This window comes from Acomys russatus, chromosome 25 (genome assembly GCF_903995435.1).
Source record: "Acomys russatus chromosome 25, mAcoRus1.1, whole genome shotgun sequence".
NCBI lineage: Eukaryota > Metazoa > Chordata > Mammalia > Rodentia > Muridae > Acomys > Acomys russatus.
In genome coordinates, this window is record NC_067161.1 from 47,560,001 (window position 1) to 47,630,407 (window position 70,407).

The window sequence follows — 70,407 nt, forward strand, 5'->3', positions numbered from 1 at the left end:
CTTTCTGGTGAGCGTAGGCAGAGGCAGGCGGGTAGGTCTCTAGGCACAAAACGACATCAGGAGCCATCTCTATATCTGCTTCCTGCAGCTGCAAGAGGCCTGGAGCTAATGCCTGCTAAGTGATCCTAGCATCACCCAGTTTCCAACATCCTACTATGGTACTTACGTTTTTTATTTTAATATCATTTCCCCTCTTAATCATTAGAGTAATTAAGGTTCATTGCAAAAACTAAAGTACTGTGTGGAATTGAACAGATTGTATTATCTCTGCAGCCACAGGTCACAGCTCCTGGACACTGTCCTACACATGAAGAGCAGTAAATGCCAGTATTAAAACACAGAACACAGTGTCTCAACAGCCTTATGATGGTAGGATGGCCGTGGTACATTGTCATCGCATGTATAGCTCCTTTCCCAGTGAGATGTAATCTCAAAATGGGGCCATACAAACAAGCTCACTACTGATTGAGGCCAGGGCCCCTGGCATAGGGCATTCACTCTTGTTACTGGTTGGCTGCCACCTTAGGATTCCTTGGGTTGTGAGTGACCCGACTGAGCTATCCAATTAAAACTGGCTATCAAAAGGAAATCTCAAAAATTTTAGGGGATCAAAAATAGTTCAATGTGCAAGTGAAAATTGACCCAAACTTCCAATTCTGGCTCTTCTCTCTCTCTCTCTCTCTCTCTCTCTCTCTCTCTCCCTCTCTCTCTCTCTCTCTCTCTCTCTCTCTCTCTCTCTCTCTCTCTCTCTCTCTCTCTCTCTCTCTCTCTCTCTCTCTCTCTCTCTCTCTCTCTCCTCTCCTCTCATTTACTCTTAGAGTTACTCCTCTGGGTAGACAGATCTCTTTCTCACACAGCACATAGCCAGGAGAGGGGAGCCAGCCCCTCCCTCACTAGCTAAACTGAATCCACCCCTGCATCCAAAGCTGGAATGTCTAGAGCTGGGGTGGTGACAGCTTGGATCTGGAATGTCCTCTAAAGGCCCAGTCCCCAGCTGGGTGGTGCTGGGAGGTGATGACATGTTGAGTGGTAGGGCCTTATGGGAGGTCTTGTCTCTAGGGATATGGCCTTGAAGGGGATGTCAGAACCCCAGATTCCCAGCTCTCTCTTTCTCTCTCTCTCTCTCTCTCTCTCTCTCTCTCTCTCTCTCTCTCTCTCTCTCTCTCTCTCTCTCTCATTCCTGGCCATGAGGAAAACTGGCTTTCCTATCCTGCGCCATGGTATGCTGCCACAGGGACAATCAGTCATGAACTGAAAACTCAAAAACTATAAGCCCCAAACACCTTTCTCTAGACTTAATTGTCTGTTGTTTATAACAGAAACAGAAAGCTGGCTTACACAGGCAGGCGGCCTGTCACCACCAAGTCCAAAGGACAGAAATAGAGAACGAGATGGGAAATCCACACCCATTAGAAAAGAAAGATGGAAAGAAGAATGGATCATAGTCAGATGGAAGAAATAATCAACTCCCGAGGACAGCGAGGTGCTGAACCAGCTCTGTGCTCTGAGTCTGGAGTCTGTTCACAATGTACACGCAGAAAAGGCAGGAAGAAGCTGGACAGGAGAGAGGGAGGGTGAAGGGAGAGAGGGAGGGAGGGAGGGTGAAGGAAGGGAGGGAGGGAGGGAGGGAAAGAGACAACAGTCAGGCACAGGAGAACAAGTAGAAGATGACAAGTAAAGTAGCTGGTGACATTAACAGTGGACCTTCACAGCAAAAGCCTGCCAGCCCCTGCCTGGGTGGCATGGAAGCCTTCACGGCTGTCCTCCCTCCAGGCCTAGGGAAGCACCATAGTGGTGCTGCATTCCAGACCCCGCTCTGGTCTTCTGAGACTTGTGTCCATCTCTCTGTCTGTGGGGTTCCTACCTAACCATCCAACCCTTGGATTTGGTAGTTTGGACAGAGGGAGGAAAGGAGGTGGGGCTTCTACATCATAGATTTCCAGGGGAACCCCACTCACTTTGTGATCTGCTGTCCCCTCAGCAGTCACAGTTTAGCTGTGACTCGAAGGGGACCAGATTCTTTCTACACATTCCAGTCTGCTCCTCATGGGTTGGGCCAAGCCAATGACAAAATGATCTCTGGCCCGGAAAGGCTAGAAACTATAGAAAAGAAGGAAGGAGCAAGCCTTGTTCTGCCCCCAGCTAGTCAACTGGATGCTGAAGCAAACTGCAGAGAGACTACATCTGTTATGGCCTTAAAACTTGGGGTCACTCCCAGCATTGAGAGGCAGAACCAGGCGGATCACTGTGAGCTCGAGGCCAGCCTGGTCTACAAAGCAAGTCTAGGATAGCCAAGGCTACACAGAGAAACCCTGTCTCAAAAAATCAAGACAAACCCAAACAAAAAAACACCCAAAAACAAAAACAAAAAAACTTGGGGTCACTCTAACTAAAGTGTGCAGTGTTGTTTGAGTTCTTCTTCACTGGTCTCTGTCTCTCTCTCTGTCCTTCCCTCCCTCTCCCTCCCTCCCTTTTTCACTCCCTCCTTTTTTTCCTTTTTTCTATGTCCCTCTCTCTTCTCTTTGCCCCCTCTGCATTCCTGTCTCTTCTCTCTCCTTTTACCATGCTGTACTTCCTCGGTGTCTTTCTCTCTTTCCTCCTTCTCCCTCCCCCTTCCCTCTCTCCCTTTCCTTCCCTCCCTTCCATTCTCTTCTTCCTCCTCTTTTCCTCTTCCCTCTTGTTTCTCTGCACCCCCTTTCTGTGTCTCTCCCATTTTCTTCCCTCTGTAGATCTCTTTGCCTGCCCCCTTACCTTTCCTGCTTCCTCCCCTCCCCCTGCCCTCACCACATACATCTCCAGGTTCCCATTTCTCCAGTATCTCTCAGTCTCTTGTCTCTCTTCCTTCTTTCCATCAGGTATTTACATTTTGCCAAATGCAATCGCTCTATTATCAGCCAAGTACACACTCCACGTGTATTAATGTGAGAAGTACACTCTCTGATAAAGGAATCCTGCTTCCTTCTATCAACCACAGTGTTAAAAAAAAAAAAAATACACCTAAACTGAATGTAATTTTATTTTATTTATTTTTTATGGAGCATAAAGCAAGAGTGTCCTCCAGAGATGAAAGGCCTCACTTCCTGAATCTGTTTGTCTGCTGCAACAAAAGGAACCAGCACCGCAGCAGTACTGACTTCAGAGCATGCATAGTGGGCAGATCTGACACATGTCTCTCAACAGCCTTTGCGGAACTCTGTGCAGCACTTCCTGGAAACAAGAAGCCGCTGTGGCCAAGCCTGTAATCTCTGACTCCGCCTCCTGCAGCAGCACCGCCACGCCCTCAGCAGCTGCCTTTTGCTCTGGTAGTATGATTAAACAATTAGTTGCTTGGTGTTTGTGTAGCTCACCAGACTGCAAACCCCACGAGGACAACATCTGCATCCTTTCTTTCCCCCTTCCTGTTGCTTTCCCAGGCTTTGCACCCTTAGCGTGCACGGCTGGTGCTCATTAGCTGTTGTGACAGGAATGTGCTGCTGAATCAAGAAACTGTTCTGATAACTACTTCGCGTCCTTTAGATCTTTTTACAGAGTATGCGAGTTCAAAGTGAAATCTTGGCACTCACCAAAACAGTTACCTAGACAAAAAGCACCTTTTTATGACAAAAAACAGAAGGAGGCTTGGTGACTGTATATATGTCACCAAGCCCAGAGGAAAACACTGCAGCAAACTAATAGACATCCTATTAAGAGACAGCATGTCCCAGGCCTGCCCTCAGGCACTGCACTGCAGCTGCTGCACAGCAGCCATTAGGTGGTGGATGTGCTGGCTTTACTTTTTAGCATTTTTAATTTGCACTTGTGTGTGCATGCATGCGGGTGTGTGTGCATGCACGCACACACGGAGGTCAGAGGATAACTTGTGAGTGTCAGCTTGCCGCTTCCACTATGTGGATCTTGAGACTGAACTCAGGTCTTCAGACTTGGAGGCAGGTGCTTTTATCTGTTGAGCTGTCTTGCCAGCCTCCTGCTAGTTTTAGACAATGAGACAAATTCTTAACAGAATTATTATTCAACTCAAATAGTATTTGTTAGTACATATATAATGCCACGGCCCACGTGCCAGGGGTCAGAGGTCAGTTCTCAGGAGTTGATTCTCTTCCCCCACGATGAGCTCTGGGGACCAAATTCAGGTGTCAGGTTTGTGCACCAAGTGCTTTTTCCAGCTGAGCTGTCTTCTGCGACCCTCAACAGAACACTTCAGGGGAAATTTGCTAATAAATAATAATTTTCTTTATTAAATAATTGGTGCAGTGGAGAGGAGAACACTCATACTGTGATGTAGTCACACCATGGATTACTAACAGAAACCTAAGAAAAGGAGCCCTTCACCCCCCCCCCCACCCCCCACTCCCACCCCAAGCATCTCTGATGGGAGGCCATGCTGAGAGAGGAGGGAGCAGGGAAGGGAGGCTGTTTGTGAGAAAGTCTTCACCAGGGAAAGCCTTTTCTGGGAAGCAGCTCCCTGGGGATGGGTGGGGGTGGACTGGGAGAGGTTGTGAGAGGGCTTGCTGCCAATGAGCACGTTGCTCTGCTGTATCTTGAAGGAGGAGGAGTCCTTGGTGGTGTGTGTCGGCACTGTAGCGTCTGGGCACATCTGAGCTGCTAACGTTAATGTTTTCAAAACTGTCACCCAAACAAACAAACAAATAAACCCACAAGCAAATACAGGTCGGTCGGATGTTATGAGACACAGGCTCAAGTGTTTAGATCGACGGTAGCAGGTGGAGGGAGGCGAGGCAGCTGTGTGAAACTGAGGCAGAGCAAGTTGTCCCTAGAAATCAGAGGCTGCAGGCCAATAGTGGCTCCCTGCACAGTGCTTTCCAGCTTTGCTCTGTGTTTGTACATTTTCGTAATAAAATGCTGGAGAAAGAAAAAGAAAAAAGAAAGAAGGAAAGAAAGACAGCAAGCTAAAAGAAAAGAAGTGTTTTAAAAGTAGCTAAAATTCACTGTAATCAGAGATACATGGGTAGAAGATAACTAATTTTTAAAATTGTTTGTTTTGTTTTATTTATTTGTGATTCAGCGTTTCCCTATGTAGCCCGGCCTAGCCTAGCACTTGCCCTGTGTCCTGGGTGGTTCTGCTTTATCTTTCAAGTACTGGGAATTCAGGCCTGCACCCCTATATCTGTCCACTTGAACGTTCCATTACAGTGGGCCCCCTTATCCACAGGGGGCAAGTCCCAACTTCTTCAGGAGACACTTGAAGCCGTGGATGGTACCAAACCCCATCTCTGTACACCAGCCTTTCCCTCTGTACACACGCCTATGATTGAGTTTAAGTTATAAATTAGGCTCGGAGAGCAACAACTAATAAGTAAAATACAGCACGCACAACAATATACTGTACTAAAAATTACATGAATGTGATCAGAACACACATTACTCTTTCCCCCCACCCCCCAGATTCACTATATAAACCAGACATTTTGGTTCCAGGGCGCCCCCTTTTCCCCACCTCCCAACCCTCTCTCCTTCCCTTCTTCCCCCACCCGCAGCGCGCGTTTCCCCTTCCCTTCCCCCCCCCCCCCCGTGCGCTCCCAATAAACCTGCATTTATATATTATAGCTTCGCCGCCAATTAGCTCATTGTGCTTATTTAATCAATCGGGGGGGGGGGGGGGGAGTGTGGTTCTGCTGACGCCTTCAGTTTGGACTTCCAGACTCTAGAACTATGAGATAATCATTTCTCTGCTTTCAGGACAATTTGCTAAGGCACGCTTACACAACTTTGTTACAAACAAAAACAGCTGTACGCGATTGTGTTATCCGTGAGGAGAGGGACTCCAGAGAAGCTCGTGTCTCCTAGGAAGGGTAGTTTAGATTTACAAATGCAGACTTTGAGGTGGTGTTAAGACGTCAAAAGCTACCTTGGGCTTGCAACCGGCAGCTCTTACCATTATTGTTTGCTGGAGGATCAAGTCTTACAAACTCATCTGGTTTTCCTGGAATCTCCAAGTAGCAAATGAGTTTAAGCTCTGCCAATAGCACAGCAAAGCTCAGCTCGGACATAAACGTTCAAGATACAAAATTCTATTTGTATTTCTTCACCTTGAGTGGATTACAAGTTCATATCCACCCTGAAAGTCTACGCCACAGCTCTCCCGGGAGATCCAAGAAGTAACAATTCCCCAGCCCCGCCCCTTCCCCCAGGACTGGATTCAGAGAGGAAGTCCGCCGCCACCTTGTGGACACTCATAGTTCCGACAGCCTAACCTTTAAACCCCAAAATCCAGATTAGGAAAGCCTTAGTTTTCAAGTCTCCTGTATTCCCACGCACGTCCTTCATCTTATTAGTGTAAAAGAACGAGACCATGGGTTGAAAATCATCGGGCTTTATAACAGCTAAGAAGTGAGCCAAGTGGTGTCAAGCAGGTCCTGAGAGGTCCCCCTTTCCGCCCTTGGAGAAATGAGACCACGCCTCTGGATGACCCCTTAAGGCTCCCCGGTCGTGGAAGGAATGCAGTATCACCTGAAAAGCTTTACTGTGTGTCTCAAAACCCTGTCGGAGGCTTCTCCATGGCCTTGGGAACGCCCAGCTTCCGCCACACTTAATTCTGTTCCCGTCTTCTAGCAGCAACTGTTTCCACTATACTCATCATCACTGTGGGCAGCCCTGTGGCCTTAGGGACCAGGGCCTCCTCATACATGCTCTTCTCTGCCGTGAGCATGAGTCCACGTCCTCTTCACCGCTTGTAATCCTTCACATTTTCGTCAGGACAATCCTAAAGACGCTTGGAGAAGGTCAGACAGAGTCCTGGTCCTGGCCGCGCAGTCCCATCGCAGCCCTCCCAGCTCCTTCCCTCGATCCACTGCCTGCTGAGGTCACCTGCTTAGTTCTCAGACTCACAGGACTCTCTCCGCAGTGCCAGACGCGTGGGAAGTCCTGGACGAAGAAAATGGCCCAACGTGCCTCATACCCTCGACGTGTGAAGCTGGACAGAAGTGCGCAAAGAGGAGGACATTAAAATGTGTTCTTTTTCCAGTGGCATATGGGGACACCCGAGGAGGAGCATTCTTTGGGTCAGATGTCTTTTATTGGCAATCAATTTTAATTTGCCTCGAGGCGTTTCACAATGGGAGATAAATTTTGCAAACACTCCAAACCAGAATCCAGACAGGCTTTGAAGGAGCACGCCAGGCTTGCTGGGGTGAGGGGCGTGTCTGGTTTCAGACGCTTTAGGAGTGTCTGAAGGAAAAGCAGTGTAGACTCCCTCAGACATCCTCTCTTCCCCCAGCAAAGGCAGTTCCCTCTGGTCCTCTCTCCTGCAGATGGAGGATGAAGCCTTCTCCTGCAGCCACACCGGCTCCTTCCCCTCCATCTGTGCCCTGGGTACCCCTTCACACAGGGGACACCAGTCTATTGGAATAGAGTCCGCCCTCGTGGCCGTGTTTGAAAATGCTATTTGATTATTAATGTTGTTAACTACCATCATCGTGTGTGTGTGTGTGTGTGTGTGTGTGTGTGTGTGTGTGTGTGTGTGTGATCCCTCCTGCCTTTTCTCAGGTTCCATGGAACAAACTCAGGTTGCTAGCCTTGTGCTGCAACTGTTACTGAGCAATCCTTCTTACCAACCCATGATCTCATTTTAACCTAACCACCTTTTTTGTTCTTGTTGTTGTTTTTCTTGTTTGTTTGTTTTTTAAGACAAGGTTTCTCTGTGTAGCCTTGGCTGTCCTGGACTTCCTTTGTAGACCAGGCTGGTCTCGAACTCACAGAGATCGGCCTGCCTCTGCCTCCCAAGTGCTGGAATTAAAGGCATGTTCCACCAACGCCGGCTCTAACCACCTCTTTAAAGGGTAGAGCCAAATAATGGGAGGTGGGGGGATGGGAAGAGGAACAGGAAGGGAATCCAGCCATTGACCCTCCTCAGAGGGCCAGGGCGGTGCAGGAAATCTTGCCTTGTCCCCAGCCATTCTAGACTGATTAGTGGGGGAGGCCTGAAGAGGAGCCGCACCCAACATCAATAAGAGTGAGTTGCTGCTGCCCTCCCACACCTCACATAATGGTTGTGCCTGCTTCTCCAAGGCTTGAGCTCCTTTCCCTGAGGGAGGAATTAATTCCATTCCTGAGCCGTACCAGGCACCCAGCAGATGACATTTCCGAAACAAGAGGTCTCCTCAGTCTAGAGCAGTGGTCCTCAGCCTTCCTAACGCTGCAGCCTTTTAATACAGTGTCTCATGTTGTGGTGACCCCCCCCCCACACCCCCACCATAATGTTCTTTTTGTTGCTGCTTTATAACTGTAATTTTGCTACTGTTGTGAATCATAATGAAAATATCCATGTTTTCCAATGGTCATTGGCAAATCCTGTGAAAGGGTCCTTAGATCCCCGTTGGGGTCACGACCCTCAGTTTGAGAAGCACAGATCCAAAGGATGACATGACACCTAGCTGAAAGAAAAAGGGAACAGTCAAGCACCCAAGTGCAGGATTTGAGGTGACAAGGACTATTTAGAATAAAAATGATGAGGCCTCTGCGTGTGTAAACAAGCCCTTAGGAAGGCTATCAGAAGGGTGGGGGTTTACACAACAGGAAACGACTGACCCAAGTAAGCAGAGAGCCGCGGGGATGCTTCCTTGTCTTTTCTTCTAGGGAATGCATAAGCAAATGGATGTTGGAAATGTTGGCTTTGCAGATGGGAGAGAAATGTAAGTCTGTGTAATATGTAAATGTCCTATATGATAAGAGCAGGTGAAAATAAAGTAAAATAAAAGAGGCTGGCTGCTGCAAAGCTGTGCGCTGTATCACTCACTCCTGGCACAGTGTTTCTTGCTCTGAAAGCTCATGAGCTTTTGTTTTGTTTTGTTTTTTTGTTTTTCGAGACAAAATCTCTCTGTGGCTCACTAACTTTTGATAGAATTACATAAATACTCACCGGAAAGGCCAGGCCTTTAATCCTAGCACTGTTAGGATAAACAAATGATGAAGTTTATGTGTAAATGAGCCCAGGCTCTGAGTTGGAGGCCAGCCTGGTTTTTTTGCTTGTTTGTTTTGATTGGTTGAGTTTTCTTGTTTGTTTTGGTTTTTGGTTTTCCTTTTTTTTTTTTTTTTTTTCCTTTAAAAAAAAAAAAGATTTATTTATTTATTATTTATACAATGTCCTGTCTGCATGTACACCTGCACACCAGAAGAGGACACCAGATCTCATTATAGATGGTTATGAGCCACCATGTGGTTGCTGGGAATTGAACTCAGGACCTTTGGAAGAGCAGATGGTGCTCTTAACCTCTGAGTCACCTCTCCAGCCCGGTTTTTGGTTTTTCAAGACAGGGTTTCTCTGTGTAGCCCTGGCTGTCTTGGAACTAGCTCTGCACATCAGGCTGGCTTCGAATTCAGAGACTGGCTCGGGAATGCGGGGGATTAAAAAAAGGCGCCACGACTGCCCAGTGAGGCCGGTCTGTTTCACATAGTGAGTTCCAGGACAGTCAGGGCTATGTAGAGCGATCCTGTGTCAAAAAAGAAAAAAGAAAGAAAGAAAGCAAAAAACTAATCAAAAACACACGGGCTCTTCTCTTGGCCTTTCTTTCATTCATCTAGTTTGTGCTTGTGCTGCCCATTTGCTTTTTTTTTTTTTTTTTTTGCCTTTACCCAAAATGGCGTGTCCTCTTTTTAAATTAATCTATTCTTGTTACATCTCAGTGGTTATCCCATCCCTTGTATCCTCCCATTCTTCCCTCCCTCCCATTTTCCCCTTATTCCCCTCCCCTATGACTGTTCCTGAGGGGGATTCCCTCCCTCTGTATATGCTCATAGGGTATCAAGTCTCTTCTTGGTAACCTGTTGTCCTTCCTCTGAGTGCCACCAGGTCTCCCCCTCCAGGGGACATGGTCAAATGTGAGGCACCAGAGTACGTGAGAAAGTCATATCCCACTCTCCACTCAGATCTAGCCAATGCTCATTTGCTTTTTTTTTTTTTTTAGATTTATTGATTTATTTATGTCATGTATACAATGTTCTGCCTGCATGTAACACCTGCAGGCCAGAAGAGGGCACCAGATCTCATTATAGATGGTTGTGAGCCATCGTGTGGTTGCTGGGTATTGAACTCAAGACCTTTGAAAGAGCAGACAGTGCTCTTAACCTTTGAGCCATCTCTCCAGCCCCTCATTTGCTTTTTTAACGTGAGAAAGAAAAAGGGGAAAGACTGCACAGCACGGCCGATGCCAAACTTCTCCGCTAGTGGGCGCCGCGAGACCGTCCTAGGAGACTGAGAAGGGGCGGAAAGAAGAGCTTGCCAAGCCCTCTTAGCCCCGCCCCTGCTATCTGGGCCTTGCCCGGCTAGCCCCGCCCCCGCCCCTTCTGACCACGCCCCTGGCCCCGCCTCCTCCTCCTCCGGCTTCCTGGCCATGGCGCTCGCAGTGGCTCCTTGGGCTCCGGGTTTGTGGCGGGCCTGCAACGTGCTCATGGCAGCCTTCTTCTCCCTGGCCGCTGTCGTGCAGGTCAGGCGGGCTGAGGAGGGCTGGCAGAGGGACCGCGGAGAAGCCCGGGGAGCCAGTTCTCAGGGTGGAGTAGAGTTGGGGTTTGTGTTTTCCGAACCCGCAAAGTCCTCTCAAACAAAACACGGATGAGTTTGTGTGATTAGGCAACACGCAGAGAGTCTGGCTTGGCTGCTTAGAAAGGGACCCAGAACCACAGCTCTGACACCTTTTTTGAACCTTCAGCGTCCTTGAGACCGAGTGGGTTTCAGCGCCTGGGGAAGGAAGGAGGAAACAGAACAGACAGCATCCTTACCCTTCCTAGACCTCTTCCCCATCATCCTCAGAATGACTCCTCTTGGTTCTTGAGACCCAGGGTCTTAAAACACTCCGCTGTAGTTCTTAGAAAATCCCAAGCCGTTCTTTTGAAAAGACACATGGCTGGTTGTGTGTTAGAAGCTACCCGTTGTGTTCGACCGAGAATCCCTTCAAGCCATCCTGATGTGCAGAAAGCTTAGACTAGCTCTCTGGTGCTCTCTGAGCCCGTGGCAGCGCCTAGCTCTTCGAAAAGAATAGTAAGTAGACACAAGGCCAGACCAGACACAGGACAACACACCAACGGGTTTGATGTCAGCTGACGCCTTGATGTTTTGACATTCTAGGTCAACGATCCAGATGCAGAGTTGTGGGTGGTGAGTATGAGCTGCTTTCAAAATGTTCCTCCACTTGACACGACTCTGTTCCAGGGGCTGTGTATTCTGGCCTTTCCGGAGACACAGAAGTCTTTCCACAGAGAGAACTTAGAGCAGCTAATCACATCTCCTTCATTACACTAGTCATGACAACAGAGTTCCTGCCATTTACTAGGAACCTACAACAGGAGCTGGGCGTGGTGGCGCTCGCCTTTAATCCCAGTCCCAGCACTCGGGAGGCAGAGGCAGGCGGACCGCTGTGAGTTCGAGGCCACCCTGGTCTACAGAGTGAGTCCAGGATGGCCAAGGCTACACAGAGAAACCCTGTCTCGAAAAACAAAAAATAACAACAAAGAACCTACAACATGATAGCCATTTGATAGGCACTATACTAACCTATGACAGCCATCACACGATGTCTGTATTGGTTGTATCTGATCAGGATTTTGTCCTCAAAAGGCAATAGGAAGTCGTGGAGGGAGACGGTACAATTCACTGAGGAGCTCATTCTTGCATTTGGGGACCGTGTTCACCGTGTATAGATGAGCCACAGGTGAAAACACCAGGAATTGCAGAGCAAAGTTCTAGTCTGGTTTGGGTGTTTGTGCAGTGGAATCATAGTCTGACACTGCTTGTTACCTGGAGCTGTCCCCAAATCAGACTCTTGCTCAGCAGTCTGATCCCCAGAGATGTCTGTCCACTGTAAGAAGAATCAAAGCAGGGGCAAGATAGGTTTTCATCCCTTCAGTTATGGGGAAAATGTTTCCCGAGAAGCCCCCTGGACAGGTGGGATTTGGTTCCCATACATCAGTGTGCTATGTTGTTGGGGTCCCAGTCTGGTTCTTAAGCGACCATCCCTTGCTTAAATGCTTTGGGTGTCATCAGCTTGGACCCCGGAAGACATTATGTTCCTGGACCTGACCACTTCTAGCAGCCAAAGAGGTTGAGAAAACAGGTTTGCGATGGACAAGAATGAGAAGAATTAGAAATGAGTCCAGGATATTCTGTGACACCATTGAATTAAATTCTGTTCAGTGAATACTGTGATAGCTTTAGTTTTTTCATTGTAAAAAATAAATGATCAACAAAAGGCTGGCAGGATGGCTCAGTGGGTAAAGGTGCTCCTCCTGAAAGCTGGATGACCACTTGATTTTGGTCCTGGTGACCCACATAAAAGTAGGAGAGAACCAGCTCCACAAAATTGTCATCTGACCATGACACATAGATCATACACACAGATATACACTCATTCACTCATAAAATAATATTAATCAAGTTTCTTAAGTCCCAACAGTAGCAGAAAAGAACATTATAAGTGGATTGTACTGGGTTCATATTTTTGCTGTGAATTAATTTTTGTTTTATTTCCTTTCGGTTTGGTTTTGGTCTTTTGAGACGCAGTTTCTCTGGGCAGCCCTGGCTATCCTGAAACTCTGTAGATCAGGCTGGCCTGGAACTCAGAGATCTGCCTCCTGAGTGCTAGGATTAAAGGCATATGTCACCACCATTGTTTTAACTTTTTAAAAAAAAATAATTAATTAATTAATTTTTGGTTTTTTGAGACAGGGTTTTTCTGTGTAGCTTTGGCTGTTCTGGACTCACTTTGTAAACCAGGCTGGCCTTGAACTCACAGGGATCCACCTGCCTCTGCCTCCCGAGTGCTAGGATTAAAGGCAGGCATCACCATGCCCAGCTGAAGCAATTCTTTTTAATCTCTCCATGCCTAGCTTTTTTTTTTTTTTTTTTTTTTTTTTTTTTGTCTTCTCCCATTAGATAGGGAAAAGCATTTTAATAAGGATTTATTACACAACAATTGCTATGAGAGACTTAGTTTAAAGGACAGATTTGTTCATATGTGTGTAATGCACTGAAATAAGCTGTGTAATCCGTTAGGACGGATATCAAGGCATTTGAATGCGCATTTTAGAATCCATGCAGAACATCTCTCACAGAGCACAACTGGATATTGTAAGGCGTGCGCTCGCTTATGCCCTTCTATCTCTAATTCTCCATCTCTGCCTGTCTCACTCCTGGCTAGCTGAGTCATATGATTTTCCGTGTGGAATGGGACTGACCTCTGACTCCTTAAGGGCAGCAGTGGCGCACCCAGGCACTTGCCAGAAAGGCAGAATGCTGAGACCTGCTGCAGGCCTCCCCAGGCAGCACAAGACCCAGGTGATTCCTACAGACTGGGGACTGGAAGTGTAGGGCTAACCCCAAGAAGCATGACTGCCCATCTCCCAGGGACAACCTGACTCGCAGGTGTCAGCTGGATCAGTCGCGCAGTCACCAGCTGGGATGGAGCTTGCAAGACAAACACAGACTTTGTGATCTGAGTGCACACTCTGCTCAAGGTGAACACCAGTCAGTCAATACAGACAGCTCTGGGAACTTCCAAATAGACTAAAAGTCTCTGCTCTAAACATTGAAAATGATGTGGCGAAGCAGCTACCTCTCTCAGAGAGTCTCCAGGTTTTATGAGCCTGTTCCCCTTCCTGCTTTCTACTACACACACACACACACACACACACACACACACACACACACACACACATTCACACACACAGAGCAGACACAGAGAGACAGACACACAGACACACACAGAGACAGACGGACAGACACAGAGAGACAGAGACACATACACACACACACACACAGACCAGACACAGAGAGACACACAGACACACAGACACACAGACACACACAGAGAGAGACATACAGACAGACACAGAGACAGACAGACAGACAGACACACACACACACACACACACACACACACACAGAGGCTTCCTGTGACCTCACTTGCAGAACTGAAATACTGAGCCTTGTGGTCTGTTACCTAGCAGGCCATCTGGTCATTCATGACTGTTTTACAGATAATGGTCTTTTATGTGAGCAGGGAAAGTCACCCTGGGTGTAGAAGTTGCTCGGGAGAGACTGGGGGGCCAGCATTGACTAAGCACTGCCTGGGAGAGACTGGGGGGGGCAGCATTAACTAAGCACTGCCCGGGAGAGACTGGGGGGGGGCAGCATTGACTAAGCACTGCTCAGAAGCTATAGCTCGGGGCTGGAAAGCACTTCCTGGAGGAGCTGATGGACAGAGGTAAAACTACAGCCTGATGCAGTGAGGGTGACAAGGTCACAGTAGCGGAAGTTATCACATCCTTGGTGAGTGCAGAGGACAATCCCACAGCTTGGTGACCGCTGGAACGTACCTCACTGTTGAGTGTTCTCCTGTTTGCACTGCTGGGCATGAGGACACGTCATACTGGGCTACCCTGCCAGCTTTGGGCGCACTTCTTAACCCTCACATTTCTCTTTTTGCTAACAGGTGGTGTACACAATCCCTGCTGTACTTACCCTGCTTGTTGGGGTTAATCCTCTTGTCACAGGTATGAGCAGTGGGTTCTACATGGCGGTTCAGCAGGTCAGAGTTCTTAGGATGAGTGAGAATCTACCTGGCCAACTCCCAAGAGGAAAACAGGATTCTAGACATTTTCTCGTTCCTTTTCATCTAGCGTCCACGTCCTAGACCATCCTAGGGAAACTTCTCAAGGTCTTGGTATACTAGCCACTATCAACTGCGACTCCAGACCTCTCTGCTCATTGCTGTTTATGAGATTTAGCTCATAATGGCTAAGGGTTTGGTCATTGCACTGACTTTTCTGTTTGTTTGTGTTTGTTTTTGTTTTTTAGAGACAGGGTTTCTCTGTGTAGCCTTGGCTGTCCTGGACTCGCTTTGTAGATAGGCTGGCCTTGAACTCACAAAGATCCGCCTGCCTCTGCTTCCCAAGTGCTGAGATTACAAGCATGCACCACCACATCCAGCTTGCACTGACTTCTTAAACCTCCAGCTAGTATCAAATGGGCAACAATCTCAGTGGTAATCTTGTCTCCTCAGACTTAGAGTTAATCATTGCCTGTTACATTGTTTTGTCTTTTCTTTCTTTCTTTCTCCTTCCTTCCTTGCTTCCTTCCTTCCTTCCTTCCTTCCTTCCGTCTTCCTTCCTTCCTTCCTTCCTTCTTCCTTCCATCTTTCCTTCCTTCCTTCTTCCTTCTTTCTATCTTCCTTCCTTCTTCCTTCCTTCCTTCCTAAGCCAGATCAACTCATTCTCTTTACACATTCTTAGAGCAATGCCATGTTTGTTAACTGCTTTCTTATTTGGAATTTACTAAGAATCTATGTATCCAAACTGTCACTTGTAGCCGGGCATGGTGGCGCACGCCTTTAATCCCAGCACTTGGGAGGCAGAGGCAGGCGGATCTCTGTGAGTTCGAGGCCAGCCTGGTCTACAAAGTGAGTCCAGGATGGCCAAGGCTACACAGAGAAACCCTGTCTCATTAGTATATGTTGCTCCTCCCATCTCCCAATGCAGGGTTCTTACAGCAGAGTACGCCACTGTGCTCTGTACCCACCCACCCCCACATTCGGTGCAAGCTTCTTACAAGCAAGAACATGCTTTATGCCTCTCTGCGCAAGCTTACGTGTATTATTCCACCAGGCTAAGCAACAGAGGGTGGAAAGGCCAGATGCTGGTGACAGGGACAAGAGGTGCGGGAAGGGTGGCTCTCCAGTGAACGTGAACGAAGCAAAGCAAGAAAAAGAGAGCGCATGCGTCTGGATTCGGTCTGATTAGCATCCGCGGGATTTCCACTTACAGGCAACCTGGTCTGGAAGGGTGTGTCTGCGATGCACATGCTGTTTTGCGTGCTGTGGGCTGCTGGCTTGGCATGCCACTTCTTGCTTTATGCACAGCACAGCATCCTAAATGAGGAAGAAGGCAGGTGAGCAGCGACTTTTGCTCTTTGGAGGGGTGGGGCAGACCTGAGTAATTCTTTTACAACAGCGGCTTATTGTAGGTGCACAATGATGGTTTGAATGTACCACGAGCAACAGGGATGGTGACAGTGACATAGCCATTATCAGATGAAGATTGTGAGGAAATGGTGGAGCCAGGATTCAAACCCGGCATTGCCTCCTGGACTGCATTAAAACTTCTCTCACGGCCATGCGGATTCCACATTACTACTGGGGAGGTGGACCTTGACCTTCCTGAAACTAGCAAAGGGCACAGTACAGTAATGCTCCCGTCCGATAAGCTGGGGTCAGCATCCTGAGTCAGGCATAGCTCAGTCTTATATATAAATGCAGTCATCCACCTCAGAAGTACTTTGAGCCAATCTCTGCCAGCTTTATCTGGCGTGTCACATGACATCTACTCCCTTGATCAGAACCATTTATGAATGTTTATTACCTTTCCTTTGCTTGGCTCCCAGCCTTGCTAAGAGACCTTTACTTTCTTTCCTACCCTGCTGCTGGTGTCTGCTGGCGCCTTGCTCCAGCAGGTATCATTGACGAGCTGCGGTTTGCTCTGGACCCTAATCCAGGCCAGGCTGGGTCTGCAGATAGGGGTGTATACTAAACAGGTTGAGTCACCACCAGCTTGAAGCCCAGGAATCAGGGTGGACTTGAAGCGGAGCGTCCAGGGGTAGTGACAACACGCTTATCCTCCAGCCAATGTCGGAGGCACACACACCTGACACGCTACTCTACAGACATGTTTTCCTCAACACTATTAGTCTGGTAATATTCTCGCTGTTCACTCTCCCAGCTCCCACAGTGTGTGTTAGGTTTTGTACTCAGTCGAGCCTCTGCAAAGCACTGACTCCCTTTAAAAGCATGAAACTAAGGACAAATGAAACCCCAGGCTGTTTTGGGGTCTGTACCACTCCTAGTGATGTGCAGTGGGGGGAGCAGCAGACACTTCATAATGTGCAAGTCGGTGTTTTCCAGGGAGCTGTCTGGCCTGGTGATCGTCACAGCTTGGATGGCATTGTGTCACAGCTCATCAAAGTAAGTTCAACTCATTAGTAAAAATCAATGGTTTGGGGGCTAGAGAGACGGCTCAGAGTTTAAGAGCACTGGCTGTTTCCCAGAAGACCTGAGTTCAATTCCCAGCATCCACAGAGTGACTCTGTGGCCATTTGTTAGCTCTAGTCAGCTGATCTGATGCCGTCTTCTGGCCTTCACAGGTGCTCGGCACACAAATGGTGAGCAGACAAATGTGTAGGCAAAACACTCATACACATAAATAATTTTTTTGGCCCAAATATATTTGAAAGTAAATGTCCTAATTTCCAAATGTATATTGCTAATGCTCTCTATGCTAAGTGCACTATGTTCAGAGAATATACTTTGTAGGATATATAAGTTCTTTGAAAAATATGTAGGGAATATTTTATGGTCGAACCTATATTGTTTTTGAACTAGTGTGCATATGAAAAGAAAGTGGATTCTGCCAGGTGTGTGTGTGTGTGTGTGTGTGTGTGTGTGTGTGTGTGTGCGCGCGCGCGCGCGCGCGCAGATGTTTGTCTGTGACAGGGTTTTGTGTAGCCCAAGCTGGCCTCAAACTCACTATGCAGCAGCAGATGGCCTTGAACTCTTGATCTTTCTATTTCATCACTTAAGTGCTGGGATTATAGGCGTATGTCACTACACCTGGCTGGAAAGACACTTTTTAATGACCAAACCTTCAGTTCATCAAGAAGATACAGCTATTCTAAATCTGCATGTGTCCAATGGCATTGTATCCAAATAAATACAATAAACATTGCCGGTTAAAAACAAAAGTTAACCGTTATTGGTGAGACATTAAAACACTTCTCCTATTCATTAATACAAGAAAACAAACAAAAACAGTGCAGATCCGGGAGATTTTAATTGCACGGTAAGAACCCAGGCCACAGGGACATGTGGCTATGGATGAAGGAATCCGGGGCTGGAGAAGATGGCTCAGTTGATGAAGCCCCTGTAGAGAAGGTACGAGAACCTGAGTTCAGGTTCCCCCCACCCGTGTAAAACCAGGGAGGTAGTTCTGCCCATGAATGTGACCCCAGCACTTAGAGACTGGAGTCTGGTAGGACCCTAGGGTCTTGTTGCCCAGCCAGTGTAGCCGACCTGTGAGCTCTGGGTTCTCTGAGAGGCCCTGCCCCCAGAAAAGATGGACCATGGGGTTGGAGAGATGCCTTATCAGTTATGGCCCCCTGCTGCTCTTGCAGAGGACCAGAGTTTCCTTCCAGCACCCACATGGTGCCTCACAACAGTCTATAACTCCAGCCTTGGGGGATCCAATCTCCTTTTGGTCTCCAGGGAAACAGGTAGGTACGCATTTGGTGTCCTTACATATGTGTAGACAAATACTCATACAGAGAAAATACAAACAAATCTTAAAACAACTGTAGACAGTGATAATACAGTTAATGTCAACTCCTGGCCTGTGTGCGCATGCGTGCAGCACACACACACACACACACACACACACACACACACACACACACACACACCCCACAACTAGCATACTGTTCTTTTCACGTGCATACTATTTCAAAAACACTATACGTTTAACCATAAAATACTCCCTATATATTTCAAAGAACTGCAAAGTATATTCTCTGAACATAGTATAATTAACATAGACACCATTAACAACAATAAAATTAGACAACTGTTATACATTTGGAAATGAGGAAATTTGCTTTTAAGTGCATTTGGGCCAAACAAAGGAATTGCAATGGAAGTCAGAAACATCTAAAATTGAAAAGGGTAACGCTAACATTTATGAAATGCATCTTTTTAAAAATTTTTATTTATCTTTTTTTTTGAGATAGGGTTTCTTTGGGTAGCCATGGCTGTCCTCGACTCGCTTTGTAGACCATGCTGGCCTCGAACTCACAGAGATCTGCCTGCCTCTGCCTCCCAAGTGCTGGGATTAAAGGCGTGCGCCACCACGCCCGGCATGAAATGCATCTTAAGACCATGCTCAGACATACATTCTGGGCTTAAGTATATTTGATGTTAGGGGTGAGAAATCTGAGATGAATGAGCTCAGCTCCAAACTTAGGAGAGCACCAAGTTAACTTCCTCCCAACCCCCACCCGCTGCCCAGCCTCCAAAAAACCAAAACAAGAAAATAAGCATTAAAGCAAAAACCATTAAATGAAAATTTGAAATGAGAGAGAGAGAGAGAGAGAGAGAGAGAGAGAGAGAGAGAGAGAACTAATAAGATCAAATATGGATTCTCTAAAATTATCCAATTAACAAGCCATGGCAAGCCTAAAAGAAAAAAAAAAAATATTATATATATAACATATATATATATATTATTATATTATATATATTATATATATATATATATATATATACACACACACACATATAAGAGAAAGCTCCTGAGGAGGCACAAATAAAAGAAAGCTTAGGGGTGAATGAGAACACACAGCACAGCTGGGAATCAAGTCCTAAGAGTATGGCAAACATTTGTACATTATACTTAAAATCCTAGATTAAATCATCAAGTTCACTGAAACATTCAATTTACTTAAAGTCTTTATCATCAATGCTATAAGTCATTTGAGGGACTTCCTATTTTGGACTTGATTTTTAAGGTTTGTTCATTTTTTTGCTGTGATGCTGACTATAGGGCTTGTGCAAGCTAAGACGTGTGCTCAACTGGTGAGATACCTCCACAGGCCTCTCTACTTTTTATCTGAGGCAAGGTCTCTCAGTTGCCCTGTCTGGCCTTGAACTCCCTCTCTACCAGACAGGTTTTCTAGTTTTAATCCTCCTGCCTCACGTTCCTGAGTAGCTGGGATTACAGGCCTACATCACCAGGCCTGTGGCTATCCACCAGAGGGACTGCATTCTCAGAGAAAGCTGCCTCTCCCTCCCCAGCACCAGAAATGTCATCTCCACAGTGTGCTGTGGGCAAGGGGCCCGAGCTGCTCCTCACTCTGTGGTTTTGATCTTCCTGACTTCTTGGAAGTTTAGTTCATTACTTTTCAGTCTTTTTGTTAAATAGTACTTCATTAAAAATTTTTCCCCTAAAACAAAACTCTAGACCTAGAATGACATTGCTGAAGAAATCTCACCCTAAGGAAAAATAGTGCCGGCCATAGCAAGCACCTCAGGCTAGGAAGGAAGGCCTGCCAAAAACAGCATAGAAAGGGAAATTATAGTAATGTCACAAGCACAGATGGCAAACATCTTTATTTTTAAAGATGGAATTAGCATAAAAAACTTTCCACAAAAATCACTTCTAGGTGGATTACTGGTATGATTTAAAATTACAAAACAACAAAATGGCTAGAGACAGCAATAGTGTCTTTAAGACCCTGGGACAAGTTGGGCGTTGCCCAGCATCCTCTTATCCCAGCACTCAGGGGGGTGAGGCAGGAGGATTGCTACAACTTTAAGGGCAGCCTGAGCTATATAACAATTATGAGACCAGCAAGAGCTACACAGGGAGGGAAGTAGTTCTTACAAGGGAGCAATAACAACAACAAAAATGAGGGAACGATGAATTTTAGCATAATCTAATTAACCAGTATTTCCTCAAAAACAGAGTGGGGAAAAGGCATTTGCAATATAAAATCAAGAATAAGCATATGAAGACTTTATACAAATCAATATTAATTTCAATAAAGAAACTATTAAGATGCAGTGTTTTGTCAATTCACACTTTATGGATTTTCCAAAGCAATTTATTTTCTTGGACTTTATTTATAATAAGCCTTTCTTTTTATAGGAACCCAGTTGGTGGAAGAATGCACTTGGCTATTGCCGTTGTAATCGCTCTATTCCCACTCATGTCGTGGGTGTACGTGTACATAAACAAGGAGATGCGGTCTTCCTGGCCAGCTCACTGCAAGACAGTCATTTAAATGACTTCAGTAACTGCAAGACAGTCATTTAAATGACTTCAGTAACGTTTGAACTGTCAACATTGTATACACATCGGGCTAACAGGACAGTGTCCCAGTAACGTTTGAACTGTCAACATTGTATACACATTGGGCTAACAGGACAGTGTCCCAGTTTATTTCAACCAGTCTGAATCCTGGAGATGATTTCAAGTCTTGCGACTGTAACAAGGCTGCCCACTATGTGATGGAAGATTGGGACAGATAAGAGGTGGGGTCTGGTTCTCTGGAGGTCTCTCCTGCAGCAGCAGTGGGACAGGCGCTAAGCAGAGTTTGAATTCAGCTTTAGCACCATGTGATGGGGGCAAAGTCACGCATCTCCTGGTGGGTATTTCCTCATGTATAAAGTAGGATGTCAGGTCTTCTTCGTTACCACAACCGAAGCAATGTGAGGATGTGCTGAGAAGATAGTGTGTGAGAATTACAAGGGGCTATGAGAGGGAGAGGGGAGCAGAGGTTGGGTAACATGCTGGCATAGAGGTAGCTCACGATGACAGCAATCCCAAACTCATCTCAATATACTTAACTGATTCAGTTACTGGAATGAAGAAAAAAATCTAGGATGGGTGAGCCAAAAAGCTAGGCTTGTCCTGCAATGAAAGTAGGAGGAAAAAAGTCAAAATTAAGGAAAATATAAAGAATATAAATTTGGGACTGGAGAGATAGCTCAATGTTTAAGAGCACTGGCTGCTCATCCAGAGATCCTGAGTTCAATTCCCAGCACCCACATGGCGGCTCACAACCATCTATAATGAGATCTGATGCCCTCTTCTGTCATACAGGCATACATGAAAATAGAGTACTCAAATAAATCTTTAAAAAAATATAAATTTGGAGTTAAGCAAGAATAGAGGATATTAATCATAATTTATTGCCAGTGAAAACTAAGGTGAAAATCAACCCATTCTTTTAATGAACATTGAAATGACCATAGGGCAGGAGAGCACTGTAGGGTGACAACCCAACAGAGCAGTCACATGTTGTTACTGAGCACTTGACTTATGCGTGACCAAAGAAGTAAATTTTTAACTTTTCTACTTTTAGAAACAAATACTCAACTGCCAGAAAAAAGTGTGCATGGAATGACGTGTGTGTGTGTGTGTGTGTGTGTGTGTGTGTGTGTGCGTGCGTGCATGTTCAACTGTAAAATTTGGCATCTGTTGTTGGGGTGAGCTCTTTGTGCACTGTGTAAAAATTCTGTATTATTCAAATGCTGATTTCCGTATGGGCAGAGAGCTGGCTACAGGCCAGACTTTGGTATTGTTATTCTTTGGCTGTGTCATTTTGTAAGCACTCCCTCCAACACCTGATTGGTTTAATAAAGAACTGAACCCCTAACAGCAAAGACAGGAGAGGGAGGCAGGACTTCCAGGCAGAGGTAAGAGAAAAAAATCAGAGGGAGATTCCCCAAGGACAAGGAACTGAGAGACTGAGGAAGGGTAACAACCCACGTGAAGGAATGTAAATTAATATAAAGGATTAATTTAAGATAAGAGCTTAGTTGGGGAATAAGCCTAAGCTGGGGCCCAACTTTAATAATCTACAGATGAAGTGTTTGCAAGAGTTTAGTGTTCAGATGAAAGCGCTCCAGTGCAAAACACAACAGACCTTAGAGACACAGACTGTATTTTATGCTGATTATGCTGAAAAAATATTTTGAGATAAAGTGGATTAAATAAAATATATTGCATTTACTTTTAAAGGTGTGACTGGCTGCTCAAGTGTGTTGAGTTTAAGAAGCTCACATTGCGTGTGAGATACCTGCACGGGAAGTTTCTCGAGGCTGGAATCAAACTCTATAAAAGAACGAGTGATGCTTTGGGTGAGAACGGGCCCCCACAGGCTCGTATTTCAGCATTTGTTTGGCAGCACTGTTTAGGTGGGTTAGCATGTGTGGATTTGCTGGAGAAAGGTAGTCCCTGGGGATGAGCTTTGAGGTTTTAAAGACTCACGCCATTCCCAGTGTCCTCTTTGCCTTCTGCTTTCAGATCAGCATGTCAGATCTCAGCTCTTCCTGCCACCATGCCTTTTTTCTGTTATTATGGACTCTAACCAACACTCTGGAACAGCGGTTCTCAACCTGTGGGTCAACTGGGTCAATGACCCTCTGGGAGTTAAATGACCCTTTGGGGGTGGGGAGAGTCAAGCCACCCTTTTACAGAGGCCGCCTAAGGCCAGCTACATATCATATGTCTACATTAAGATTTATAGCAGTAGCAAAATTACAGTTACGAAGTAACAACAAAAATAATTTTATAGTTGAGGGGAGAGTCACCACAACATGAGGAATCGTATTAAAGGGCTGGAAGCATTAGGAAGGTTGAGAACCACAGCTCTGGAACCATAAGTCCCAAGTTAAATGCTTTCTTTTATAAGTTGCTTTGGTCGTGGTGTTTTGTTATAGCAATAAAAAAAGTACCTAAGACAAGATGTCGAGTCAGGAGATTTAAGAAATGCTTCTTTTAAACAGAGTTAGTAGTCAGGGCTAAGAATGGCTAGTGTTGCTGTAGATATCTATAGTGCTTTTGCACCCTCACGGAAGTATGGAAGACACTAACTTTCAGTGTGTACTTGGCTATGGTCCTTACCAATGGGATAATTTTTTTTTAAAAGATTGTTTTCTGAGATATGGTTTCTCTGGGTAGCCTTGGCTGTCCTGGACTCAATTTGTAGACCAGGCTGTCCTCAAACTCACAACAATCTGCCTCCCAAGTGCTGGGATCAAAGCCTTGCACCACCTCACCAGGCTGAAATAATTTATTTTTTGAAGGCGGGCCCTATGTAGTTCATGCTGGCTAACATGGTAGGATAAACTTCCTTTTCCTTGTTTATGGTTTTATTTCGGTACAGATTAGAGGTGCATGTGTATTGTCAACTTATTTTCTTTGCTGGCAGCCTGGTGACTTTACTGGCCAAGCCATGCTGCTCTTTCCATGAGGGCCTTGAGATCCCCGGAGGAAAGACTGAATGATCCCAGCACAGTAAGACTTGCTATTTACCAGAGGCAATTCCAGCTTCTTGGTACTGTGGACCAGTGACTTCCAGAAGCCACTGGAAGTGGTGTTCTCTTGTCCTTCCTATAAACCAATATTGGGCATGAGGCTTTAGCCTGGGACCTTCTCTGCACCTTGATACTTCTGCATTTCTTCCAGTCATACTTAATTTTTGGCCTACACGTCTGGATGGTGCAGGATGAAGTTCTTGGCCTTCGCCAGAAGCATGGAGGCAGCCATGATATTGAGGAGATGGCAGCCACTGGCACACCCATGCTTTGGAGGAGTGAGAACTACACTCTATTTTTCTATTGATTTTGAGAATTGTTGCCTGTCAGGGTGTAGTAGTGCACGCCTTTAGTCCTAGCACTTGGGAGGCAGACAGGTAGATCTCATTGAGTTTGAGGTCAGCCTGGTCTATACAGATTTCCAGGACAGCCAAGGCTATACAGGGAAGCTCTGACTAGAATAATGAGAGAATTGTTAGATTAAGCATTCCAGTTCTCAGAATGTCTCCCCAGAACCCCACACTCTTCTCCCTTCTCCTCAGCCTGCCCATCACTGTTTGCTCTGGAGACACTCATCCACAGCTCAGAAACAAAGTGTTCCTCTTACTCTCCAGCCCTCCTCACTGATCTTCCCCACTCATCTAACGCATTTCTCTTCTCTTCCACATCCTTCATCCTTCTGTACGTGGCGGGCAAATTCTCCCATATGTACTTGTGTCTGTATGCTTCTTTCTGCCCTAGTGACATCAGTGTACACATGAACACATACATTGACAGTGCTGTGGCCGGATGGGCAGTCATGATCTGTTGTCTTACACTGTGACATGAACTTTGCACGTGAGACCAAGGATCCTGACGTGGACAGATGCTTAGATTATCCAGAGGGCCAATCGATGCCAAAGTGTACCTTGAGAGGCTACAATACGCAAGGAAGGGAAACCTGCCCAGGGCGTCCCACAGGAAGATGACCATGCCAATACCTTGTTTACAGCCTGGTGAGATGATTCAAGAACCCTGACTTTGTGAGTGACTAGAAAACAAATACATGTGGGCGAGCCGCCGTGTGTATAAGAATTCATTGGGGCAGTCACAGAAAAGGACTGAATTTGGTTTCCCGGAGGCACTTTGCAGGCACACTTGCACAATTAGTGTTCCCGTTTTTCAGTCCTGAATCAAACTCTACTCTTCAACGGTCTGTCTGCTATCAAGACTTTCGACAGACAAGCCCCAACACGAGCAACAGTGGCATTGAATGGACCCCATTTGTCTAGAGGAGAAATCATTTTTATATACTGTGGTCCCACACAGCACTGGGTGGTTTTTTTTTTTTTTCTTTTATGAATGAGGCAATTTATTAACACAGCATCCTTTGTTCTAATGCTTCTCGTTGGCAGCTGCCACCTGCCCAGCAATCCTGTCCAGATCTCTGTCCCTGAGGTGTTAGCTTGCAGTCCCCATCTTGGTCTTTTCCCACGATTTTTAGCCCCTCCAGTGCTTGGAGGACGCGGTGGCCCACACTCTTGGAGCCTCTGCTCAAGTGGCTGGGCCTGACACGGCTTCTCTGCTGTCCTCCATAGATCTTGGTCATGGAGCCAAGCCCTGCACCACCCCAGAGGTACAGGTGCCCTGCTGTGGAAGCAGCTCATGTGTAGAACCAGTTCTCAGAGGGGGCAAGCTCTTTATGTTTGGCCAGCTTGACTGTGTCCACCCATTTGGGGACTCTCAGCTTCCTGGACTTTTTGAGGAAGTCTGCCAGAGCTCTGACGAACTCCTGCTAATTAATGTCTTTTACAGTAACTCCAGGCATTGTGTGGCCTTCCTGCTGCCAGCCAGGGGAAAGGGAACGACGGGGTTTCCCGGGCAGGCACCAAGTCAGCACTGGGTGTTTTAAACAGACCAAGCTAGCCAGCACGCAGCGCTTAATCCTGGTGTCACTTGACATTCTTTACACGGGCTCTTCTGAGACGCAAGCACCACACTTACACCTAAAATAACTCTTCAGCTTTTCTTCAAAGAATGGGAATGTCACTTATATCTAAGTATAGGTGCTCTGAACCAAACGGCCCAAAGTCACTAATGCAGCAGGCAGGCAGGGCAGACTTGCTTGGCTTTTCATGCGCTAAGCTGTAGAGTTAACACAAGAGCACATTCCAACTAGGCCAAGCACAGTTCCTTATCAGGACTACATGCCTACAGAGTCTCCTTCCTGGTTAACTTTAGTACTAGCTTTCAGTATTTGGATATATTATCCGAAAATAACATTTCTGAATTTTATCCACACTCACACATACTAAAGCCACAAGTACATTTTGTGCACAATCACAATATTTAACAAAGGGACCAAGAATTGAACTTTTTATGTAACAGAATAAAACACAAAACATCATCTTCTTTCTGCAAAGGCAGACAAGATAATGATACTAAAATCACAAAGCTTGTTCCTTTCTGTAATTCAGAATTCTGTCTGGAACTCTGCCTCTTCCTTTCAGCAGCATTTTGTCAGGGTAGACGTGAACTGTGCCAAAGGCCTGGCTGTCCGGAGCTGTTTCAATAACTCCTTCAAGGTTGACATGGTGCACACCAAAAGGATCCTCAGAGTAGCCACCGTCATGTGTGTGACCAGCAAGGAAACAAACCACACACTTGTGAGACCATATGATTGACAGGACATCCATGTAGTTCCAAGCCAGGCACATGCTGTCTGAGGCCTCTGGGTAAATGGGAAGATGGCCTGTTAAGGAAGCATTAGGAGCCAGTCAAATCAACTTTCCATCAAAATGGAAGACCACAAACTAGTATTCAGGAAAACCAAACATAAGCATAATGCTTTTTCATCCACCTGAAGACCATGGTGACAATGTGTGCTGCAGTCTCAGCCCTTGGGAAGCTGCAGGACAATTGTGAGTTCAAAGTCAACCTGAGCTATGGAGCAGGCAATCCATAACAACACCTTTGACACAGAGGACAGACAGATGGGTAGAAGGTTCAAATATAAGGCGGACATATATTTGCATAGGAAAATGACCTCTGAGGCATACAGAATGCAGGGCATCTGTAAAGGCAGCCAGATTCTGTGGCGGATTCTAATCTCACTGATTTACGTAAATAGGAATGTTACATATAAAGAATGGTGCAGCTAAAAACTGCTCAGGAGCTGCCCAGGGGTTGTGCTATATGACAGCGTCACCCAACAGAGACAGCTCAGGAGACTTTAAAGAACCTGCGGAGATCAAAGCTGCCAGATCCAACCGGCAGCTAAGGGGCCTGGGGCCTGAGGGCTGTGTAGGCACAGAAGCAGGGCTTTGAATCCGCAGTGCCAGCACATCTGTCAGCCTACTACTACCAAGCATCAGGCCAGAGCCACAGCTCACCCATCTTGGCTCTTCCTAGTCAATTAGCTCTGTTCTGCTACTGTCTGTCTGTACCCTTACACTTAACAAGGTCCATTAATACCTACTTGTCTATAAGCAAGTTAGAAAGGGAGTGGGTAAAAGACCCCTAAAGCAGGAGGAACTGTATGTGCCTAAACCCTTGTGTGTGTCCTTTCCCCTTCCCTGACATGAGCTGTTATAAGGCTAAAAGAAGCTAAGGGGACAGTCAAATGGCAGCAGACACATCGCTGTTCAATTTATGTTGTCAAGCATCTGAATAGTCTACCATTTTCAAAGGATTTTCATTAACAATTTCATGTGCAAGAGAAAACAGTCATGGGTTTTGTTTGTCAAATGCTCACAATGTTCATAAAAATCAAGAGGTAGAAGGCGTATCTCACTATCACGTGGGAGCATACCTTCCACACTGCCCACCATATCTAATGGCAACGTGTCTCAAAACTGACTCCACATGAAAATAACAGAAAACTAATTCCTATGGAACTGTGGGACTGGCAAGTGCTCCACTGTCACATCACATGCCAGCATTGCTTCAGCTGGGTAGCAGGGACCCAACAGTGGCAATCTCACAGTCAGTCGGGGGTCCTAAGGCTAAGACTTGGTGAGGTCATAATTTGTACATAATTTGATCCTAGTTGGGAAAAGTCCACTTTGAAACCTACATGGAAAACTAGGAGACACTAATAGATGTCAAGATGTTTTTATTTTACAATTCTTTCCTGATTCATTCTTATATCTTAAGATTGAGGTTGTTTCAATGAAAAACAGTAAGTAAGGCTAGAGAGCTAGCTGAGCAGTTAAAAGCACTGCCTGTTTTTCAGGGGACCTGGATTCAATTCCCAGCACCGACATGTCAGCTCACAACTGCCCGTAATTCCAAAAAAAGAGGATCTTCTTGCCTCCTCAGGCACTATAAGCACACAGCACACAAAGATACATTCAAGCAAACATTCATACACTAGTAAAATTATTTTGCAATCTAAAAAACTTCACGTATCTGTTTTACAGAAAGACGGCATCTAAACACAAATATTCCTTTTTGTTTTTTTCCTTTTTTGATACAGGGTTTCTTTGTGTAATCCTGGCTGTCCTGGAACTCCTGTAGACCAGGATGGCCTTGAACTCAGAAATCCACCTGCCTCTGCCTACAGAGTACTGGGATTAAAGGTGTGTGCCAGTACCACCTGGCTAAATACTATTCTTCTTTTATGGATTAACTTCCCAATTTCTAAAATGCCCGTGTAACCAAAGGAGCAATTTACGTACTTACTCACAATCACCACCTTTTCCTGGTTCGTGTCAGAGAACGTAAGAACCTGGTTCAACCAGCTCAGCTGTTCTTGGCTGAATCCTCCATTAAACTGGACATACTGGGGCTCAGAAAGTCCTGAATAAATTCAGTAAGTTAGATTTGTCACATGTCATTTTCTCATTTGGGCATTCAAATTTGGCTAATGCAAGGACACATTTGATCACCATCTTAATGTACAGCAATATATGAATACAGCGATGTGAATTCCAGTCTTGGTTTGCTCTGCTTATTTCACCTGCTTTCCACTATGCTGAAAATACAACCCCCTTTCTATGTCCTCCGGACCCTACTACATATCCTTATCTCCGTTACCTTCACCCAAGTGGATGCTGTACTGTTTAATAATGTCAGAGTCTTGTGACACTTAGAGCCTTTGCATTTGTGTTTCTTGTGCCTGCCAGCTCCCTACCCCATTCTTTCTAAGTATAACCCCTGTTATCTAGACAACAGCTTAAACACGTTTGTCTGTGGGGCTCCTGCCTGCTCACCTCTTCTAAAACTGCACCCCCAGTTCTCCGCTGTTAATATCACACTCTATTTTCTCAGTAGTTATCACCAAAGAGAAAAATCTTGCTTTAGTTTCATTTACTGCTATATAATGGATCTGCTGTGTTCACTAAGGCTCACGTGTTGAAGACTTGGTCACACCCGTGGTCCTACTGAGAGGTGGTAGCATCTTTCAGAGGCAGGAACTAGTGAGGGAACAAGTCTTGGAAGTATGCCCTGGGTGGGAAGACTACAAGCGCAGGCCCTTTTCTCCTGTTCTTCTTCCTGGCTATAATTAAGCAGCTTGCTCTAGTGTGCACTCCCTGTCTTAACATGCTCCTTCATCACAGGCCTGAATGCAGCCAGGCCAAGGGACTATGGACTAAGACTCCCTGAACCACAGGCTGAGACAGGCCTTCCCTCCATGAAAGCCGATTATCTCAGGTATGGATTATCAATAGAAAGCTGACCCTGACAACAGCGACAGGAAACTTTTACCTTAGGCATCCATCTTCCTGCTGAATAAAAGGTAGCTGAAGAATTTAAAGACAATGTATTAGATTCTCAGCTCAAAGCAAAAATTCACCTTGGGGACTATTCAACTCCACATTTGGGTTGTGCTCCCTCAGCATCTTCATACACTGCTCATATTTTGGAGAAGAGTGATCTATGCCCAAGACACTCAGGTCATAGGCATCAAGTAAAATGAACCGGAATTTCGGGAATGGTACAAAGTGATAAGCATAATAGTTCTCTGATGGTGTGGTCTCAGGATGCTGCACAATCCGGTCTTCTAGAAACTTGCTGTTAAGTTTAGAGTTTGCTAAGTAGTCTCTACTGAAGTTATAGAACTCATGGTTGCCCCATGTGTGGTGAACGGGGACTTTAAGCATTTGGAATGTGTTCATGACAAGTTCTAGAGACTTTTCTGAAACTTTATATTGTGCATTGTAGCCATCAATGATGTCTCCGAGCTGCAGGACACAGCAGGGCATGCTGCTTTCCTTATTCCAGTCTTCAATGGCTCCCTGTAAGTGAACAAGACTGTGTCGGTAGTACCTCCGCCTGCTTCTTTGATAATTGTATCCATCTTCTAAATCGGCATATTGAATATCTGCTATAACTCCAAAGGAAAAAAGTGGCTCTGAAGCATCAGCCAGGCCAGGGGGGTCCAGCTTATCAGCCATAACCTCCAAGCAGCTTCTAAATAAGCAAAGGGGAGGGAGAGGATACCCAAGTTAAAATGACGCAGCTTTCCAATGGACAGAAGAAAATGACCAGACAGGTCAACCGACTAGATGGCAAGACAGTTGGACAACTGTGTGGGCTCGAGGGGTCAATGTCTTAGCTCTGAAATGCTTCAGTTCCCGTCCGTAAGAAACTCTGTAAGCATTTCTCACTCTCCAGCCATTTTAAACATGAGTGACATAATCCTCTCCTCAACCACAGGATTCCACCCAGGCCTCACTCATCCACTCTGCCTTCCACGGCAGACACCCACTCTGGGATACTCGAGCCATTTCCCTTTGTTGATCAGCAGCCTGTGGAAATAAGTTTCTCTCTTTTGGTATCCATAGTGCTAAGGGAAGGCAGTGATGATATGAAAAGAGAAGACAGTGGTTTAATGAGACATTTCCTTAGAGGCTCAGGAATTTGGGCGTCTCACTTTGGGTGGTGGCATTTTTTTATTTTTTGAGACTTTATGGAGAAGCTTGTTAGAATAAGTAAGCCTCAGAGGGCAGGCTTTTAGTTTAAAGCCCTGCCCCACTTCCAGCTCACTCCTTGCTTCATGTAGGTAGTGAACATATGACCTCTCAGCTTCCTGTGGTGTTACCATGCCTGCCTGAGGAAGCGGTGGTTGGATCTCTACGTAGCCCTGGGTATCCTGGCACTCTGTGTAGATCAGGCTGGAGATCCACCTGCCTCAGCTTCCCATCTTATCCTGCTGAACTATAGGCCAAAATAAACTCTTTCTTCCTTCAGTTATTTGTTGTTAGGTTTTTTTTTTTAAATCACAATAGAAAACTAACACAAAGAATAATTTTAAAATTGAAAAAGGCCCGTGCACGGGCTGGAGAGACGCTAACAGTTGAATGAGCTTACTTCAGGGTTCCTAAATCCCCAGCACCCATGTCAGAAAGCTCACAATCACCTGTAACTCCATCTACAAGGGACATGGCCTCCTAGGGCTCTCAAATACATGTGTGCAGACTCACATGGAAATATATAAACAAAAATACAAATGCTATGATATAAAAGCAAGCACTGTCATTTCCAAGAGCAGCTGAATCCTAATTTAAACCAGTTTTGTTTTTTGGTTTTTTGAGACAGGGTTTCTCTGTGTAGCCTTGGCTGTCCTGGACTCACTTTGTAGGCCAGGCTGGCCTGGAACTTACAGAGATCTGCCTGCTTCTGCCTCCCGAGTGCTGGGATTACAGGTGTGGGCCACAGCGCCCTACAGAAAACAAAATCTTTTAATCCCACAATAATCTCCATTTAAACTTGATAAAAGTATCTCATAAGGTTACTTATAAGCAGACGTTGTAATGCTAAAACAACCAAGAATACTAAAGATTGTGACAAACATAAAAGGCCAGGTGCTAAACTATCAGTTATTCTTATTATGAGAAATATACCACTGTAGTTCTATCTGAATTAATCAAACCTTAGCTGAGTTTCTAAAAACTCCTCTGATTTTCTAAAATCCTTTTGACTCCTGACAGCCACAGAGTTCCCATTTAAGCCTCCAAAGGCATGTGAAATCCCAGTTCAAGTGTACTCCCAAAAGTGAGGCTCCAACACCACTCAGCACAAGGGTTGGACTTCAGCTAGAAGTGAGAATGAGGGGCTCACCTCGTTCTGAAACTGCTGTCACTGGAGGGTTCGGGGGTAAAGGTACTTGCTGCCTGCCAAGCCTGACCACCTGAGTCCAGTTCCTAAGACCCATACAGAGAAAACAGTGAGTCCTGACTTTCCTAAGCGCACATGTACCCACATATCCTAAGCGCACATGTACCCACATATCCTAAGCGCACATGTACCCACATATCCTAAGCGCACATGTACCCACATACATATAACACACACAAATATTTTCTTCCTTCTTTTTAAAAAGCATTTTTAAAAATCTGTTCTCCTTCCACTGTCTCCACTTGCAAACCCTTCCAGACACCATCATTTTAATGTGTGTGATGGGGCAGTAGTTTCCTAACCTTCCTGCAAACCAAGCACTCTTATTGGAAAGTGAACTCAGATAAAATTACAAGAGACACCAACTTCATCAAAGTCAGCTGAAGATCTCTGATCTACTCAGTTTCAGGTACTTGTGATTCCAAGTTCAGCAAAATGGGATTAAAGCAACAAGTCTCTAGTGAGCATCCTCCCCAAAGCTCAAGACAAAACTGTCCCAAGAGTGCCCTTTGGGCTGTGCCAGGTGACCTGTTTGTTTAGATATTTAAACTCAGGACCTTAGGAGACACACAGTTCTGTGGACCTCTTAGAGAAGGGTTAGCCCCGTGATCTCTCCAGAAAGGAGTTGTTATTTTTGCTCTCTAACAGTCATTTCCTGTTGTTTGTGTAACCACACCCCCATTTTCTGTCCTGCGTTCATGGCCTCCCTTTTCTGGCCAACCGCCTAGGACCTAGGGGTAGGTACACACTCCATGCTGGGGCACAACACTTCAGTCCAGCAACATCTGCCTGGAGCTTGATCACAGCTGTTGCAGCTCCTTTCACTGAGCTGAAACCACAAGGAACGCGACTAAGGTAACGCTGGCTTCTCCTGACTCAGCCACGCTATGACTGAAGCATGTTTTGCTGAATTAGATGTTACAAGGTTATCCTGAGCCTCATCTGAGATTGATGTAATTGTGGTCTCTGCGGTCCTTTGCCTTTAAAAATGCCACACTCCAGAGCTTCTGTACCAAAAGTCTACCTGAGGCACTAGCCCACTCTTGGTCACGCCAAAAGTGATGAACTCTAACTTGGACTTATGTGAATGGTGAAAAAGTTCTGGGAACACTGAATACCTGCACGCACTGGTCCCTGCTACAGCTTCCTTAGTCGTTCACTGTCATTCAACAGGTTCCGCTTACTCCCAAAGGCAAGTCAAACTACTTCCTGTCATTTCACAGCCAGTTCCGTCAAATGCTTTACACTTTCAGTACAGGGAAGCAAGAGTTAAAGCTTGACAACTGTCCAAAGAGGAGCAGGGAGAACACAAGGGCACAGACTTCAAGACTGTTTTGGGTAAAAATGTATCTCTGGATGCTGGAGGCCAAGGCAGGAGGATCAAGATTTCAAGTCTAGCCTTGGAGCAGTGTGTGGTGGCACACACCTTTAATTCCCAGCATTCAGGGAGGCAGAGGCAGGCAGATCTTTGTGAGTTCAAGGCCAGCCTGGTCTACAAAGTGAGTCCAGGATAGCCAAGGCTACGCAGAAAAACCCTGTCTTGAAAACAACACAACAACAACAACAACAAAAAAAAAAAAAAAAAAAGAAAGAAAGAAAGAAAGAAAGAAAGAAAAGAAAAAAGAAAAAAATCCTAACTTAAGACACCTGCTGGTGTTTCTTCCTTGAGACAGAACATCAAGAAAGAGATAAGGGGGTAAGGGATAGGCATGGTCTACACACCACTGACAAGGTCAAGACCACTTTCACCAGGTAACAAGTAGTGAGTGAAGGCCTGAGAATCTCTCCTTTACCCTCAGGATGGTCTGTTCCACCTCACTCTGACCTATTAACAGAAAGATAAGAAGGAAGGACCAGGCCACATCCAGGGACAGATAGTTTGGATCACAGTGAATAAGGCTGGGCAAAGAGAACCAAGTAGGCAGAGAAATTACCCTTGGCTAGTTCCAGGCTGCACTTTAGGATTCTGGGAAATAGACGCAGCGGGCTTGGAGAAGCTGGCCCTGGTGGACAGAGTCCAGAAACACAAATCCATCTCCAGCGGGGAAATGAAGAAGCAACCAAGTGACAGGGACTTCTTCAAAATACCCAATACACTCCCTGACACACACACTTGGAGAACAGCATTTCACGATGCAGTGTAAGAGAAGTGTGAGGCTCAGCATGCTTGTCGTTAGGCACAGGAGTCTGGACCTATGATGAAAGCACATGCCAGGATGCTCACAACACTTCCAGCTTAGAGTGTCCTGCTTAAAGTCACATCCAGCATAGAACTTAACTAACTTTGTCAACTAATAATCGACTAGGCATCAAATGGTACTGAGTGCCCTGTCTCAGGAGAAGTGCCTAAACTGTAAGAAAACCCACCTGGTACTTTGGGGGTTCTGTTAAGGAAGTTCTAGATTGCCCACATGCTATCTTTGCCAGGGCTCCATGAGGTCAGGGCTAGAGGGATTACTAGCGATTCATTCAACATTGTTACAATTAAAATTCAGTATTTTATCCAATAAACAACATGAAAAAGTTGTAAGACACTTTAGTAGACAAAGAAAATTGTGGGGCTCTGCTGGATAAGGCTGAAGTCTGACTTCTCTGGCTAGCCATTTCCCATCAGTCTACGAAGGCGTCTCCCTGTTTTTAGCAAGGGTTCTCACTCTACTTGACCTGTAACCCCAGATTTTGTAAGAAGCTTCACATACCCTCAGGGAAGATTACAAACCTGATACTTTCCTGATAAGGAACTTGACCAGCAAGCACAGGGAATTCCTCAAAGTATTCCACCCTATCCTGAGCAGATGCTAGCCTCCAGCAAAAGACCTTTAATTGCACCTAGAGGTTATCTCCTCACGCACAGGATAATTAAGTACTGTTTTCTCCTTGTTATAGGACCCTGTGTTACTGCATGTAATGTAACACTATATGTACATAGTATGTAAATTATGTTTCCAGGCACCCTTAGCCCTAGGGAATCACACACATTCACCCCCCAAAACACTCCCCCCACCTTGTGCTCTCACTTGCCATTCTTCCACTATGACCATGACCTTGGGAGACTAAATTTACTGAAGGGGGGTGAGGTGTGCTGCTGGGTGGTTTGACAGCAATGGCGGAAGTGCCTTTGCTGCTGCTGAGGCCTGCTCCACCACCGGAAGCTTGGTGCTGATCCCAACATGCCCCCACTCCTGAAGCACTGCTGGTCCTGCTTCTCACAGGACCCGTGGGTATCAGACATTCACCTGCTTTCACTGCTGTGTTTCACAAGGAGCTGTAACACTTGCTACATCAAGGGCTTCTGTAGCTCCCAACCCTCCACAGCCATCTGAGACCTGCAGTCTAAGGCATGACACCACACGGAAAGCTCATTTTCCACCTTCCCAGGAGAGGCCTGGACCTGGCCTGGCGCCCTGGGCCTCACCCTGAAGCCCCCTAGCCTCCCCCGAGTGAGAAACATTCTCATCTGGAGGCAGGCAGGGCCTGGACTAAATCACAGGATGTGGAACCTAGGCCCACGCACTCGATGGGGAAAAAGAAAATGAGAGCAGAGCTAGTAGTAAAACCACAGCTGACAGAATGTAATGGATGGGCTGAATATAGCATCAAAGCCAACTTGACTTTTGCATGTGAGTTTGATCATGTGCCCTGAAGTTGAATACAGAACAGAGACAGAAGGGGCACAAACCTCTCGCAGAGTCTTCAGCAGGACGGAAACTGACAGTGATCCGGAACGCTGAGTAGAAACTCTAGAACTAGTTCTGGTGGTGCATGCCTCCTTTAATCCCAGATCGCTGTGAGGTCAAGGTGGTGGTGCAGGCCTTTAATCCTAGCACTGGGGGCAGCAGAGGCAGGCTGATCTCTGTGAGCTCAAGGTGGGTGCATGCCTTGAACCCCAGCACTAGGCAAGCAGAGGCAGGATGATCTCTGTGAGTTCAAGGCCAGTGTGGTCTACAAAGCAAGTCTAGGACAGCCAACACTATACACGGAGAAACCCTGTCTCGAAAAACAAATAAATCAAAATTCTTTTTGCTACTCTCTCTAAGTCACACCAAGAACCTCTTCCTGATTAACTTTCACACTCACATTTATAAGATCTCTTTAAAGACTCCAAATATGTGTCATATTGATTCATCCGGAAACTCTACAGCACCCGCGAATCCCAGCTTTTCCCAAACAGAGGACTCTGGAAAGAGGGAGTCTTTGGCTGCTCCAGGTAGCAGCAGTGTGGGTGTCTCCCACTCCTGCCCGACCGGGGCTGCCATCTTTCCTGGCAGCAGCGAGGAGGCAATCCCTGCTGTCTCCTTCAGGAGCAGCCCACGGTAAGATCTCTTGTAGCTGCAAAGCATGAAAAGACCTGAAAGTTCTTTTCAGACAAGCTGCGCTGCACTTAAAAGATTTTTCAGGGCCTGGAACCTTCCTTTGCTTCACTGTTTTTCGTTTAGGCGCCAACGGTTTACCAAAAGCGACTCAACCAGGCAACTCTTTCTAAAGGGCTAAAGGGATGCCTCAGCAGTTACGTGTGTCTGCTGCTCATTCATAAAGCACCGCGTTCAGTCCCCAGCACCTAGAGTGGGTGGTTTACACTTACTTGCAACTCCACCTCCAAGGGACCTAAAGCTCTCTCTGACATTTGAGGCCACCACACACACATGCACACACCCGCATAAAATTAAAAAAAAAATTTTTTTTATAAATGTTATCAGGCAGCTTGTAACAGCCCTGGCTGTCCTGGATTCGCTTTGCAGACCAGGCTGGCTTCGAACTCAGAGATCCACCTGCCTCTGCCTCCTGAGTGCTGGGATTAAAGGCGTGCGCCACCACCGCCCGGTTGACACTAAGTCTTATTAGTACTTTTTCTAAGTCGTAGATTATTTCAAAAGTCATGGGACGACTTGTACTTTGGGGTCCGAGAACCTCGCAGCTCCACCTGCCCGGTTCTTAGAGTGGGCAGAAGGACGGGGGGGGGGTCCCCCAGTCTCCTGCAGCTGGGAGAAGCGAACTGCGCTAGGAGACCAGCGCCAGCTAGCCCAGTCGGCGTGCCTTGCGATGTTTCAGCCCAGGGCCCTGAAGCATTTCCTCCCTCCCTGGGCCTGCCGCTCACAGCCCGCAGCATCCAGAAGAACCACCTACCGCTTGCAGCCGCACTGCCAGGACTCCTTGACAACCTGAGGCAAAACCGGGTGACCACAGAGCTGAGAGGAAAGAGCGGCCTCGCCCGGCTTCCGGCGGAAGCGGAAGCTCTGGCGGAAATTGAGAGGCGGCCCAAAGAAGGCGCGGTCTCCTAAACTCATGGCTACCCTGCTGTGGGCACGATATGTGGTTTTGCCATCACAGTGTCGCCAGCTCTGGCATCTGTTCCCTCGTAGCCATGGGTTCTGGGGTCCGGCGGAGAGGCCGAGGCCGCGGGACGGGCGCTGCTGCCCCGGGAGTCGAGCCTTCAGCGTCGCGCCGCCACCGCCGGGGGCCACCGGGCCGGAGCCCAAGGGCGACCAAGCCGGGTCGCACCGCAGGAAGCCCGGGGTGAGTGCCCACTTGGAGCCTTCCGGCCTCGGTGCTCTCTGCAGCCGGGTGTCTTCGCATCCGCTAGGTCACAACAGCAAGAACTCCCTGGCGTGCCCTGAAGGGGCCATGGAATGACTTCCTGTTTCCCGGTCAGCTATAGTCCCAATCTTGACCGAACTGTTTCCTGGTCAGCTGGTAGTCCCAGCCTTGACAGAACTTGAGAACCTACTCCCTTATTGCGTGATCACATCCCGCGCTTTTGTTAAAAAAAAAAAAAAAAAAAAAAAAAAGTTCTGGGCTTTTAGGGTCTCAACTTTATCACTATTCAAAAGTCAGAGCACTTATATAATCCAGTGGTTAAGTGTATAAGTTAAAGTTGAAACAAAATAAGAGATGTGGGTTTGGGGAGCGGGGGAAATTTTAGGCACAGGTAGCAAACATTTTACATCCCAAAAAGTACAGAGAAATAACTCAATGGTTGTTTGCAGGAAACCGCACTTTTCGGTTTCTTTTATGCCTTGCTGTTATCTTGGAAGGCAGTTGTGTAACCTCCCCAGATTTACGTGTTTTCATCCTCAGTATGAGCATAAGCCAGCAATCAGTTGTGGCTTTTTTGTGGCTTCTAGAGACCAGGTCTCTTATATTTCTCATATCTCGGGTTGGCCTAGAACTTGAAATGAGGCCAAGAATGACTTTGAGCTTGAGCCTCCTGCCATCCCCTCCCAGGGTGCTACAGTCACAGGTGTGCATCACCACACCCGGTTTTATACAGTGCTTGGCATGGACCCAGGGGCTTGGTACATGTCAAACAAGCACCCTCCCACTTTAACAGAGCCCCATCTCCAGCAGTTAATTGGTTTGTAAAATAACTTGGGTAGCTTTCCCTTGGAAATGAGTAGATATAACTGTCTTCACAGAACCTTGCAGGATTTACCTCAAAATAACCTGAAACATTAAATGTATATAACAATGGTTTGTGTGTATATACTTGCTATGAAAACCTAGGCAGTACGTACAGCATGGTTAAAATGCTTGCATCTTACTTGCTTTATTGTTTTAATCTCTGCCCCAGTAGCCTGTTTCTTGGAAGTCTTTAGCAATCACTTTTGCTATTGGAGGATCTTTATTGGCTGGAATGAAGTTCTTCAAGAAAGAAAAGATAGAAAGTAAGTGGTTATCCTTTTGGGCCTTTTTTGTTTGTTTGTTTTGTATTTCGAGACAGGGTTTCTCTGTGTAGCCTTGGCTGTCCTGGAACTCAGCCTGTAGACCAGACTGGCCTCGAACTCAGATATCCACCTGCCTCTGCCTCTGTTGATTAAAGATGTGTGCCCCCACACCTGGCTCATCTTTTTGTTTTTAAGCTTTTTTTTTTTCTTTTTAAAAAAAAATTATTGTGTGTATGTGTGTGCTGGCACATGCATGCCCTGGTGGAGGCCAGAGGACAACTTTTGGAGTAGGTTCTAGTCTATTTTTTCCTTCTATGTGGGCTCCTGGGATTGAGTTTAAGTAATCAGGCTTTTGTATCAAGCACTTCCGTCTACTGGGCTATTTGCCCACCCTGTTTTTGAATGTTTTATTTTAAAGTCACCTTAGATTTACAGAGGAGATGTGAAGATGACAAAAACAACTCTCCATATCTCTCTCCTACAGCTCCTTCACTGCTCTTGACAGCTAACAAGCTCAGGGCACAGCTGAGAAATTACAATGGGTATAATTAACTGGGACTATGGCATTTAATTAGGTTTTGCACATTTTTCCATTAGTGTCTAACTTTTCAGGGACGGTGTCCAAAATACCACTGCTTAATAACTGTAAATATCTTGAATGTGGGCAGTTGGAAGTCCAGGGGGTGGGTACAAAGATGATTAAGATATCTAACTGTTGAGGTGCAGTTGACAGGGAGATAGACATAGAAACCAAGGATTTCACTAGAGGATGTTTTTCCAGTCCAGAAGGCAGTGCAGGAGTCTGTGAGGACCTAAGGAAGTCTTGATCTTGGGGTCTGAGAAGCCTTTCTAGGGGTCAGGCATGGAGAGCAGGATGAGTAAGCACTGCAGGCCAGTGGGCATGGCAGCACTGGGTAAGAACAGGCTGGCTGGGTGAGGGAAAGCCAGGCATTGCTGTGAAATACCAAGCTGAAATGTTGAAGGCATTCTTTAAAATTATATTTTAGTCTAAGGATTTTAAGATTTGTTTCAAAAGATTAAGAAAAATCTTGTTTAAATCAGTTGTTTAGAGTCTCTAGATGCCATTATATAAAGAGAAATGTTAAAGTTGGGGGTGAGAATGCACAGCATTGGAATGTTAGCAATATAAATTCCATAGTGATAGGAGAGAGATCACCTTTTGGCAGAACAGAATAATTGATATCATCTTCATGTTTGCTTAGTTATTTATTTGGTGTGTGTGTGTTTTACCTGTGTGCATGTATGTGAATCATGTGAGTGCCTTGTGCGTGTGGAAGTCAGAAGAGAGCATTGAATTCCCTGAGTTCCAGATGGCTATGAGCTGCCATCGGTGCAGGGAATCGAGCCCAGGTACTATGCAAGAACAAGTGCCCTTAACGGCCGAGCCATGTCTCCAGCTTCTAATTTTGTATTTTAACAGGCATTTGGTTTGTTCGGGTGACCAAAAAATTAAGTTTTTAAATGTTGAAAAGTTGTAAATGTAAGCTGCTTTAGTTTGAAATTTCAGTTTTCAATAAATTTATTTTAGTTAAAAATTTACTATGAGATAGACCTAAAGTGTTCCAAAATTATTTAGTTATTTGCTGACATGGTGCCTCATACATTGTGTAGTTCCCTCAACATAATCAGAACCATAAAAATTTAGGAAATTAACACTAGTAGAACCATTGTTCTGTCTAACAATCTGAGGTTCAGGCTTGAGGTTTGACAGTGTTTTGCTTTTGCAATAAAAGCCTCCAGTTTAGAGCAATTCCATGTATCTTGAGTTTCTCAGGCTTCACCTGACTTTTATGACCTTGACAACTTTGAAAGTCAACGGCCAGTTTTATAAGTTTTCCTCAGTCTGTCTTGTCCTGATCTCACCTTATGATTTGTACAGACCCTGCAGCCTTCGACAGGTTTGTCACAGAAGTGGTAGCACCAACCATTGCATGTAGCTGGGTCATCATGATTTCTCTTTGTCCCATTGTTGATGACGCTGGATCACTAAGACATTGCCAGCCTTCTTCTCTTGCATACACTATGTGTTTTGTCATGTGTGTTTGTATGTGCTGTTCTTTTGTCAGTGTAGATTAATCATTTGATATATAATCAGTGGGTTGTGATCTATTCTCTTTCTCTAAATACTCAAAGTATCTCATGGGAGCTTATGATAATTAGTTGTTTTCTTTGTTTCTTTGGGTTTTTGGGGGGGGGGCTTTAAGATAGGGTTTCTCTGTAGCCTTGGCTGTCATGGAGCTCACTTTATAGACTAGGCTGGCCTGTAACTCACAGAGATGGGGCTGCCTCCACCTCCTGGGCGCTGGGATTACAGGTGTGCTCCCAGCTTGTTTCTTTGTTTTAATTGTCTGCTTGGCACAGCCTAGAGTCACCTGGGAAGAGTCTCAGTGAGGGATTGCTTGGGTCAGGTTTGTCTGTGGACATACATGACACTGGGGATCCCCTTGAATGTTCTAATAGATGTGGGAAGATCCAGCCTGAAAGTGGCAGGCGCCCCATTTCCTGGTTTGGGGCCCTGTAATTTATAGGAATAGGGAAAGCTAGCTAAATACTACGTGTGCCTGTACAGTCTATTTCTCTTCTAGACTGTTGATGTGATGACTAATGCTGCGGTCCCTTCCCGCTGACTCCCCATAGATAGGTTATTACCTGGTATTACCTGGTATTGTAAGATAAAATAAACCCTTTCTTACCTAATTTATCTTATTTTATCACAACATCAAAAATAAAATCAGGCTGGGCGTGGTAGTGCCTTTAATCCTAGCACTGGGGAGGCAGAGGCAGGCAGATCGCTGTGAGTTCGAGGCCAGCCTGGTCTACAAAGCAAGTCAAGGCCAGCCAGAGCTACACAGAGAAACCCTGTCTCAGAAAAAAAAAAAAAAAAGAAATCAGAACAGTTTGTTTACATAGGATCCTGGTTTCAGTAGTCTTTGGGCTTTCCTTCTACTGGCTCTGCTTGTACTTTATTTCAGCTTATTTCAGCATTTCTCAACATCAAAAACAACTGTTCTCTTTCAGTTGAAGAATCTCTATATAATGAAACAATAAACTCACACCAGCACCTCCCATTATCCTAGTACTACAGAGACCACCATGCCCGCTTTCTCCTGAGCACAGGCCTAGCTTCCCTTCCGCTGTAGCACTCTTATCCCGTTTAACCTGCTGTGTAAAACTAAGGCCCCATCACTGCCTTTCCTCAGGAAGCTGCCTCTAGCACTCAGCCTCTAGGCCCCCTCACCCCACACTAACATCTTAGGACTGGATTGTTAGGGTAGAACCCTTTTTAACCACTGCATGACAATGCTTGCCATGCGTGGTAGCATTTAATTTTATTATTTTGTACTTAATTTTGATTCTTGTTAGTGTTTTGAAAGCTGGCATTTCTTCTGTATTTTATACCCCACTCCCACCCACCCACATGCCGTTACTAGTATTGCACTAACTCTATGTGAGTTACTTCAGTGACTCTGGTTACAATGACTTGTTTTATTTGGTGTATTTCTTTAAGAACTAGAGAAACAACGACATCGCAGCCTTGGGAAGCCTTTGCTAGGGGGACCATTTTCCCTCACGACTCACGATGGAGAGCCCAAAACTGACAGGGACTACCTGGGTCAGTGGGTGTTGATATACTTCGGCTTCACTCATTGCCCTGATATCTGTCCAGAGGAACTAGAAAAAATGATTGAAGTCGTGGATGAAATAGGTAAGAAAGCAATCCCTAACTGCCCTGTTTATTTAATAGAACTGTTTCTCCCATTGCTGTAGTGTGTAAGACAGGGTGTTGTTACTCTCTGATCTATAAGAGTTTCCATGTTCAGCTGGTTGCTTTGATTCCAGAGCCCTTGTTTGGTGCCAAGTATTAGGTCACTTAAAAGTACCCTGGTGTTCCTATCTCCTTTTACTGAAGCATTCTCTTTGTGTTTCCTGGTGGCATTGGCGGTTAGCTTAGGAAATCTGGGTGATCAGTTATTATTAGTGCCAATTAAAAACAATTAGAAGGTAGCACAGCTCTTTAGTTGGCTCAGTGTAGTCAGTCTTTATTGCTAGCATGCCTTGTCCTTGAGATGTGGGAGGGAGAACTACAGAGCCTCTGTATACCAACAGAGGTGTTGATGGGACATCTGGCTCCACCACCGACAGAAACTCCTCCTCCATTCAAGATAATCTAATCTTGCCTTGCTGCCAGACGCTTTGTTATAGACCCGCCTTCTCAGGTGTTGCTGGCTCTCTCTTTTCACTCTTACGGTGGCTATTGACTAATTGGAACTTTGTTTTTCAGATAGTATTCCATCCCTGCCTAATTTAACTCCACTTTTCATCACAATTGACCCAGAAAGGGACACAAAAGAAGCCATCGCGACTTATGTGAAAGGTGTGTTCACTGATGATTTACACACACTTCTTAACAGTTTTCAGTAGCAAACCATCTGAGAATTCACAGCGCTTTCTAAAATAGGTGGGTGGTATTATCAGTGGTTTTGCAGGCAAATAAAACACTGAAGCTCAGAGTTACAGCCTCGTTTTGTTGACACATGAGAAGCAGCTGTCCCGTTCTTGGTGCTCTGCTCTTCGTTTTATCACGGGAAAGGTTGGACCTTGAGCCTCCTGTGTCACCTAAGTTAAGTGGAGAGCAAGGGTGCAGTGCTTCTCACTCTGTGCCCCACTGTCCTTTTTGTTAGAATGGAGAAACATACTTCAGGATTGTATACGATAGGAGATTAAAGATGAATTTTGGAAATATAAACAAATTTTGGCCTCAGTCCTTACAGTTGTTTGTTTGTTTGTTTACTTATTTATTGAGGGTGGATTTAACTGTGCCTGTGGCTGGCCTGGAGCTCACTGTAGACTCGGCTAGCCTTGAACCCACAGACCTGCTTGCCTCCGCCTCCAGGTTGCTGGGATTAAAGTGTGCCGCTATTCCCTGCTTAATTCAGTCATTTTAAGAGTCTTCCAAGATTATGTAACTTCTAATAAACAAACAGCACATACATTCTGTGATTTATCTGTAGCTGAGCTTTCTTTTACCATAGCATGAATTTTCTTACAGATACTCTTTGAGCCATCTTTGCTGCTGTTGTTGTTGTTAATTTTTTCCGTCAAGCATGGTGGTGCACACCTTTAATCCTAGCTTTGGAGAGCTGTGAGTTCGAGGACAGCCTGTTCTACACAGTTCTAGGACAGCCAGGGCTACATAGAGAGACCCTGTCTCAAAAAAATCTCAGAAGCAAACAAAAATTTCATGCAGTGTTTTAGTCGTGTCCACTCCTTCTCTGCCCATCCAGCTTCATGTCCTAGCTCCCACCTCAACAGCAACAAAAATCAAACAAATACTAAAAAGACAAAAAATGCTAAAACAATGAAACAAAAGCTCAAAAAGAACACGGAGCACATTTGTGGTGGCCACCAGATACTCCTGGCATGGGGCCTGCTCTAGCATGTGCTTGGTGTTCCCATTAACACTTCACTGGAGAAAACGGAGTTTCCCTTTCCCAGCCAGCATCAATTGCAGAAAGCTTTTGGCAAGGGTTGGGACTGTGTGCACTTCCCTTCCTGGTGCTCAGAGTTTGTCCAATTTGGACAGGTTCTGTATATGCTGTCACGGTCTCTGAGCTCATCTGTCAGCAGATCATCCCCTCCGTCTCTACCGTCTTTGTGCCTCCTCTTCCATGAGACCCCTGTTCCTTGAGGGGAGGGACAATGGAGATCTGGGTTAGACTTGAGTCCTCCCAAGCCTCTCACTCCACCGATCCATCGTACTAGCCTCTTGAACTAATAACTTAATTTCCAAATGCTACTGTGAAAAACCTGCATATGTTTGTAACTAAATCAGCTTCAAACATGATTTAAATGACTAGAATACATTTCCTTCAAAGCCTTATAATAGTCACAAAAAGAGCCAACATACGTCACAGAATATTTTCATTTGTTCTTTGTGAGTTTATTTTTCTTTAAATCTTGTTTTGAGACTCAGGAACAAAGTGGCACCAAAGCTGCTTTAAAGTGACATAAGGGTTTTTATTTATGTATGTTTTCTGTTTTATTTTAAGTAAAGACTATTATGTCTCTTGTCTTTCATTTTCACTGTCTATCTTTTTTATATTTAGAATTTTCTCCCAAGTTGGTTGGTTTGACTGGCACAAAAGAAGAGATTGATGGAGTGGCTAGAGCGTACAGGGTGTATTACAGCCCTGGCCCTAAGGATGAAGACGAGGACTACATAGTAAGTAAATGCTCAGCTTTTAACGCCTGGCCTGGCCCAGGATCCTAGGTTCTCACACAGTTTACATGCCTGGTGAGCTCCTGAAGTAGAGGAAAACCTGAAAGGCTGAAGAGATGACTCAGTGACTAAGAGCACTGGCTGCTCTTCCACTGAATTCTCAGCACCACATTGTGGCTAGTGGTTGACTGTAACTCCAGTTTCAAGGGATCCACTGTTCTCTCCTGGACTCTACTGGCACCAGGCACACACGTGGTACGTGTGTGTGTGTGTGTGTGTGTGTGTATATATATATATATACACACACACACATACATATATATATATATATATATACACACATATACATACATATATATATACATATATATATATATATATGTATATATATATATAGGCAAGCACTCAAACACATAAAGCAAAAATCTCTTAAAAAGAAGAAAACTGAGGCTATTGTAAATCCCTGGAGAATTTTGCCAGAGGGGGTAGGAGGGGCTAAGTATCCAGCCATAAACACATTTTGTTAAATTCTATAATAGTCCTATTCTGAAGCGAAAAAGACATTTTGCAAATAAACCAAATGGCTGGTTTTATTTGTAACATTTTAGTTCAGCCAGGCATGGTGGCACACTGAGTTTGGGGTCAGCCTGGTATACACAGTAAGTTTCAGGCCAGCTAGGGCCACATAGTGAGACCCTTGTCTCAAAAATAAAAATAAGTAAAACATTCCATTCAAATGACAAGTATTTTACTGAAACCAAAGCTCCCCTTACTACAGGAATGGGGTCGGGCTGCTAGCCGATGTAGTTCCATGATACTGTCAGTTTCCCCTTCACAATCTGCTAAGCTCACCCTGGATCGCATAGTCTCCATCAGTCGCCCTTGGTGTAGCAAGAATTACATTCCCTTGTTATGTGCATAGCCTGGAGCTGGTGAGTGCATTAGCAGAGCAAGCATGAGTTAGGCCTCAAAATTTGTACTTGGGATGCAGTAATCTAAAATATAGTTGATTAATGTACAAAGGCTTCCTTGGCCTTCTAGGAGGCATCCTAGACCCTGCTTTCCTACATACTGGTTTCCTGCCCTAAGGCCGAGCTTTCAGTGACTTCATTGCTGTGTATTAGCTAAGTCAGACAATAGGGGGAGACACTATCCACTGCTTAGAGTTTGCATTAGTGGCTCCTTATATCTTGAGGCCATGGATAAATAGAAATGCTGGTTAGGATTAAGGATTAATAGAGCAGTGCTTAAAGGTTAACCTTGAGATATAGTGGGATATTTTCATAATCTCAGACAATAGTAGTGATAAAAGTAAAATCTTTAGACAGATATAAATTGAACACCCAAATGGCATCCACCACAAAGCTACATTTGCGTGTTATTGTGTACATGGTTATTTTATGCATAATCCTACATTATTATATACAAATGTTAGCTAGAAAACAGTTGGGGAAGAATACAAATGACTTTTTAATCTAAACAAAGACATCAAATTTATAACAAAAGAAATGTGGATTATTTAATGATATGCCTTTTTTTCCTTTCAATTTGTTAGTTTAGCTGTGATTGGAAAGTTTGAAAATACTGTTGTCAGGACAGGAAAAAGTGGAGTGTGCTGTGGAGTGAGAACAGGTGTCTCTGTGCATTGTTAGTGGGAATGAATCTGATAGTCCTCTTTGGGGGACCGTGGAGGGCTGTAAAGTTAACCGCTTTTACTGGCGTTGGTGCTACATGGAAACCAGCATAGAGGACTCTTACAGCATCGTTGATAAAGACCAAGGAGTGACACCCAAGCAACCATTTTTGAAGAGTTACTTTATCTGTCCTGATGTGGAACAGTGGCTTCTGTATTACCTGACAAGGGACTGTCATGAAGTGTCGGTTGTGTGACAGTGGTAGGTGGTGCTGGGAACAGACATAGTAAGTATTCTCTGAGAATACAGGAGCAGCTGGTGACAGTGGTTCCCTGCGAGAAGAGCCAAGGGCCTCTGGGAGAGCAGAATGAAGGTTAGTGTGCCTGTTGAGACAGTGACAGTGTGTATTTAAGAAACATGGGTTATCACCTTTGCAGCTGAGTTGGAAATAGTGGCAACATAGTGATAAGAAAAGGATGTGTACTTTGAAATTGGACAGACGCTTGGTCTTAATATTAGCTCAGGCATTTAGTAGTGTACATCATTCTTAATATTAGGTCAGGCATTTAGTAGTGTACATCATTTCCCCTTGCCAGCCTGTTTGTATTTTATAGAGGATTCTGGTCTTCTGCAGAAATGACGAGAGGGGTTTGGAGATGGCTCAGTGGGTAACAGTGCTTGTTGCAAAGCACTGAGTTCAAATCTCCAGCAACCACATAAAAGGCCAGGCATGGTCATGCACTCCTGAACCTGCACTGTTGGGGGTGCTAGCAGGAGGCGTGCTGGAGCTACCAGCCTAGCTCTAGGTTTACTGACAGAATTTGTCTCAAGGGAATCAGATAAAGAATGACAAAGGAGGATGCCTAGCATTGGCTCTGTGCTCTGTGCGTGCTCATGCGTATGCAAGTGAACAGGAGCGCGCTTGGCAAGGGCACAGAATATCTTACTTATGCTAGTTGGTAATTTATATTAAGAACCCTCAGAAGTCAGTCCAACATACTTCAGGTCTATTCTTTAAGGAGGAAAGTGAGTAGAGGAAAAGGAGGAGGACCTATATTATGTGTGTATATGAAATTGTCAAAAAAAAAAAAATTCTTTAAGACAGGAAACAGTGAGGGAAAGAGGAGTATGAGCTGCAGAGAAAGGCTAGAGAGGAAAGCCAGAGCTTTAATGCTGGTTCTCCTGTCAGATGTGAGGAGAAGCCCTGCCTGGCTCTTACAGTAAATTCTCCACATGAAGTCACCAGCTGTCTGAGCGCTTGATGACATTCTTTCCTGATGGCAGGAGAGTGGCTCTTTCCATTTGCTAGCTCCTTATGAATGTGTGTGTATAAAAAGATAGTAGCCTCACAGCCTTATAATGTGGCTTGGGGTATATATTCGGGGTGTTTCCAGTTTGGTATGTGTGATAGCATTCCTATCTTTCTTCCTGTCTTGCCAAACAAGCCTGCAACAAATTCCAAGGACTTAGGATGTCAGATCTACTATTATAATGTTATGGAAATGAATCCAAAAGGAGGGATGACTAGTCTGAACCTATGTTGGAATGAGACATTTTAAGAGCATAGTTGGGAAGATGACAGTGGGTTGAAGAAGCCCCTAGAGAGTAGTGTTTGTGGCTGGCGGGGAGTTTCCAAGCAGTTTGCTTCAGAGAGCATGTGCAGTAGCAAATGTAAATTTCCCAGAAATGTCTTCCAGTTTGTGTTTGAATCACAAATACTTGGATTAAATGACTATAGGATTTGTATCACATGCTTTAGCTAGTGGCTGGTTTTCTGACTTTCATAAAATGTGGCCAACAGAGTTCAAACAGTAGTGAATGAGAGCCAGTTCTTCCTTAAACATGAAGGTGGACACCCAGGCACTCACTGAGGAAAGTAGTTCTGACCGTAGCTCCAGTGCCTGTGTAACAGCTCCGTGAGTGGAGACGGGGTCAGATGAGAGACTCCATTCAAAAGTGGAAGGTATTTCAAAATAGCGTGCCTGTTCCCTAGCATAGGCTACTTAATGAAGGCTGGTAAAAGGTGAATTATTCTTTCAGAGACAGTATGGGTAAGTGTGTGAACAGTGGTACCAAAAGGATCCCAAGCTGACCCTCAGCAGCAGCCATTTCTGTGCCGTGGCTGTGTGTGCTGCGGTTGGTGCAGGCCCCGTAGCTAATGCTTCTGTGGTGGATGCTGCAGCGGCTGTGAAAGTACTGATGTTAACTTCTTTTATATTGCAGCATTTGTCTACTCAGTAAAATAAAACTATAATCTTCATTCACATGTGTTTCTCCCCCTTCGCTTTACAGGTGGATCATACAATAATAATGTACTTGATTGGACCAGATGGAGAATTTATTGATTATTTTGGCCAGAACAAGAAGAAAACGGAAATAGCTGGTTCAATTGCTGCACACATGAGGTCACACATGAAACAGAGGTAGCCACAGTGGTATCGCCAGATGCAGGATTGTCTTGCTGAAGAGAAGGCTTTGTCTCCAGAGGACCGTGTGTCTAATGTAACTTACAGCATGGCCTTCATGCCCCGGGAACATCATTCTGTAGGAGATGTTACCCTTGGCCAACCCAGCTGCCACGAAGCTGCCATGAGTCCTGAGGGCCAGGGAAGGCAGAGCCTGTGGAAAACAGGCCTCCAGAACCATCTGAGAGAGGCACATGAGCACACATCCTTAGGAATGGCACTCTTGGAGTAATATTGCTGCCTCGCCACTGTCTGGGACCTTGCTTAGGTGTAGAAAAGAGTACCATTTCCACAGTGCTCTTGCTGTTTCCGCTTATGTGCTTGTACTGATGCTATGTGTATGGATAGGCACGCAAGTTATCTTGGTTTTGGGTTTTTTGTTTTGTTTTGTTTTCCGAGACAGGGTTTCTCTGTGTTGGCTGTCCTGGACTCGCTTTGTAGACCAGGCTGGCTTTGAACTCACAGAGATTCGCCTGCCTCTGCCTCCCAAGTGCTGGGATTACAGGTGTGAGCCACTGCCACAGACCACCCCAGCTGTGTGTGGGGGTGTCCCTGGGACAAGGGTCCTCAAAGACTAGGTAGGTAAGATTTCCAAGGTGACAAACAGAAACAAACACAGAGGCAGTTTGAATCCAAGCGTATTTTACAGCTTTTAGGCAAGAATATGTATACACAGTGAAACAAATATGTCTTTGTGGTTACAACTCTTGGAAGATGGGTTCAGGGAAGCAATCACGGATAGAACACGTAACATCATTGTTTTTATTACTTGGCACAGTAAAGCATAAGGTCACCCAGAGTTAACAGCATACTACCAAGAACAGGTTAATAAATTCTTGTGGTTATTGTCTAACATCTAGTGTCAAAGTCTTATGTGAACCTTCAAAGTGTGAATTTTAAACTATTTCAATTCTTTTCTGTTTGAGGCTTCTTTTTCTATATGTAGGTACTTTACGGTCAATACTTTGTCCATATCATTTTACTAAATAGTCCAAATTCCTGTTACTCATCCCTACAGCATTTGGTTGGACCAGCACCTTTCCTAGTTACTGCTTTGAATCCTCTTGATTCTTTTAGGAAAGAAGACACCAAGGAGGCCGAGCCTGCTCAAGGTGCTCAGCCCCATTTAGGGAAAACCAAGACACATTCTTTCCACTAATTCCATCTATTGTCCTCCTCATAAACTCCTGTATAAGGCAGAGGAGAATGTGGAGTAATAGCCAATCTATGTGGACCCCTATATCTGGGAGGATATTAAAGCCTGTCTTTGATAACATATGCAGTGCCATATGGAGTTTTTGCTATTGGAAGAGTTTTGTAAATAATTCATGAGATCCCCGAGCCAAGCATTTTCTAAAGCATGATAAAGCATTGGTTTTCTCAGAGGTAGGGTCATGGCTGGTGATTCTGTCTCAGGTCATTTTCGTATCTAGTTTTTCGTTTGGCATCTCAGCTCGGGCTATCAGGAACATCTCATGAAAGAGAAAGAACAGAACAGATAAAAGTAATTGCCAAGAAACTACAGCTAAGTACACTGCCTAAGGTAAGACCACCAGGACTCATTCCAGGAGACTTCCTTCTTTGGAAGTTTTTGCCTCAGCTTGTGGAACAGGTCACACAGATTCTACAGAAATTGGCGTGGGACGCCACTGCTCCTGATTTCAAGTTATCTTTATACTTGAAAGTAGAAGTTCAGGTTTCCTTGAAAAGAAATGTCACTGTCAGGTTTGCATTTTATTCCCTCAGCAATTGCTGCTTTGATGACTGAAAGAGACTGAAGGGGAAAACTTGCTGTTTGCACATAACTGTTGGTTCAGTTCCTGCTTTTTATTTGATCAATAGCTAAATGACTTGGCTGGTTTTTATGATAGACCAAGTGAGCATGAGGACATTAATCAAGACTGTGATCTGGTTGCTTTTTTTTTTATGTACCAGATTACACAGTGTATGAAATAAAGATGCAGTCAGTTCAGCGACTTGGACAAGCATTGCTTTGCTTCTGTGAAGAGTGGGTGCCTAGCATACCATTGTGGGCCAGAGGCCACAGACTGAACTGCGTGGGTAAATACGTGCTTGTTAAAATGCGTGCTGCCAGGCTGGGAGCTGACCTCTCGAGTCTAAATGGGGTGCTGAGACCTGGGTTCCCAGGGACAGGTGACTGAGATCACACCTGGATCAACTGTGGGATGGAGAGACAACAGCTATTTGAGGAAATGCTGTTGGAATGGGTGTGCTGGCACACACCATTAGTCCCAGCACTCAGGACGCAGAGGCAGGTGGCTCTCTTGAGTTTGAGGCCAGCCCAGTAGTCGGAGAGTTTGGGGCCAGCCACGCTATATAATAATACCTTGTCTATAAAAAAGAAAAGAAAATGCTTGTTGAGTAATGGATCTTGGCTTTGTATCTGAATTAAATTTCTCTGGCAGCTGGATTTGGCTATCACGTTTTCAACTTTAACCTTTCCAATAAATCCAGAGGTGCTATAAATAAGCCTGGCTGGAAAGCATTCTGACACTGATTGGCTTTATATGCATATAATCCAGGCTTATCTTCTGGTTTTTAATTTCTCAGTCTGTACATTAAGCCTAATGTAGCTACTTATGTCACTATGAAAGAACACCCTGGACCTGTTATACATAGGACAAATCATGTCACTCACAGTGTATGTGTTCAAGTCCCACAGTCAGTCACTTCACAATGTGACCCTTTAGCCCTGGCTGTCCTGGGACTTTGTGCAAGGACCAGGCAGGCCTTGAACTCAGAGATCTGCCTCCCAAGTGCTAGGGAGCCAAGTGCTCACTACTACCCTTTAAGTCTTTAAGGAGCTAATTATGTAAATGAGTCTGTTAGGTTGGCCCTCCCTAAAGCAAAGCTCCTGATGTCCTTAAAAGTGTAGGAAATCGGGACACATAGAGCAGAGGTCCTAATGATCAAGTTTCCTTCGCACGCTTTCCTCCTCTGGCATTGTTAGCCTGGAAACATTCTGCTCAGAAGCTACATGTTCATTCTATAAATACCTACAAGAACATGCTTACACAGGAGCAAACCAAGTCTCAGGAAACTTATGTTACAGATGACTATAAACAGATCAACACTCTGAGTGCTGTCATAGTAATTAGTGTTGTAAAGAAACTCCGGCTGGGCAGTTATAGCGCATGCCTTTAATCCCAGCACTCGGGAGGCAGAGGCAGGTGGACCGCTATGAGTTCGAGGCCAGCCTTGTCTACAAAATGAGTCCAGGACAGCCAAGGCTACACAGAGAAACTCAGGCAAGGTAAGAGTGAAGAGAGGAGGGGAAGATGGATGTGGATGGAAGGAGGGATGGTTTAAATGTGGCTGGTCCCTCTGAAGCCCATGTTGGCATTTAATCATCTTTAAAGTAGTAATGTGGGACCTTTAAGAGCTGAAGGACTGGGCCTCTGCCTCCATGATTGGAACAACCAAGTCATGAGAAATATGGATAATAGGTTAATGGACTGTTTGAGAGTAAATGCAGCAGAAACCAATTTGGTCTGTACTCTTGTTTTAACCTTGCTTTACTACCCTACAGTAGCCGCACAGCCTCAGGCCTCTGCCATCAACAGATGTGCCCCTCGCCCCTGGATCCTAATGATAACTGAATGGCCTTGTGTCTTAAAGACTTAATGTGTGATGTTTTTATTTTCTTATCAAAAACACACTTACGATAGGTTTCCTTCACCTGGTAGTTACTGAGGAAAATGGGAGTGAGCTTTGTATCTAGGAGAACCTTTTTGACAGAAGCCATCCTAAGCCTGTGGTACCAACACCAGGGCTCACTCAGCATGTGAGGACCAGTGTGACAGAGTAGTGAGCCATGCAGACCTATAGGAAAGAGGCCAGGGATCAGCAAGAAGACACAGACTGCAGGGCTTGGGTTCAAGTAAGGGACTTTGATTTTGCTGTAAAGCGCTAGGGGGGTAAGGTACTGGAAGGACAGCAAAAGTCTGACCTGATATCTTAAGGGACCCTCTGATATCACTGCTCTGGTGACTTGGTAGTCTGAGGACACAAATACCACCCTCATAAGGTACTTTAAAAGTGGATCAATCTGTTTTCTGTGTATTATTTCATTAGAACATTTGTGTCCCTGTCTGTCATTGTGACAGAAAGCTTGAGCTTTCGCCCCCTTTAGATTGTGGAAGTTTTCTGACATACTCAAAAGTTTAGCGAACTTCGTGTATTCATCAGCACCCTTCATTTCTTACCAGCAGAGGAGCTAATTGTGCTTGTATACACCTCCACCTGCTCAACCAGAGCACAGTCCCAGTGTGTATCTCCAAAAGAGACCAAACAACATGCTCTCATTGCCATGCCAAAAACATGTTTTGAGGTTTAGGGGTCATAGGGGGATTGCTTATGTTAGTTTCCTGTTGTGGCAATATAACTCAGGAGGGGGAACTTAGAAAACATTGTTTTGGTGGTGTAGGGTTTAGGAGTTTAAAGTCCATGGTGGCTTGACTTCATTGCTTGGGGGAATGGAGAGTCTGAACATCATGACATGGTGCGCATGATTCAGTCAAGCTGCCCACCTCATGGTGACCAGACAGCTGAGAGGCAGAGAGCAAGGTTCAGTGTCCCTTTCCTCATAGTTAACTTACCTACATTTGACACACCTGGGAAGAGGCACCCTCAATCAAAGAGTTGCCTTCACCAGCTTGGCTATGCATATGTCTGTGTTAACATATTCGTGATTGCTAATTGATGTAGATGTGGGTAATATATCCTTAGGCCAGTAGGCCTGGCCTGTATGAAAACACTAGCTGAGCAAGCCAAAGGAAGCAAGTCAATAAGCAGCATTTCTCCATGGTGTCTGCTTCAGTTCCTGCCTCTAGATTCTTGCCTTGGTTTTCCCCAGTGATGACTTTAACCTGTAAGACAAATACATCCTTTCCTCCCCAAGTTGCTTTTTCATCACAGCAGTGGAGAAGCAAACTAATACATCCTTCAAAGGAGGCTCCATCCCAGTAACACTGGCTGGTGACAAAACATTTTATACATGGGCAGTAGTCATGTAATGTCATCAGATATTCAGTTAGTGACAACTCAGGGTTGGGCATTGGTTCTTTGATTCCCAGGAGCCATGACACTCCAGATCGTATTGTAACTATGCATATTGGGCTGGGGTCAAGGAAGATGTGAGTATAGCAGTGTCCAGGATGGACTAGAGCAAAAGCAACAACCTTTTTGTTTGGGTTTTCATTTGTAAAACCAGGATGACATTAGGACAACTTCAAGTGTTGCTGGGAGCACAAATCAGAATAGTGCTCAATTCAGCAGAACTTGGGGTGGTTGGTTGTGGTTGAAGCAGACACAAGGCCTCTTCCAGAGTGGTGGAAGTGTTCTGTGCCTGGCTTGAGCAATGTGGTGGCTTACACACCTGAAAGGTTAAGATTCATCCTGCCACTGTCTACATCCTTGAAACACAGGAAGAAGAGTTACTGTGAGTGGATTTGAAAGAAGCAAGTCTCAGCAGCTTGCCCCAGCTTAGCAGAGTAGCATTGACTAATGCAGGAGTAGGCTACCTGGGTGAGAGAGGGACAAAGAGACTGCAGAAGGCAGAGCTCTCAACGAAGTTAAGCAAATCCAGAAGAAAGAGAACGTGTGGTCAGACAGGGATGAGAGCCATGTGGAGTCAGGGCCTACATGCAGGGTCTTCCCGTTCCTATTTCTTGGCACAGAAAGATCAGTGGCTCCAGAGACTCTGAATCCACCCTCTGCAGGACAGCAACTAAAGCTGCCGTGGCCCTGAGAGGCAGTGAGTTTGCTCAGAGGCCTCAGGGAGGAATGTGGGGAAAGAGACAGCAGACACGTTCCTTGGCTGCTAAAGAGAACGCCAGCTGGTCAGTGTCCTGTTAGCACGGAGACCACTCCAACGGTCCTTGTGGCCCATTAAGTCCCTTTTTATGGAATGAGCCGGAGACACTACCCTTATAGTCCAGCCATCTGAGGTATTCCTGGGTGGGTCTGCAGTTGGCAGTCCATTATCTGTTTTCCATCCAAGGATGCAGGAGCCCCGATGGAGGGAGAAATACACCCTTATCCTCTACTTCTGCGGGGTGCTGAGGGTGAAGGTCTTAAGGTTGTCCTGCCATCACAGTAGTAGGTGCATCCGAGTGTGGGGAGAAAGGGTCCGTGTGGGTCCCTTTGGGTTTGTAGAAACACCAATAAAACTGGTGGACATTGCAAATGCAAACTATAACATGCTATCAGCTTATTTTATAAACACACTTTTGCATAGTCTTGTATATGTTTATTTTCTGTCTATAAAAATGCCCTAATATTTTTCTCCCACATTGCTGTGCTGTGACTCTGACTTTGGAGGTGAATACTCAGGAGTTCTTGAGCACCCAACTTTAGGTCCAGTTTACTAATGCTCTCAGTTCCTCCCTTCCTGCTCTTTCTCTAGAGCTTCTGGGTGAGCCTTTCTTACAGCCGTAAAACCCAAAAATGCAGTCGTGAAAATGACAGCAAAGGCAGGGAACATAAAGTAAGTCATCACTAGGCGTGATCAAAAACATACATAAATAATTACTAACCATAAAAGTACATATAACCTTTGAAAAAGCTAGGCAAAGAACAGAAATACATAGTTACCAAAAGAAAAATAACAGGTAAACGATAGATGAAAAATGTAGCATTACTAGTGATCAATAATGAAAATTAAAACAGTTGAATTTTGTCTCACACGCATGAGATTGAAAAGAATATAAATGATGACTCTCGCACAGAACTGGTAGAGAAATCATGCAATTCTGGATGGTGATTTCAGATACATAACCTGCTATTCTTTGTCCACAGGAATAATGAGTACAAACATTTGCTTACTGCTACATTTTTTTATTAAATAATGTAAGTTTGTATGAAATGCAGAACTACCTAGGTGCCTAACTACAGCTGATGAACAATGGTACATCCATAAACGGAAAACCACAGGATCATTAAATGGAGCTGTAGCATATCTCAGTGGTAGAGCACTTGCCTAGCATGTGGGAGGCCCTTGGTTTGATCCCTAGGACCACAAAATAACTACATTCAAGTAAGTTTACAAGAGGAGCTGTTGGTTAGTATTTAAGGGTATGAAAGATACTCAGTAAGCCACAAAAGTTTGATCTCATTTTTGCATACATACAAAAATACACACCAAAATGTCAACAGTTGTTCATGAATTTTTATCTTATTTTTTGATCATCTGTTTTCTTAGCCTTTCCAAGTAAATATATATTATGTTTATAAAAATGATAATGCTATGTAATAAGAATGAGTCATTGGGGCAGAAGAGATGGTTATAAATCATTAGGACCTGATTTCAAATCCCCAGTGCCCACATAAAACAAAGACAGATGTGAGGCTCGCTGGAGTTTGTTGCATGCTAGCCTTACTCTAGATTCAGGGAAAGAATTTGACTCAGGAGAATAAGGCAGAAGAGATAGAACAGGACACCCTCCTCTGGTCTTTACATGTGTACATGGGGATACGCACCTGCACACATGCCACACACATACACACGTGCAAAAAGAAAGGAAGATGCAATAAAAAAGAATCATTAGGAAAAATGGTCAAGTCTAAGGAAGATAAATAACTGATCTCTGTGAGACTTCAATCACATTTTAGTTGCTTCCAACATTATGGTGCTAAGATGGATTATGATGTTAAGAACAAGAACATAAGGCTGGAGAGGTGGTTCAGAGGTTAAGAGCACTGGTTGCTCTTCTAGAGGTCCTAAGTTCAACTCCCAGCAACCACATGGTGGCTCAAAACCATCTATAATGAGATCTGGTGCCCTCTTCTGGCATGCAGGTGTACATGCGGGGAGAACATTGTATATGACGGAGGAGGAGGTGGAAGTGGAGGTAGAGGTGGTGGAGAAGAGGAAGGAAGAAGGAGGAGGAGGAAGAAGAAGAAGTAGAAAGAAGAAGGGTTCCTCATGCACACCCTGGAAAACCGCAGGGAGAAATGTCTTTGATGTCGGGCTGTCATATGACCCCAGAGAATGTCATGTATTGTGACAGACAACCCTTTCCCTCAACACACATACAGACTTGTGTCTCTCTTGTACCTTAAGCAACAGAGTCAGAAGGTACTAGAGATGAGGGTTTACAGCAATTTAGTTTGCCTCCCCTTTTTGCTTTAGATAGAAACTAAAGCCAAGACATTTAGTAAGTTTAAACTTTACAGAGGACAATTGTTTCCCCCATAATCCAAGAATATTCTATCAGTGTTGAGGTACTGGGGTAGCTACACGTACCATGCTCACAACAAGGACGATCACCTCCCCATAGTCCCATCACTCTGGGCAACAAACACGCCCTGCTGAGTCATAGCTTCTCCATCAATTAAGTAGGGATATGGCCACTTGCTCTGCCTGATCACTGGGATTGAGGCAAGGCTCAAATAAGATCAGGAACAAATGAAAAAAAAAAGCATTGGCAACACAAACAAGATTGCTAAGGACTTTGACATACGAAAGTTCTTAAAATAGAAAAAAAAAAAACATGAGAGAAAAACAAAACAAAACAAGGGAGATAAATATGAGAACCAGGAACGACCAGCAAATACAAGACATCCAACTTCACAGGAACACTAAAACAAGGGAGATGAAGATGAGAACCAGGAAGGACCAGCAAATACAAGACATCCAACTTCACAGGAACACTACACTCATGGTACCTCAACAATACAATTGCCTGAACAATGACAAACATGCTAACATGGAAAGGGAAATCGCACAGTGTCTCAACTTTAGACAAAGAGTCACTGGCAACTGATGACTGTTGAGAGCAGAAGAGTCAGTCTCTCCCAGAGATGAGCTTCTTAACTGGTTACCCAGTGCAAAGCAGGTAGCCTTGAAATCATATACACACAAGCAGCACCAAATGGACTCAGCAGATTGTGTTTATATATGTTTATATATGTAACAATGAAGAAGAAAAAGATGCCATCAATTTGAGATAAAGTGAGGACAGACTATGTAAGGGGTTGAAGGGAGGAAGGAGAATGGGGAAAGTGATGTAATTGGACTCTAATTAAAAATTTAAATTTAAATAATAAAATCTTTAAAACAAATAAAAGGCAAATAAAATCTGAGAGATTTTGCCACTTCACAGAGACCCAGTCACTTCCAGATTTTCCTTGGTGTGGTTTGATAATCTTGGATGCTGCCATTTGCTACTCTTGACCCCTCATTCATGCTCTGAACCCCTTACATTCCATCTTGGGAATGAAGGAAAGCTCCCTTCTACAGTTGGCTCCTGTGTATGGTGGCCTCTGTTAGGTAGCCAGTATCTCCTCACTGACACCTACTGATGTCCATGTGCTGGGGCCTCCAGATTCTTGGAGGTACTCTATAAATTCCTGCTCCCCCCCTCCCCGAGGAAATTTCCCACCATGTGCTCAGGCTTACACAAGACAGAGGGAGCCAAGAAGTGAATGTCACAGACATTGAATATGAATTATGCAATTCATATATTAAATTATATACCTTTGTGGTCTCTACAAAGGGAAAGTAGAGTTCATCATAGTTCCAGAAGGTCTCCCTAGCCCTGGCCCCATCAGTACCGCCTTTGCCCATGTGTTTGTGGACACAAATGCAGAACTTAAGGCCATCATTGCTTTCTATTAGAAATCCTAGTGTGTGGTTGCCTCTTATTAAAGATGGGGGTTGTGGGTGGGAGAGGAGAAACATTATCTTTCTCCATCCTTCCCACCTCCTTTTGAGTTCTACTCTACCTGAAACCAGAAAGTGCAAATGCCTTTTCATTGGTATTTCAGTACTCCAAGCCTGAATGTAGATCCAGCCTGGCCTGGATTCTACTTTGTAGTTTTCCTAAGGTATTTTCTTACATGACAACTCTAAGATAGAGACTTCCATCAGACCCACCCATCCAGAAATATTGTCATAATCCCACAGCACTCTGACCTCACTCCTAACCTGTCTCGTTTGAGGTAGACCCCAAAAGGCCCTCGCATTTTTCTCTAGAAGCAAATGGCACTAGGACCTATAGGTTGCCACCTGTCCCTTGCTGTGACCATTCTGTTGCCAGATCACCTGTCAATTTGCCCACAACCCCACTGGTTCCTACACACCTGTCTTTGTATTCTCAGTAGCATCAAATACCAACAGCTATCATTTCTTATGATCCGATGCTCTGATAAGTATGTTTTGAGAACATTCCCCCAAAAACTCACGTTCTAAAAACTTGGGCCCTGGTGTAGCTATGTTAGAAGACAATGAAGACTTTAAGAGATGAGGCTTCCTCTTTCCTTTCTGCCGTCACCATGCCATCCTGACTGAGGAAGACCCGAAAACTCCGGGACCACGTAAGCCACGGTCATGACCGCATCGGTAAGCACCTCAAGCACCCTGGAGGCCACGGGAATGCTGGAGGCATGTATCACCACAGGACCAACTTCGACAAATATCATCCAGGTTACTTTGGGAATGTTGGTATGAGGCATTACCACTTAAAGAGGAACCAGAGCTTCTGCCCAATTGTCAACCTGGATAAGCTGTGGACACTGGTCAGTGAGCAGACATGGGTCAATGCTGCAAAAAACAAGACTGGAGTTGCTCCCATTATTGATATTGTGCGTTCGGGTTACTACAAAGTTCTGGGGAAGGGCAAGCTCCCTCAGCAGCCAGTCATCGTGAAGGCCAAATTCTTTAGCAAAAGAGCTGAAGAGAAGATTAAGGGTATTGGAGGTGCCTGTGTCCTGGTGGCTTAAAGCTGCCTGTGGAGGTTAATTAAATGCTAACATTTAAAGAGAGAGAGAGAGAGAGACAGAGACAGAGACAGAGACAGAGACAGAGAGAGATGAGGCTTTAGGACAGGTGGTGGTGCACACCTTTAATCCCAGCACTTGAGAGGCAGAAGCAAGCAGGTCTCTCAGATCAAGGCCAGTATAGAGTGAGTTCCAGGACACCCAGGGCTACACACAGAAACCCTGTCTTGAAAACAAACAACAAAAGGACAGGGTTTAAGTAGATGAGTAGGCTTTTCTGGGGCACTGTCCTCAGAAGGGATTAATGTAGTCCTCACAAGTCCCTGCTCAGTTCCCATGAAAATGAATTATAAAAGGGCAGCCTGGCTTGTGTAAAGTAACTTCAAATACAACCAAGCATTACAGCCAAAAATCCCCACTCAGCAAACATCCTAATTTCCTTACAGCTCTTTTTTAGGCTTCGTTTTGTTGAGACAACATCTCACTATATAGCCAAGACTGCCTTTAAATATAAGGCCCTTAGCCTCCCAAATACTGGGATTATAGGCTATTCTATTGTGCCCACTTGCTTAACCTTATTTCTGAATATATAAGCCAGGCCCAGTTCCCAATACCTACGTATCTACTATAAAGCACACAAAGACATCACTCCAGTTGCCCTCTGTAGATAACTATTGTCACTCATTAGTCTCTGGCTTAGCTTTTGGTGGCAGTTTGAAGGAGAATGGCCCCATAGGCTCATATGTTTGAATACTTGGTCCCCAGAGGATGGAACTGTTTGGGAAGGATTGAGGGGTGTGACCTTGTTGGAAAAAGTAGTTGCTGGGAGTGGGCTTTGAAGTTTTAAAAGGCTCAGGTCATTCCCAGTGTCTCTCTCTCTCTTTCTAACGCCAACTTTAAGGTCAAAAGATGTGATCTGCCAGCTGTTTCTGCCACCATACTTTTGGCTTGGTCAGTATGGACCTTAAAGCTCAGAAAACAACCCCTCCACAAATAAATTTCTTCTTTTATAAATTGCCTTGGTCATGGTGCTTTATTACAGCAATAGGGAAGAAACTATGATACTTTCTGAGGCTTCTTTGCAATAAATGAGCAAATACAAGTAGATATTTTTTTGTCTCCTTTCTTGTGCCAGAGGCTGCATTCATACACACTATTTTGGATTGCTTGTTTTTACATTTACAATAGATTATGGAAACTAATTCACATCAAGTCATAGAGATTAGTTCCATCATGGAACCATCATACGTTAAAGCTCAAATTATCCAATTAGCTGTGTATTGGTGAGCATTTGTGCTGCTTCCAATCTTTTATGGTAGAAATGGTGTCACAATAAATAGCCTGGCTAGCTCTGGAGAGATGGCTCAGCGGTTGAGAGCCCCAGCAGCTGCTCTTCCAGAGGACCCAGGTTCAGGTCCCTGCACCAACCTATCAGCTAACAACCATCTGTAACACCAGTTCCAGGAGATCTGAAGTCTTCTTCTGGCCTCTGGGAACTGCACACACATGGTGCACAGACATACATGAAGGCAAAACGCCCATATCCATAAAATAAAAGTAAGGAGTCTTGTGGAAAAGTCGGGGAGGGGGGGAGGATAGAAGGACCTGGAGGTGACAGGAGCTCCATAAGAACACCAATAGAGCCAACTAACCAGGGCCCAGATGGGCTTCAGAGACTGAAACACCAACCAAGGACCATGCATAAACTGGACCTAGGCCTCCTACACAGGTGTAGCTGATGGGCAGCTCAGGCTTTATGTGGATAACCCGTTAGGGGAGGAGGAGCTATCTCTGACATGGAGTCTGTTGCTTGCTTTTTTATCACTTCCCCCTGGTGGGGCTGCCTCACCAGGCCACAGGGGAAGAGGATGGGCTCAGTCCTGATGACAATTAAAGAGCTGTGGTGGGTTGTGTGTGTGTGTGTGGGGGGGGCTCCCCTTCTCTGAGGAGCAGAGAAGGGGGAGGAAGAAGACAGAGGGGGGAGAGACTGGGAGGAAGAGGAGGGAGAGGGCTACAATTGGGATGTAAAGTGAATAAATAAATTAATTAAAGAACAAAAGTAAAAAGAAACTTAAAAAAACCAATCAAATATACAAGTACCTTCTTCTTACACTGTCATTTTTATTTGTGGAGATGTATTTTCGGAGTGGGTTCCAAGGTGATTTTGGGGGGGCGGGGACCAAGAGGATATCACACACCTACTTTATTTTTTTTTACATACCTACTTTTTTTTCTTTTCTTTTTTTAATTTTATTTTATTAATTTATTCATATTACATCTCAATGGTTATCCCCTCCCTTGTATCCTCCCATTCCTCCCTCCCTCCATTTTCCCCTTACTCCCCTCCCCTATGACTGTGACTGAGGGGAACTTCCTCCCCCTGTATATGCTCATAGGGTATCAAGTCTCTTCTTGGTAGCCTGCTGTCCTTCCTCTGAATGCCAAACACACCTACTTTTATTTCTTTGGCAGGTTTAATATTTTTCTAAAATTTCCTTCATTCCATTTTCCCCCAACCAGAAAACGGTGAGAATATAATTTAAAATGGATTTTTAAAAAGATAAACATGTTTTGTGTTTAAGGGTCACGTGCATCTATCTGCATCTTTTGTGTTTGCTAGCTTACTGTTTGTTTCTAGCTGAAAGGGTTTTTGTCTCGGTTTTCTTAATTTCCTTTTTTTAAAATATTTATTTAGTTTTATTTTTTATGTGCATTAGTGTGAAGGTGTCAGATCCCCTGGAACTGGAATTACAGACAGTTGTGAGCTGCCATGTGGGTGCTGGGAATTGAACCCGGGTCCTTTGGAAGAGCAGGCAGTGCTCTTAACCACTGAACCATCCGTCCAGCCCCTGTTTTCTTAATTTCTAAGAGCTATTTGTATATGAAAGGCAGCGTTTGTTACATCATCTGTCATCTCGCCCGTGATTGGTTGCTACGCACCTGTCTTTGTACCTTTAGTAATATTTCCTATGGTTTACATATGCCTTTGTGAGGTATACTACAAATATTTAATTATGCTTTGTCATTTGCTGTTTGATTATGCCAATTTTGTTTTCTATAGATCTTTTAAAATTGCCATGATGCCCATCTTAACTTTTTTTTTTTTTCCTGGCTTCCCTCACCATGTAGGAAAAGTTCTTGAGATTAAAGGGCCTTTCAACCAGACTAATCCCCAGCCCCACCCAGGCAAACCTGATCATAGGGGTTCCCAAGCACTGTATACCCTCTCTTCCTTTTCAGGGACCCTCTCTGGGGGGATTTTCTGGTTTCTAGGTCAGAAATGTGGAAGAGTATTCCAGCCCTAAATTTGGACCTGTCTTTTAGAGGAAAATGTTATGATTGTTTTCTAGTTTAAAAAAAAAAAAAATGTGTCTTAAGACATGGCCTCTTGAGCACTCACATACACTACATTAAATAAATAAATATTTTTTAAAAAAAAGACATGGCCTCTCTATACAGCCCTGGATGTCATGGAACTCACTATATAGGACCAAGCTAGTCTAGAACTCACATAGCTCTGCCTGCCCCTGTCTCCTGAGTGTTGGGATTAAAGATATGTACTACCATGTTTAGGCTTGCTATCATCACCCAAAGAAACTGCTAGTGAAGTGTAGGAGGGAGAGCACTGAGTTAGACGAAAAATCTAATGACATGGGGAATCTTCTGTGGCAGGTTGCATGGGCAGGTGATTTGTAAGGATGTAGCGTTCTCCCTCAATTTTTATCTGGGCCCTTCCCTTCCCGCCTCACCATCATGAGATTTCCTAAGTTCCAGTGTCCCAGCAGACCGGGAGAAGACATATGGGGAAATGACATTTCCAGTCTCTGCCCGGGGTCTGGCTGTTAAACTGACATTTGGCTCCTTCCCTCGATGACTGGAGGGGAGAGAGAGAGATGGGAGACAGGGAGGAGGTAGTCACTTGAATAAACCTGGGAACCCAAGGAAGGCCTCAGCACAAGGAGGAGATGGCATTTGCCCCCTTCTGTCTGATTCACAGGCAGGTGAGGCCCCGGGTCTACTCCCTTAGGACATGTGGCAGCAGTTCTTTTAGGATGTAGCTGACCTTGAATCTTTCTGCTTTGAAAGTCAAGATGCCAGGGATTAATAAGGAATTCATGCAAGTTTTCCTTAGTAGGTGTTTCTTTCTTCACATTTGGGCCCGGCGTGTTGTTGAGTCTGATGCATGCCAGGAGGGATGCTCCCAAGTCTCTTTCCCCGAAAGGCCATAGGTCACCTGCACACTGCTTGCTAGAGTCTATCCTGGGCCTGGGATGCTGCTGCCTTTGCGATCAGCTTCCTTCCATCTGTACTCCACTCACATGGCCAGATCTTCTGTCTGGACTTTCTGCCATGTCCCTCTGTCTGTCTTCATGAGCAGTGCAACTTTGTCATGTGTGAACTATGGCATGCTTTGTTTGTTTCATTTTTATTATTTGTTTGTTTGTTTTTGTTTTTTGGAGACAGAGTTTCTCTGTGTTATCTTGGCTGTCCTGAACTTGCTTTGTAGCCCACATTTTTTATTATGTATTGATTAGTTATTTATGAGACAGTGTCTCACCATGTACACCTGGTGGCCTGAAACCCACTACTCACTACATAGATCAGGCTGGCCTCAAAATAGGGATTAAAGGCAAATGCCACCACACCAGGCTGGGGACTGTGTTTCAGTCATTGGAATGGTGCTCCTGTGTCTTGTTTCTCCTCTATTTTGTTTTTTTGATGTTGTTTATCATACATGTCTGAAATTCAGAATTAACTTTTAAATTTCAGGGGAATTTCAAAAAGTTGATATTTTTCTTGGGATTTCAATTCTTGCCATATCAGCCTGGAAATGGCTGGCATCTTTATGGTGTGGAGTCACTCCCCTGTAATAGCACTCATAGGTTGCACACACCTGTTTAGCTTTTTCTTTAAGTTTTTTTTTTTTTTTTAAACCATACCATTATTCCAGGTCTTCTCTTCCCTATGGAGTCCTGTCATCAAACTGGCCATGCAAACTTTGTCCTCGCCACAGCTCCTTGGGTGCTTCTAAGGTCTGGCCAGTTGGAAAGACTTCTCCAAGTGAAAGCCCATGTCATCCTTCAAATTAAGGGCTGTCTTAGGATAACTATTTCTGTGATGAAGCATCATGACCAGGGCAATTTATAAGAAAAAGTGCTTAAACTAGGCAGTGGTGGTGCACTCCTTTAATCCCAGCATTCAGGGAGGAGAGTCAGGCAGATCTCCATGAGTTCGAGGCCAGCCTGGTCTACAGAGTGAGCTCCAGGACAGCCAAGGCTACACAGAGAAACCCTGTCTTGAAAACTAAAACCAAAACCAAGAAAAAGCATTTAACTGTAAGCTTGCTTATAGCGTTAGAAGGTCAGTTCATGGTCAACATGGCCAGAAGCATGGCAGCAGGCAGGCAGGCATGATGCTGGAACCTTCGCTGAGAGCTTAATTCGGATCTGTGGGCAGAAGGCGGATAGAGACTAGCCTGCTGTGGGCCTTTGCGACCTCAAATCCCACTCCCAGTGTCATACCTACTCCAACAACGCCACACCTCCTAATCCTGCTTAAATAGTTCCTCTAACTGGGATCTAAGCCAATGGGGCCATTCTAACCACACAGGGGCTTGATTTAAATCTTCACTGTCACTCTCCACACCCGCCACCTTTCTTCCCGAGTCCTGCTGTCACAATGCCATCTGTTCTCCATGTCAAAGCACTGGTGACCGGGAGAAGGACACCTTTGATCGATTCTTTCCCTGTCTGCCTATTGCCAGTGACACTGCCCTTACCTCTCATTGTTGTTGCTGAATCTTACCTCTCTGCAAATTACTTTTCTCAGAAACCCTTTTCTCTTGTCCGATTAGAGCAGAGGTTCTCAGCCTTCCTAATGCAGCGACCATTTATTTAATACAGTCCCTCATGTTGTGGTGACCTCCCCTGCCCCAACCATAAAAAAACAAAACTATTTTTGTTACAACTTCATAACTGTAATTTTTGCTACTGTTATGAATCATAGTGTAAATATCTGCTGTGCAAGATATCTGATATGTGACCCCTGTGACCCCTGTGACCCCTGTGAGATATCTGATATGTGACCCCTGTGACCCCTGTGAAAGAGTCTTTCAACCTCCAAAGGGGTCTCGACCCACAGGTTGAGAACTCATCCCCTTCCGTCAGGGTATTTCGCACTCCCAACCACATGAGTCCCCGTCAATCATTTCAGTCCAGTGCAGACTTATGACAGTCACTGTCATCTCCTTTGAGCCAGCTGAATGTCACAAACTGAATGTCACAAACGCGACAGACACCCTCCCTTCCAGTCCATTCCTTCTGTTTTTACCCGTGTGTGACATTGTGTCCTCATGTGGTCACTTTTTAGTACCAGTGCTGTCTCTGACAGATTAAGAGTTGACGTTTCCCAGAAGCTTCTTGTGGTTAAACTTGAGGCATCCCAGCTTGTGCCATAATCTCGGAATCAACTGTCTCAGCTCTCTTCTCATCCAGTTAATGAGGCGCTTCATAGCCTGGCTTCAACATTCTCACTCTAACCTGGTATTTGCTGGCTGCAAACCCCAAGCTGGTTTCCTTTCCTTTCCCCGGCTTTGGCGCTCTCTTCAATAATCAATGTCTTTATATAATAATGCATGAGCTGTGCTTGTAAAATCTTCTGAGCAGTGCCCAAAAGAGACCGAAAATGGTGGTCATTTTTGCCTGTGTACGCATAGTGAGTCCTTACTATAGGAATGAGAAGCAGGCGAGTTGACCTTTATTCCATTGTCAGATAAGGACGCTTTCTACGACTGTTTTGACTGCATTAATTTTTAGATTAGGTAACACATAGACCAGTTCAAAACTTGTAGAAAGGCAAACCATGTCCCTCCTCCATCTCTTCAGCCATATGCTCCTCCCTCCAAAGGAAAGGTGTATTCTGGGGCTTCGGTAGCTCCTTATCGCCTAAATGAAGAAAAGAAGAAGAGAAAAAAGAGGAGGAGGAAGAAAGGAGGAGAGGGAGGAGGAAGAGGGGCAGAAGAACAGAGAAAACTGGCCAGGCATCCTCTGTGTTGCCCTTGTGAATGGGAGCTTCTTTGTGATCCTCTATACTTACCTGCACATGGAAAATGTTTCAATAATAGAAACAAGACAGGGGGAGCTTGCACTGGGGCCTTGAACAGAAGGAAGAGCTCTGGCCTCTCTGCTTGAATTCCTCCCTGGCTCAGGCCCTCTACCCTTCACCTCAGAACCAGTGAATGGCTGTAGCCCAGACTAATAGGGGTCCCTCGTTTCCAGGGACACCCAATCCCCCTCACAGTGGGCCGTGGAGAAGGCACTTGATCCAGAAGGCATGTGCTCACTGACGCTGACTTCATACTTTGGCACACAGTGGTCCTGGGAATGCTGCTGTGAGCCTGGGAGCCCCAGCGTCCACACTGTGGGTTCAGACATCAAACAGGGGGCAGCTAGCCAGGGAGGAAGCAGCTAGGCATGGAAGGGCGGGCAGCGTGGGGGATGGGGAGGAAGGCCAGGGGAGGGTGGGCACCTGGCCTCCTGCGCTTGCCTGCATTCCTGAGACATGGTCCATTTTTTCCCCAGCTCCTAAGGGATAAATGAAGCCCTGGGCTCCTGCTGTGGGGATTAGCTTTGCCTGTGTGATGGCTCAAACAACAAGGGTTCCTCTGTTCCCCCAGAGATGTCTAATAATATACTATATGTCATCTGTCCCCTGTTTATCAGAGGAAGAATTCCATGCCGAAAGAGCACCCAGTTTGCCTCCAAAGGCTGCCTCTTCTGGGGGCAAGAACTTCTCCTCTCTAAGATTGTCTGTTTAGACGGACATTTAAAAAATATATGATCTCAGGGGTTGGGGATTTAGCTCAGTGGTAGAGTGCAAGGCCCTGGGTTTGGTCCTCAGCTCTGGAAGAAAAACAAACAAACAAACAAAGACAAAAAAATATATGATCTGATCTCTTTCCCTCTCTGCAATTTAGTAAACACATATTTAGAACAATCCACTCAAGCTTACCATTTAGAAAGGTAGTCGTCTCATACCATAACGCATTCAAGTAAAGAAGACAGATTACATTTGACAAACATTGGTGTGTCAATTGAATGCCCTATACAATGCACCTAAGACATCCATGAGATGCATCTCTCTCTCTCTCTCTCTCTCTCTCTCTCTCTCTCTCTCTCTCCCCATCCCCCCCCCCAAGCCTTCAATTCCTTACATGTAAGGAAGAGTGTTTAACAAGTGATTACTTGGATCTCTCAATGGGACCATTGTGCTTTCTGGGAGGCTCACCTGGATCTACTTGATGGCAACAGATGAGTCTGATGGCAAGAAGAGAGGATGGCTGAGTTTAGAAAAGTCTAGGTACAAGCAACCTGTGCGGATTATTTCTCTCCTGGGTCCTGAGGTGTGAATGGCTCTAATTATGCAGATGATTGATGGCTATGCAGGACAAGTGCCTCCCAACAGGGCCTGCACAGGAAGAAGAAGCTAGAACCACCCACCTCTCCACCTGTGTACACCAGTGTTGAAGACATAGCCATGGCTGCTTGCACTGTCCTTGGTGTCTGTTAACATCTGCCCCCAGGGGGATGCTTAGCTGTCCCGTGTCCTGAACAGGAGATAGCTTGGAAGCTTGGGACAATGTGTCATTGGGCAAGACATTCAGAGCCAGGAGGCCACACTCTTTTAGGTGATGCATGGCCACTTCAGGACTGATGGTGCTAGAAGGAAGATGGACGTTTCAGTCCAAACCGGAGCGAGAGCAATGAGAAGGTGTGGCTTCACAGTGGGCTGATGGGTAGGTAGCACAGGGGGTGGTGAGCCTCAGCATCCTCTCCAGATAGTCACTTCCCTTGCCTGGCTGCTCTGATCTGAAATAGCCTAAGTCTTGGAAATGGATATCTGAAGGCTCTGTGACTCATTATCCATAGCATGATTTATGTATGTTGAGGAAAGACTGTCCTCCGGTTCCACCGTGTCTTCTTGAAACACCCTAGGTAAGAAAAAAACACATAGAGGGTGATTAATGAATGCCCCTTATGTAGCCTTTGGTCCTGCTTCCCCACCCCTCACTGTGTGGGTAGGCTGGGAATGGCCGGCCCTTATTCTCAAATGGAATATATTGGCATGCAGTTCTCCATTCAACGAACAACTATGTGTGCCTCATACAACTCAGACACTCGCCCCAAAGATCAGGTCAGGAAACCGACAGTGGAAGGGAAGTGGACAAAAACTTCAAATATACCTTAAATTTTTTTCTCTTGAAGCTTATTTTTTCCAGTCCTGATTTAGAAATGACATATATGTTAGACAATACCCACCCTCTCTTTCTCTCTAGGCCACCACCGTCCCCCTCACACGCACACCCTCCATTTAGGCTGGCAGCTGGTCTTTCCTAATTGGTAATACGTCTTGATAACCACAGGCCCCTAAGCAGCTGTCGCTGTGAACACTGAACATGGGCTGGTGGTATAGCTCCCTGTCATTAACTTGAGTGTTGGTCCTACTAGTGCTTAAGCAAGGATTAAGTTAATAACGATAGTAATGAGACAGAAAACAAGGAAAAGAAGGAGAGAGAAAGAGAAGGAGAAAAAACTATAATTCACAGCCACAGGTTTCACAGTCAAACTGCCCAGCCACAGCCTTGGGCTCTGATGAGCCTGAGTCATTTTCCCAAGGGGATTCCAACAGGTTCAATCCTGGTTTTTATTCATTTCCTCACTGATGGAATTTCTAAGCAAATAACCCAACTGAGTGTCTCCTGTTGCCAAGCGGTGGAGGCTCCCAATGGTTTCTAGGGTGGGATGGCCTTCAGGATAGAGTCGGGCAGGGCCCCTAAAGCAAAGGCAATAATCCCATTGCACCAGGTGAAGAAGCAACAGCCCTGAGTTCAGAGCAAGGCATCTCAGATTCCATGCTTTCTACAGTTGGGAAAATGGTTTCGGACCCTGCTCATTTCTATATATACTTTTTCCCTTGGCAATGGCAAAAAAAAAAAAAGTGTGGAGGGGGCCAGTTCTCAGCTTCTGGTGTCACTCATTCTCTTTCCAAATATAGAGAAAGAATGAGCCCAGGGGGTTAGTGGTGGCCTATAAAAGCCCAGGGAGGTGGCTGCTCCTCTGTGGTTCACTCTGTCGTGGTCAGAGGTAAGTGACAGCATTTTCCTTGTCCTTTGCTGCTTCCCACACCTGGGTCAGCCACTGCTCTGGGCTGTGTGTCCCTCCCTGGCTTTGTTACAGAAGATGGCCCTCATTTCTCTTCTCAAGGTGTTTTTCAAAGAACATGTGTGGAGTAAGATGTGAGGCTCAGTGCCCAGCTGCCCGCTGCCTCTAGCAGGTCATCAAAGCTGGGAGCCTGCACACTCTTCCTCCTCCTTCTCTTTCTTTCCTCTGCTTGGGAAGGACCCTGCTGGACACTCACGGGCCTGTCCACCATGGCTTGATGTTCTCCCGTTGCCTCTCTGAGCCACACACTGGACAAAGGACTCTGTATTCCCTACCTGGACTCTACACCTGCTGGGTGGTTAATCTCCTTGAGACCACATGCTGTGGTTCACCAGGTTTAAATGAGCCTGTCTCAGTGCTGTCTCTGACTGTGGATAACCAGAAAGCCTGACCTCACCTGCTAACCGACGCTTCATTGACAGGGCCTCAGTCCATTTAGAAGCCTTGCCCTAGTCACAATGGAGAATCTTGCAGTCTG

General features: G+C 45.2%; 3 protein-coding genes and 2 pseudogenes across 3 annotated transcripts; 3 read left to right on the forward strand and 2 right to left on the reverse strand.

Moving 5' to 3' along the window:
- Positions 1-10,346: 10,346 nt before the first annotated feature.
- On the forward strand, positions 10,347-20,834 carry Tmem220 (transmembrane protein 220). The gene is made up of 8 exons (XM_051168073.1): positions 10,347-10,439; positions 11,078-11,107; positions 11,189-11,250; positions 12,101-12,113; positions 14,439-14,499; positions 15,769-15,892; positions 16,902-16,961; positions 20,692-20,834. Exons 1-8 carry the CDS (start codon positions 10,347-10,349, stop codon positions 20,825-20,827), a joined length of 579 nt encoding a protein of 192 aa, XP_051024030.1. The 3' UTR covers positions 20,828-20,834.
- Positions 20,835-25,241: 4,407 nt separating this feature from the next.
- Positions 25,242-25,674, reverse strand: LOC127208507 (40S ribosomal protein S19-like; annotated as a pseudogene).
- A 154-nt stretch (positions 25,675-25,828) lies between these two features.
- On the reverse strand, positions 25,829-30,268 carry Adprm (ADP-ribose/CDP-alcohol diphosphatase, manganese dependent). The gene is made up of 3 exons (XM_051167533.1): positions 29,644-30,268; positions 28,530-28,646; positions 25,829-26,598 (listed from the first exon to the last, which is right to left on the reverse strand). The coding sequence occupies exons 1-3, from the start codon at positions 30,242-30,244 to the stop codon at positions 26,294-26,296; spliced, it is 1,023 nt and encodes a 340-aa protein (XP_051023490.1). The 5' UTR covers positions 30,245-30,268; the 3' UTR covers positions 25,829-26,293.
- A 6,934-nt stretch (positions 30,269-37,202) lies between these two features.
- LOC127208152 (protein SCO1 homolog, mitochondrial) lies at positions 37,203-49,029 on the forward strand. Its single transcript, XM_051167534.1, has 6 exons — positions 37,203-37,481; positions 38,539-38,629; positions 42,159-42,356; positions 42,933-43,025; positions 44,758-44,873; positions 48,797-49,029. Exons 1-6 carry the CDS (start codon positions 37,251-37,253, stop codon positions 48,929-48,931), a joined length of 864 nt encoding a protein of 287 aa, XP_051023491.1. The 5' UTR covers positions 37,203-37,250; the 3' UTR covers positions 48,932-49,029.
- Positions 49,030-59,265: 10,236 nt separating this feature from the next.
- On the forward strand, positions 59,266-59,712 carry LOC127208721 (60S ribosomal protein L27a-like; annotated as a pseudogene).
- The last annotated feature ends 10,695 nt before the right edge of the window (positions 59,713-70,407 follow it).

Bases quoted from the DNA above. Each gene is read 5' to 3' on its own strand.
- LOC127208152 (XM_051167534.1), top strand. From the start codon at position 37,251: ATGGCTACCCTGCTGTGGGCACGATATGTGGTTTTGCCATCACAGTGT. The intron at 38,630-42,158 runs GTAAGTGGTTAT...TATTTCTTTAAG, and splicing joins CAAGAAAGAAAAGATAGAAA to AACTAGAGAAACAACGACAT. The intron at 44,874-48,796 runs GTAAGTAAATGC...TTCGCTTTACAG, and splicing joins ATGAAGACGAGGACTACATA to GTGGATCATACAATAATAAT.
- Adprm (XM_051167533.1), bottom strand. From the start codon at position 30,244: ATGGCTGATAAGCTGGACCCCCCTGGCCTGGCTGATGCTTCAGAGCCA. The intron at 28,647-29,643 runs GTGAATTTTTGC...GAATTTATTCAG, and splicing joins GGAGTTGAATAGTCCCCAAG to GACTTTCTGAGCCCCAGTAT. The intron at 26,599-28,529 runs GTAAGTACGTAA...CTTCCTTAACAG, and splicing joins GGAAAAGGTGGTGATTGTGA to GCCATCTTCCCATTTACCCA.
- Tmem220 (XM_051168073.1), top strand. From the start codon at position 10,347: ATGGCGCTCGCAGTGGCTCCTTGGGCTCCGGGTTTGTGGCGGGCCTGC. The intron at 10,440-11,077 runs GTCAGGCGGGCT...TTGACATTCTAG, and splicing joins CCCTGGCCGCTGTCGTGCAG to GTCAACGATCCAGATGCAGA. The intron at 15,893-16,901 runs GTGAGCAGCGAC...GGTGTTTTCCAG, and splicing joins CTAAATGAGGAAGAAGGCAG to GGAGCTGTCTGGCCTGGTGA.